The following is a 72,089-nucleotide window of genomic DNA, read 5'->3' as shown; positions in this document are numbered from 1 at the left end:
TGTGGCTCAGTATCTTTCTCCTGAATTGTCCTCCTCAATTCTACCATAAACCTCTTCACTTATTCAGGCCTAGGTCTACCCAGGACCTAGAAACAAACGCTTTCTGTGGAATCAGGTGAGATTACAACCAATAACATCCAACAGCAACCAAACCAGCACCTCGGTGGAGGTCAACAGGGAGAGGAAGTAAACGGACCATTTCAAAGCCCTTTTCTTCACAGTACTTTGGGTGTTCTACCACACTTCATAGAAAGTGTGACCATATAATTAATCTTGCAAACCAGGACACTGTGATTCCTATCGTTTTGTTTCGCTGTCATGTATCGTTTTTTGTCGTTCCTGTGTTGTTTTTGTTTTTGTCTTCATTGTTGTTGTTTTGTTTTTTCCTCTTTAAAATAAAACAAGGAAGTGAAAAGGGCACCAAACTAATTAACTTGTATGCAGATATATAAATAGATGAATTTTTTTCTTGATTAACAATTGATTTTATTGGTTGACCTTCAAGATGACTCTGTGTGAAAACTGTTTTGGAAAATAAATTACTATTTTAAACTAATATGTATCTGTGTCTACCTAGAAAATGTGAAAAAATTCTTTAAATTGATTATTTAAACATTTAACATACATAAGGAGAATCACTAGTCTTGTATTATTGTAACAATGTTTTAGAAATACTGTTCTCTAAATCTGTTACTGTTATTTTTCTAAAGAATGTAGCATTTAAATATGCAGTATTGCTTTTCGTTCATAAAATTTCCAGAAGTCTTCTTCAAAGTTGCATTTTACAATTAATGAAATTGAAATTGTTGAGAAAACAGCTCTCTCTACAGGGGCTAGAGGATATATACAGCTCAGAGTATTCTATTATATGAGGAATAATCAAAACTCTTCTATTTTAATAAATAATCTAGCTCCTATACTGTCACAGGTACAATTTCTATGCTTACGTTCAGAGAACATTTCTTGAACAACCTAGAATTTGTCAAGGTTATGTGTATTTATGGCAAAAATTTGTCAGATTATTTCTATTTATGATTTGCAAAATCAAATTTAGATTATGTGAAAGTGAGCGCCTTCATTTCATGATATTCTGGTTAATTAATTAATTAATGTATCCAACTAAAACCATACATTCTGTCAGAAGAGTCTTCTCACAAACTCAGATTCCCTTCAGTTCAGGTAAAGGGTTCAGAATTAAATCTTATACATGTTGGAGTAATTCTTGTTTCTAAATTTGTTCTGCTTCCCATCTTTTTCCAGTAATTAGTTTAAATGTTTCCTGTTTACAAACTTTATTTTCAATAATTACAAGTAGCTAACAGCATCAAATTCTGAGGATTTGTAGGTGCTGCTCTTTAATGGTTTAATTAGTGGCTTCACACTGATTTTGAGCAAAATGCAAACGAAATATCACTACAGAGAGTCCACGGATGTCTCCCCAGAGAAGAGATGGGGACTTAAACTTGGCCAGGGCAGATTCTTGATATCTCGTTTCAGGAAAGCATTTGAAGACACATCAGTGTCAGAGAGAGGCTGAGTATCAACTAGGGTTAGAAAATAAGAGAAAATGGGAAGGGACTACAGCTTGAGGAACTGAAGGAGGCACAGCTCTGTTGAGGAGGATCAGACTGGCCTCCTAATGAAGGAGCAGGCCAGGCTTTCACAAAGTGAAAGGTGGGCTTGAGTCTAGTTGATCATTCTCTCAGTGCTGGCTTGGTAAGATTGTGGAGTTCCTTGCTACAACCAGTGGGTCAAGGTCTGCTCAGGTTGACTCAGGGTGGAAGACTGCTAACTCTGAGCAGCTGGAACATCTTCAAGTCATGATGTTTGACCAACTCGAACAGAGATGGGCCTTATGGGGAAAACAAAGAAGCTTCCTAGGGGAAAATCAGATAAAAGTTACTGGTTCAGGCAACTGTCAGCGTGCCTTGCTAACCTGAAAAGTTCTGCACTCAGCAGAATGCTTTGCTTTTGCCATTCCTCAATAAACCTAGGAGTTTCAGTCAGTTTGGGGCTTCATCTCACTGAAGTACCCTGACTTCCACCCAACAAAGATATATTCCATCTCTCATATTTTTCATTCATCTATCAAGGTTTGCTGGCCCAAACCTAGCATAAGATGGCTCTGGAGAAGTCCTTATTGCTTGAAGGAGCAATCAAACATGCATGAAATACTTTTTCCTGTTTAAGAAAGCCTCGATATTGTGGAGGCTCTCCTGGAACGCAAGGTGGCTAGGTTCAGGGAAACTACTGAAGACTCCTGTGCCCACTGATAGTTAAATGAGCCTGTAAATCTCTCATTTTGATGCTCTCAGTCTTGAAGGGGGATGAGACAGGTTGCATAAATTTAGGGTTAATCAACCTTCTGTAGACAGATACTCCTCCAATGATTAATCTGTCTCTATGCAGATGTAAGCAGGGATTTGACCCAACATTTAATAAAGGACACAGATATAAAATGAAAATCAAGCTTTCTCCTGTATTTCATCACCCATTGGATATCTATATGACCACAAGAAGTTCACTGGCTGGCGGTTTGTTTTGTTTTGTTTTGTTTTGTTTTGTTTTGTTTTGTTTTAGCAAAAACAGCTCTTAAATCACCAACTACCTCAGAAGAAAACACAAATTATGCTTTTAATAAGTAACAGATAATGAACTCAGAGGGTACTTGCTCTTTATCACCATGGTGGGCTCTGTCTCAAAAAAGCAAAGGATATGTTTACCAAAATACAATAAACCATTAATACTACTACAGGACGTTAAGTGGTTTACAGTGCAGTTTCTCAAAGATTCAAACATTTCTAAAATCCACCTGAGTATTGGCTGGAAATCCTTTATGAAAACTCTATAGTTATTGAATTTATATTCAAAATTTATAAAATTTTGTAATTTACCTTCTATTCACCCATTATTTTGGTAAAATAATTTATGAATTTTATGAGCCCCATGCTGATTTAATGTCCATTGTTGATTTATGGGTCTTTTAAATTTTAGAAAATTACTTTCATTATAAATTGAAGTCACGGGGCTGGGGATTTAGCTCAGCGGCAAAGTGCCTGTCTGGCAAGCGCAAGGTCGTGAGTTCGGTTCCCGGTACCAGAGAAAAAAACAAACAAAAAAAAAAAAATTGAAGTCACAAAATTTTTTATTTATGCTATTACTATAAAAATATACTATAAAAATATACAACTTTACCTCCAATGTTGAGTTTTTAAAGTCATAATTGAGTTTCTAGTAATGTTAAGTGTGTCTCATTTGAAAGTCTGAAATTTGAAAGCTCTATGAATCACATATGTTGTGGCTTGTGTCCAGATGTCTCCCCAAAGCCTCATGCACTCATAGGTGGGGCTTTTTTAGAGGTGGTTGGATTTAGAGTGTGTGATTCATTCATGGTGCAATGCTAGGATTATGGGTGCTAGGATTAAGGGTGGGTGTTTACTACGTTGGTCCACTGGTTGGTTTGGCACTGCCCTAATCCTGGTAGCCTGGATACAATGCAAGAGTCAGAAAGAGGCTTGTCTCTTTCTTGCTTTGCTATCTTCTGCCCGCCATGAACTATTTCTTTTCTGCAATGCCTGTCTGCCATGCTGCCCTGCCTTGGAGGCAGCCAATTATGGACTTATGACTGAAACCTCTGCAAACTGTGAGCTAAATAAACCTTTCCTCTTTAACTTTGGGCATTGAGTATTTTTCTCACCAATAAGATAAAAGTAATTAAAATAGCACAAAACAGAATTGGAACCATTCCTGATGTTAACATAAACTATTTCCTACTTGAAACAGCTCATGATACTGATACAAAAGTGACATTGTTTTATTTGTTGGGCTGCTTTTATTCTAGTGGAATCCACACATGTGTAACTACTTTTCACTTGCCCCCACACAAATGTGGAATTGAAAATGAGTTGATCAATTAAAAATCAGTAATCACATACTTTGAGTGAAAGATTATACTTTCCAGAGTGTTGCATAAAAGCCACAGCTGCAGTTGCACAGTCCGCACTATAAACCTAAAGATGAGGCTTCTTCAGCAATCTGTGTTTCTGGTTTCCATGCTGTTTGTGATTTTACGCAGCCCATGGTATATGGCAAGTTTTTATGCAAGTTCCACGTTCATCATCAATATGAAGAATGGAAATTCAGCCCTTAGTTTTTCATGACATAGGTGCTTTCATTTTTCAGTTCAATGTTGCCAAAGAGTTTACTGCAAAATTAAAAGGCACTATCAAGCAAAGTAAATAATAGTTGCATATTTATCCCCAAGCAATATGTGACCAAGCCACAAATGCGTTGACTCCTCTATACACCTTATAGGAGGGCTGCTCATTCACATTGCCCAACATTTCACAAAGGCTAAAGTTCTAATTTCCCACACATCCTGTTGACCTCACCCACTGGCACTATTGGAGCTTTGTGGATGTCAGGGCCAAGGCCTGTATTCAGGCACAAGAAGCTTCTATACCAAAGGGCCTCTTGGAACAGCAGTATCCAATTATCCTACTTCCAGAGCTCCCAGGAGTATACTTTACTTTATCCCTAAGTGTCTTCCATAGGACTTTAAAAGAATAGGGTCAGTTTTATTGTCATCTCTGGAAAGGTTCCAGGAAACTGAATACAGGAGTGAATGAATGCATCGACAATCAGACAAATAAACAAACAGTGGTTTTGATGGGTTATCTTTTAGATTTGACCACATAGAAGCCAGAAAATTATGTTCACTGAACATGGATTTCATACTGCTAGAGAAAACAATGGCAAAGCTAGACATCCAATTTGGGAGGGAGGGAGTCTACCAAATTCACCCAGATTCTTTAAAATACTATGCAAATATTAGGTATAATCTATGTATTAGTCCATTTTCAGTTACTAAAATGAAATATATGAGGCTAGCTACATTTAAAAAGGAAAGAAGTGTGGAGAGTAGCTGAAGCCAGAGACTGATCTTTAGTGTTGGGGCTAAAGTTGTGAGGCTAAATCTCCAAGAGCACAGAGAGCCCAAGGCAACGCAAGCAAACAAGTTGCTAGGCAGAGGGGTGTCACGTGACATCAACCTGCCAAGTGTATAAACAAATGCAATGCAGTCACTGCACAGTTCTTTTCTCCCATCAGGAAAGAGGGCTCCACCTGACGTCAGCTTTCTGTATTCTGACTCCTGCCTTCATGTCTTCATCCTACACTCTCTGCCCCTTGGGGAAGTTTGAGAGTTGCAATGGACATGGCAAAGAAGTTTGTTCAGCTCACAGTACTGAAGGCCAAAATTACAAGGCTGACTGTTCCATTGCTTCAGCCTCTAGTGAAGGCAGATACCATGGCAGAATGGGTGCAAAATACGCATCTGTCTTCGTTATTTTTCTCTCATTGCTGAGACAAAATACCTGATGCTCAAAATTAGGGAGGTAAAGGTTTATTTATCTCACAGCTTGTGGAGGTTTCAGTCCATACTTGGCTGGCTCCAAGACCAGGTGGCACATGGCAGAGGGCAACAGCTTATGGCAGTGGAAAACAGCAAAAGCAGCAAGAGCAAAAAGGAGAAGCAGCAAGAGCAAACTTCTTGTCCTTCCTTATATTATATGTAGGATCCCCACCCCAGGGTAGGTGTAGCACTCAGACCCATAATCCCTGCACTAGACCATGGGTCAATCAAAAACTCTGAAAGCCTGCCCCATGAGTGCATGAGGCTTTGGAGGAGACATCCAGACACAACCATAACAGCATTATAAAACTAGAGGCCACAGAGAGATCAATGATGGGACTTGTTCCAACTTTCTCTCCTGTAAGCTCAGGAGTCCTGGAAGAGACACTTTAATCTCTTTAGGGGCAGCTCCTCCAGTGACCTAAGGATTTCCCAGTGCTTAAAATTTTGAACATGCTCATCATATGCCCAAAATTCAGGTACAAAAACAAAAAGGGGAATCCTTCCATACTAAATCCATACCTCATGATAGACTTCACTTGGCAGTTTATACTATTAACTTTTTAAATCCTATAAGGGCTGAGACTGCAGCAGCAAAACAATTCAACTGTGTTTAAAAAAAAACAGCTAAGAAGGGTCCTTTAGAAAGATCTTCATACAGGACAATGGAAGGGACCCAGCCCAGTACTCATTTGGGGTCTAGGTTATGTTTTCCAGAGAACACTGAATGGCCTATCTGGGTGCCAGAGCTTGCTGCCCTGCTGCATCATGGACTCAGACCTGAAGAAGGAGTTAATTCCACCTTTCAAGGCCTTTCTCAGTCGTGTGGTAGTGATGCCTCAGAGACCACGCCACAAGCGATAGACAAGGATGGGGCTAAGCCTGACCTGGGGCCAATTAAAGGAATTAACCCAGGATGCCCAGGAGATGGTAACCAAAAATGGGAATCAAAGGTCTGAGTAGGTGATAGAGAGTGTAGAGATAACTATTAACATTTCTATTTACAACTATTGCCTTAGTGAGCCTATTTTTGCCCCATGTTTTATGCCTGATGAAATCAATATTGATGATACTAATACACCTCTCTCCCCTCTGCTCCCTCTTAGCACCACTGCACTGGTTCCCAAAATATGAACTTTTGGGGCGACGCTCAAACCATACCGAAATCATAGCACTTCACGGAGAAAAGTTTCAAATGTGGGACAAACGCTCAGCTGAAAACAAATGTAAAGTCGGTGCAGTTTCTGTTCCTGCACAGAAAAATTACCCTCTTCCATCCTTCCCTACAGAAGCCAGGCACCTCCTTTTGCAAGTTAGAGCCCTGAGAAATCTCTGAGACAGCAGGAACAGATCTGACTGAGCTTGCAGTAAGTTCCTCTGCCTCACTCTGGAGAAAGTCTGAGTTGGGTCTGTTCTTCCTCTTCCTTTACAGAGGACAGAATTAAGTTGTACTCTCTTACCAAAGTTACTCATAAGATTGTAAATCAGAAGAAAGCAGGGATATAAAGGTAAGAAAGGAAACCAATCAAATTTTTCTTGAGGTTCAGTTTAGATTTACTTTATGTTTCCATTCTTTTGTTTTGTTTTGTTTCCTGTACTGGGAATCGAACTCGTGACCTTGAGCTTGCCAGGCAGACGTTGTGCCACTGAGCTAAATCCCCAGCCCCTATGTTTCCATTCTTTAATCTTTGAAAATTGCTTTTTCACTCAGAAGTTGATCCTTTTGCACTGATATGCAAAACTTATTCCCTTCAGTTTTAGGCTTCTTGTCATAACTCTATTTTAGATCAAGAATTTGCAAACTAAGCGGACCTCATGTCTTACTTAGATGCCATGAGCATCCTTGTTGAGCAAGAAAGCTCCACAGACATCCTTCTGAAGTCTTTCTTGCTCAGATCAATTAAAATCCCATAGGTAATTTTCAGTCTGTGAGGTAGCCAAGCTTTCTGCAGCATTTGACACTATTTTTTTGTCTTTTTGTCTTTTTGAGATTGTTTCATTATGCAGTTCAGCCTGGCCTTGAACTCATGCTGTAGTTCACTCTGGCCTCAAACACACAGCATTCCTCCTACCTCAGGCTTCTGAGTGCTGGGATTGCAGCGCCTGACATTTTGAACCACATCCATCTTCTTGAAAACCCTCCCATCTCTCTTCTTCCCCAGTGTACTCTAAGGCCATGGTTTTGGTCTCTAACCTACACTGTTTCTTCCTTGCTTCTAGAAAATGAAGTTGCATTTTTTTTCCTATTGAGTGTTGCGCAGGCACCTCATTCTCAACATAGAAAAAATTAAAATCATCATATTAAAAATGAAAACAAAGACACAAAACAATCCTACTCTTTTCCTGCACTGCCCATATCCAAAATGATTCGGCTGCACTCCCAAAGCCCAAAAACTAAAGGCCGTCACATTCTTCCCCGTGGTCCCTCACCCAACCTGTATTATCCAGTGCTCACCACAGCCTTTTGAATCTACATCAGATAAACATCTCTCCAGAACTTTCTATTCTGTGCCCTCATCATCATCCCCATGGCCACTACTGTGTTCTCATCTGGGTCCTTGCCTGACTCCATCTGCAATCTTTCCCTCCCACCACCTGCTAGGGGCAGGTTATACCTTTTAAAATGCAAATCTAAACTGAGAGTGGTGGCACATACCTGTAATCCTACCACTCTTGGAGGGTAGGTCAGAAGGATCACAAGTTGGAGCCCAAGCAGTGCAAATTAGTGACTTAATGAGACCCTATCTCAAATTTAACAAAATAAAAGGTATTGGGGATGGCCATGGGTTTCATCCCCAGAACTAACTGTGATGATAGATAGATGATAGGTAGATAGATAGATAGATAGATAGATAGATAGATAGATAGATAAACAGATAAACAGATAAATAGATAGATGATAGAGAGATAGATTTTTAAATAAAATGCAAATCTCTAACTCTAATAATTAGGGCACTTATTAGTTTGCATGCACCTGTGTGGGCACTCTAAACTCAAAAAGAAACAGCTAGTGATGCCCCCAGAGGGATGGCAGGAGCAGTTCCTGGAACGAATCACTGTGTTCTGTCACCTGGAGTAGGCAAGGTAGTACTCTGCAGTGGAGAGACCTCAAATGGCCAAATATCAAGGTGAAGTCAAAGTTTGAAAATGGATGATTATTTAGGTATAGAAGGATCAGGCGTCCAGGATCTTGTGGCAGTTGTGGTCAGTTTCATGTTTCTTGTTACCCTGGCTTATGTACTTTTCAGAACTAGAATGAATAGTGTTTCCCATCATGGGTAAGTAGAGGCTGCAGTACAGGAAAGAAGACCGGAAGGAAGCAGAACTTTGATGAGAGGAAACACAGGGACCAGGTCTGACTGTATTCGGCTGAGTAGGCTGAAGAACAAAAATACCAAACACAACCAAAACCAAGGTCACATTACTTAGAAGTAGACACTAAGTAAAAATATCTATACTAGCAATAGTCTTTCCACTCTATTTGCTCCTCAACATTCAGTACACACACACACACACACACACACACACACACACACACACACACAGAACAGAAACATGAGGAAAAAGATTTTAACATCCCTCTAAAAATTTTCATCTCCCACAAAGTGGATCCCATGGTCACTGATGGGAGGAAATAAAAAATCAATGGCTGAAATATATGAGTGGGTTAAAGGAAGAAACTAAAAAAGACCAAGAAGACATTCAGCAAGCTCAAACATGATGTAACCAAATAGGTAATGGACTTAACTGATAAAATAATCAGAGAACTTAAATAAGACACAAATAAAAGGCTGAGTGAACTAACCAAGATGACACAAGATATGAATTACCAGTTTAATAAAGACTAAGATCATCAAACAGAAATCTAGTAGATAAATTTTTATTGAAAATAGAGCCAGCATAAATGACCAATGTGAAGAGACAGAAAGATAGAATTATAAAAGCTATTACAGAAAAATAACAAGTAACTCAAAAAGATAAACTTGCTAGAATTTTAGCAGGTTTCTCAACACAAAAATTAGAGAACAGCCAAGCTTGAAATGAAGTTCCTCAGCCCTAAAAGAAAGTAACTTCCAAACCAGATTAATATATCTTGCAAATCAGCACTACAAAAAGAACTCCAGGATAACCTAGACAGAGACAGCAACAACAAAAACGCAATGAAAGAAATGCATCAAGCAGGGTGAGTAATTAATCAAAATCAAAAATAAAGAAACCAGTAATAAAAAAATAACATAATGATAGGAATCTATCAGTAGTAACCCTCCAATCAAAAGACACACCAAAAAAAAAAAAAAAACTCAACTGGGCTTTGTATACAAGAGACATAGCTAATCCAGAAAGAGCCTCATAGTTTAAAATTTTAAAGAATGGAAAATGATATTTCATGCAACAGGAGCGTGAAAGCAAGCAGGAGAAGCCATCCTTTATTAGACAAAATGGACTTCAAGCCAAAACTGATCAGAAAAGACAAAGAAGGTCACTACATACTAGTAAAGGGAATATTTCAACAGCAAAAGACAATAATGGGAAATATATATGCACTAAATACCAGCATACACAACTTCATAAAATAAATACTATTGGACATAAAGAAGATAAACATTGATAAAGCCATACTGCATGCTTTAGTACCACATTTTCAAAAATAGATAAATCAACTAGCTACAAAATCAACAAAGAAATATCAGAATTGAATCACTCCCTTTGAACAATAGATATTAATAGATATGTACAGAGTGATTCACCTAATAAGAATAGAATACACATTCTTCTCAGCAGCACACAGAATTTCTGGCAAAATAGTGTACATACTAGACCATAAATGCTGCTTAAATAAATACAAAAGAAAAGAAATAATTCCATAAATGTTATCTGATCATATTACAATGAAATTAGAAATCATGGGCAAAATACACCAAACAAAATATACTAATATAAGGAGATTAAGTAACACACTCTTGAATAATCAATGGATCACAGAAGAAGTCAAAGAAGAAATTTAAAAAGTTCCTAGAGTCAAATGTACAAAATACCAGAACCTATGTGACAAAACGAAAGTAGTTCTGAGAAGAAGTTTATAACTGTGAATGCTCACATTAGAAAAACAGATAAATTACAAATAAATAACCTAATGATGCACCTCAAGATCCTAGGAAAACAAGAACAATTCAAATCCAAAACTGGTATAAGGAAGGAAATCATCAAAATCAAAGCAGAAATTAATGAAATTAAGATCAAAGAATCAATAAATTGAAGAATTGATTATTAGAAAAGATAAACCAGACAAACCCTTAGCCAAACTTGCCAAAAGAAGGAAAGAAAAGGTAAATATCAACATAATTAGAAGTGAAAAAGGTAAAATCATGAAAGACATCACCAAAATCCAAAGGGTTAAAAATACTTACTCTGAAAACAAGTACTTCAATAAACTGGAGAATCTGGAAAAAATAGATTCATAGGCACATATAAATTTCCACTTCCTAAGCAAGAATATATAAAAACTATGAACAGTCCAATAACAGGCAAGTAAATAAGACAATAATAAAAAACTTATCAGCTCAAAACATCCCATGAAGCAATGGATTCACTGCTGAATTTCATGGAATCTTCAATACTTCTCAAATCCTGAAAGAAACTGAAAAGGAAGAAACACTGCCAAATTCATTCTTTGAAGGTACCATTACCTTGATACCTGTATCAGTCAGGGTTTTACTAGAGAAAGAGGTATAACACAAGATATACAAATGTATAAGAAATTACAAGATTGGCCTATGGTGGTCTGCCAAAGAGTTGGATGAGGAATCGTGCAGAGGGTGGAGACCAAAGGATTCAGTCCAGGGTCTGGAGTTCACTGCAGCACTCCGTGCAAGTCCCTATCAGGAGGCCAGAGTCTGCGACAGAAGGCTGATGAGTCTACACCAGAAGGCTGAAGGACCCAAGGCAAAAGCTGAAGAGTCTGCACTACAAACCAGGAGACAATGTCCAAGCTGAAGGTGAAGACTGGAGCTCCTCCAAAGAATGGAAGTCCCTCTGTCCTTCCTCATATCCCTTTTATATCTTCTAGGTGATGATCCAGCCTAGAGTTGCTCCTCTACACCCTAGGATGAAGAATTGCTGAGCCAGTTGCTGAGTCATGTTTAGTTAAGCTTCTAAACTTCTTAAGCTGATACAATCAATCAACCACTACAATACCAAAACCAAAAAAGGACTTAACAAAATGAGGAAACTACAGAGCAACATCCTTAGTAACATAGATGCAAAAATCCTCAGTAAGATACCTGCAAAGAAAATACAACAAATCATTTAAAGTATCATACATCAAATCATTAAAAAAATAGTTTCACCCTGAGGATGCAAGGATGGTTCAACTACATGAATTAGTAAATGTATTATACCACATAAACAGAACTAAGGATAAAAATTAAATTATCATCTCAATAGATGCAGAAAAAGCCTTTGACAAAATCCAGTATCCACTCATGATAAAAACCTTGACAAGGATTTGTATAGAATTTGTAAAGTGATCCAAACCACTTATGACAAAGCCACTGCCAACATCATACTAACTGGGGAAAAACTTAAAACTTCCCCTCTAAAATCAAGAAGACAAGAGTGCCCACTATCAACATTCTTATTCAATATAGTACTCAAACTTTAGCCAGAGTAAGTAGGAAATAAAAGTGATTTAAACACTTTTAACAAGGAAATATAAGTGACTTAAATATGAAATGAAGAAGTCAAAATATCCTTACTTCCAGATGATGTGATCCTTTACATAGAGAATCTAAAAAACTCCAGCAGAAGAATGTTAAAACTAATAAGCATAATGTTCTTATACACCAAGAATGAATCCACTAAGAAATAAATGAATGAAACAATCTCATTCACAGTAGCTTCAAAAGATAAAAAACAAAGCAAAACAAAAACCTTGGGATTAACCTAACCAAGGAAGTGAAAGACCTCTATAATGAAAACTACATTGTTCTGAAAACAGAAATTGAAGAGAACATTAGAAAATGGAGAGTTATCCCCTATTCTTGCATATGCAGAATTAACATTGTCAAAATGGCTATATTACAAAAAAATACATAGTTTCAATATAATTCTCATTAAAATGCCATCAGCTTCTTTCATAGAGCTAGAAAAATGTAATTTCAAAATTCATATGAAAATAGTAGAGGGGGCTGGGAATTTAGCTCAGCGGCACAGTGCCTGCCTGGCAAGCGCAAGGATGTGAGTTCAATTTCCAGTACCGGAGAAAAACCAAAAGGAAAAAAAAGAAAATAGTAGAGACCCAGAATGCCAAAGCAATCCTGAACAACAAGAGTAGGGCAGATGTCATTACAGTTCCAGACTTGAGCTTACACTATAAAGCCATAGTACTGAAAACAACATAATACTGGCATAAGGAAAAACAGATGTATTAACCAATAGATTATAGAACAAATGATCTAAAAGCAAATTCAGTCATCTGATATTTGACAAATGGAACGAATATGTGGTGGAGAAAAGACAATCTCTTTAACAAATGATGCTGGGAAAATTGATTATCCACATGCAGAAATGAATCTTGATCTACATCTCTGACCTTGTACTTAAATCAAATCAAAATGGATCAAAGACCTATATATAAATGCAGAAGCACTGAATGTAGTGCAGAAAAACTTGATAAGTCCTGAATTCATAGGAAAATGCAGAGACTTTCTGAACAGACCCCAGTTGCACAAGAAATACCAAGAATCAACAAATGGGATTCTATTAAATTTTAAAAGCTTCTGCCCAGCAAAGGAAACAACCAACAGGCTGAAGAGAGAACCTACAGGATAGGAAAAACTTTGAAAGCTACTCCTTAGACAGAGGACTAATATCTAGAATATATAAAGAATTTTTTAAAAGTAGAATACCAAAAATACATGACCCAGTTCAAAAATGGGCAGTTGAAATGAACAGACACTTCACATTAGAAGAAATACAAAAAAAAAAAAGAAAAAGAAATACAAACGGTCAATTCATGAAAACATGCTATGCATCTTTAGCAATTAAGTGAATGCAAATAAAAAGCACTGAGATCCCACCTACTCCAGTAAGAGTAGCCATTATCAAGGACTCAAAGAACAACAAATTCTGGTAAGGTTTGGGAAAAGAGGGAACTCTTACATATTGTTGTAGAAATGTAAACTAGTACTACTACTTTGGAAATAAGTATAGAGATTTCTCAAAAAAAAAAAAAATTAGGGGCCAGGTATATAGTTCAGACATATGCCCCTGCCTGGCAAGTGCAAGGTCCTGAGTTCGATTCCTGGTACAAAAAAAAATAAAATAAAATAAAAATTAAAAAATAAAAATTTCATTTGACCCAGTTATCCCTTTCCTGTGTATCTTCTCAGAAAAGATAAAGTCATCCTCCTACAGCAATACATGCACACCCATGTTTATAGCAGCACAGTTCACAATAGCTAAATCATGGAAGCAGTCTATACATCCATCAATAGATGCATGGATAAAGAACATGTGGTATATATACACAATGGAGTCCTGCTTGGCCATAACAAATGATATATGTGAGTTACTTGTAGGAAAACAAATGCATGCTGAGGTCATAAGGCTAAGTGAAATAATCAGTCCCCAGGATTAAGTATCACATGGTCCCTCTAATATGAGAGCTCCAAATGCAAATAATTTAAGGAGAAAAATAAAGAGCCATATTAGGAAACAGGGAAGTAGATTCTGTAGAGAAAAGAAAGATATGTAGGGAAGAAGGGAATAGGAAAGTAGCATGGGGCCGTACAAATGATCAAGGTGCAAGATGTACATATGTCAAACTCCCAAGCTGAATGTAAACCCTGTGTAACACAGGCACATACTAACTGAAATAAAAATGATGAAAAAATTAGATTATTGGGTTCCAAGGGGGCTCTCCTTTATTATCAGTCTATGGATTCTGAAATTTAACTGTCATAAGTATAAAAACTAACAGCATGTAAAAAACATTGGGGCTAGCTCACAGTAATTTAATGCATGGTGAATCTAATAAAAATATGGGGCTTCTAGTTTAAGTGTCTTAGTTTTTAATTTTTTTAATTTTATTTTTAACTGATACTTAGATATAAAATATATACATTTTAATGGGATAACATGTAATGTTCAGTAATGTATACATTACATTTTGCTTACATCAGGTTAAGCATATTTAAAGTTAATATATAATATAAAAGCATATTTACATCAGGTTAAGCACATCTTCTCAAGCATTTATCATGTCTTTATGATAAAAACTTCCAAAAGTCTTTCTTCTAGCATTTGAAACACAAGGTACACTACTCTTACCTAAAGTCCCCAGTATCTGCAATAGTCCCCTAGTGCTTCTTGCTCCTGTCTAACCTTAACTTAGTATCCACTGATCAGTTGTTTCACATTCCTTCTCTTCCCATCTTCCATCCCTGGCCTCTAGTAACCACCATTATACTCCCAAGCTCTATAGATCAAACTTTTTATATTCAACATAAGTAAAACTGTGCAGTCTTTCTCTTTCTGTGCCTGATTTATTTCACTTAGGATTAAAATCTCCAAGCCTATCCACACTGCTGCAAATGACAGGGTTTCATGCTTCTATATGGCTGAAGCTTATTCTATTGTGTATATGTAGCATATTTTCTTTATCTACTTATCAGCTGATGGACTCGAGTTATTTCCATTTCTTGGTTATTGTGAATAGTGCTGCAATGAACACAGGTGTTCAGACATCTCTTTGACATACTGATTCCTGGGTATATTTGGCTATATACTCAGTAGTAAGATTTTGGGATCATGTAGTATTTGTATTTTTAACTTTTTGAGGAAGAGGAACTTTCACACTATTTCCCATAATGGCTATACTCATTTACTTTCTCACCAACAGGGTATAAGGGTTTCCCTTTCTCCACATCCTCACCAGCACTTGTTGTTTTTAATCTGTTTTATATTAGCCATTCTTACTGGATTTAAGTGACACCTCATTATGGTTTTGATTTGCAGTTCTCTGCGAATTAGTGATATTAAGCATTTTTTCATGAACTTATTGGCCATTTGAATGTCTTGGGCTTTTTTTTTTTTTGAAATGCCTAATTTTGTTCATTGTTCATTTTTTAAACTGCCTATTTTGTTGTTTTTGTTTGGTAATGGGGTGAGTGTCTTGGGGTTTTTATTTTTCCTAAGAACTTGTTTCTGTTTTGTTTTATGTGGATATTGATCCTTGATGAATTGAAAATTAAAAAGAGAAAACCTTCTTCCTTCAGCAGAGATAGTACAAAAGGTTCACTTGTGAGTTGCTTACTTGCGCTCACTTGTCTCCAGAATGACCTTATAGCTCCATGAGACATTGCAGTCAGCCCTCCCCACACTCACTGCAGCCTCTTCTCAGGAGTTTTTCCCATGCTTCCACCTGACACCCGCATTGAACCCCAAGCCTGTGGTCCTGCATATGCTGTTTGCACCCTCGTGTTCTACCTACTGCTGCCTGGTCCTTTCAGTCTCAGCTCAACTCTTTCAAGTTTCCTCACCAGGAGTCCTCCCTCTCTGCGCCCACACACAGTCCAAGGCCCCCATAACAGCAGTGATGGATGCTTATCCCCTGTGACATAACCATAGCCTCTGTGTCCTGCTCTTTTTTTTTTTTTTTTTGTTTTTTGGGCGGTACCGGGAACCGAACTCATGACCTTGCGCTTGCCAGGCAGGCGCTTTTGCCGCTGAGCTAAATCCCCAGCCCCCTGTGTCCTGCTCTTGTATCTCCTCCCTACACTTCGGCCAGTGTTGAACACAGTAAGTGTTTATCCAATGCATTAATGAATAATTCCATTAGTGAAAACTTTCTACATAACCTTGTGGACAAGAGGGAGTTAGGAAATGATAGTCTAGTTCAGTAGTGTATAGTTAGGTGTCAATACACCTACCTTTTAGATGCTCAATCCAACTGTATTAAGAGAAGAAATAACTTGTTATTGAACATGATGTGCTTAAAATTATTGAATACAGTTCTGTAAGCCTCACTGACTGCCTATTATAACTCCATAGGCTGAATTTTGGTGACAAAAAGACATTCAGGGTGGTCTCCTGTGCACCAACTCAGGCAAGTTGACTCTTGTGCCAAGGATGTCACAATGATGCCTCCCCAAGGATGGAAAAACCTGTTCTCTGCAAGGAAAGCCACTGACCTAATTACCCTGCTCATCAAGTTCCAGCTTTCCCCTATGTCAGCAAAGAAGTATTAAGGGCAGGGAACAATAACTCATCCCAACTTCTCACAGCCTGACATGAGTGGATGACCACATTTAACACTCACCACCAGCTCTTGACAAAGAGAAGACCTCTTTATTTGGGTGCAATACACCAGTGCCCATTTCTTCCAATATTCAAGCTTAGGCTCTTAAGCATAAAACCCCCTTTATGTAGGTGTTCTTCCTAAGAAATGATGACGTGACTCCTTTTGGACCTCAGGTTGATTAAGGCAGATGCAAGAGTAAAAATCAAGGAGATAAGTCATGTCTCAACTTCTCATCATAGCTCAGAGAATGCGCATTGCAACATATTTTGCTGTTATCAGTGCTCAGTGTGTATCCAGAGCTGTGCCATGCTTCTCCTAGAGTCCTCCTTCTAAGCATGGCCTATTTCTTATCAACTTATTTGCTCCTTAAATTTACCTACTTCTAGTTGGCCTAAGTTTTCTTAGGACCCTTGTCTTAGCAAAGTAAAGTACTAAATCAATAGTGTCAGTGTCAGCAATGATAATAATGATAGTGATATTGATGATTGATGAGGCTTTCACTGCTAAAAATATTACTGAGTACTGAACAGACCACAGCAAGCCTATACAGCACCCTTCGGTGGATCAAGAAAGGGGACCCTTCCTCAGGCAGACACAGTCCCACAAACACCCTGGCACTCTGCTATGTGAGTCCCCTCTCATCTTCTCTGCAATGCCCTTGTCCTGGGAACGGCACATATAGCTATGCAGTGAGGCACATACTGGAGAAAGTCCAAATAAAAGACAAGACAGGGTGAGCTGCAGAAAAAGGGAAAAACCTGTGTTTATAATTAGAAAAATTATATGCTATGCTGTGTGGGAAAAAAACAAGCTGGTTGTGTTGTCCTGATCTGTCCTATCTCTTTGGCAACCTTTCTGGAATTGCTGGAAGGAGAAGAATCATTTCACCACCCACATGAGATCCTAGAATTGGCAAGGTGTGTTCTTGTCTCAGATGTTCCCACCTCCTGTCAAATTGGGAGGGGGTATCTGTAGCAATCAAGTCTTTTCACCTTGGGGAGGCTGACCTTTGTCCCAATGATCAGCAAGGAATATCAGACCCTGGATCATGCTTTTGGGGGTGGAGCTTGTGGTTGGCTCCATGTCATGGATGGAGGATTTGTCTTGGCTCTTTGGAGTGTTGGCATCAGGATGTGTCTCAGAATTCACTGGGATCAAGTTTCCCTTCCCTCATCTATAGGAAGAGCCTGAACCCCTCCATAAGTTGGGTGATTGGATACTAGAATCCTTCCTCCCTCACCAGGTTCTTTCCAGGGCATTCACACTGAAACCTGATAAATACTGATTTGTCTCTGCACATCAATTTCCTCAATGAGTGCACTTTTCCAAAAATGTGTTACATTTACTCTAGGACATGGTGTGACTAGCAGAATCAGAGGCCCTATGAATTTAAGAAACAAGCACTATACTACCTCCCAGACATTCAGGCGATTATTAATGAAATCCTGGAAAAGTACTGCAGAAAGAGTTTAACTTCAAAACAAATTTTTAAAATTTTTCAGCCATGGATTCCCATTTTCATAACAGCTTCTCATCCCTCCAGAAATACCATTTCTGCAGACATGTTTTGGGAACTCTGAATGATTTCCTTTGAGTCATAAAAGAAGTCTTTGTTAGGTCCAAGTGTTTGACCCTTCCATGTTGAAAAAAAGCCATTTGATACCCTTCTGTGCATACATGTTGCTCGCCTGCACTCTAAAGCCAAAATGGAATGCAAAGGGACATATTATGATGTCCTTTTACAACTAAAATCGTATTGTAAAAAAGAGAAAAAATGATCAGAATTGCCTTATGTTCAAACTTTCTTTACATTAAGAAATAGCTCTTACTTATGTTCAAAGTATAATTATAATTCATATGAGACCACCCACATTCATATCTTTTTCGCTCAGTGACTTAAAGCAGATCAAGCAAGATCTTGGAAAGTTTTCAGATGACCCTGGTAAGTACATTGAGTCTTTAGAGGATTCACTCAGCCTGTAAGTTAGGCTGGAAAGATATAACGTTTATCTTAAATCAAACATTGACTTCTAATGAGGGATAAGCAGCATGGGGATGAATATCAAATTGTAAATTTTAAACATCCAGCTGGTCTAGCAAGACTGAAGGGCCTCTGAGCACTCTGCCTCCTCCCTTAGCTGGACTGTCATCTTTACCTGTCATCTCCATGGAGGAGCCCTGAGTAATCATGACCATAGGAGGAAAAGAAAACCAGCCTGTTGCTGGACATTGGCACAGGTTTTTGACATTTTTCAACTCTGGCCTTCCTTCCAGGCATCACTAAAAATACAATCAAAATATGAAAAGCTCAATAAAAACAGTCACTAGGAAAAATATTTTGCTTAAGCTGTAACTGGGATAACTTTTCCTTCACCCATTCCTTTTAGTTATGCCTAAAAGCCCAGCTCCCATCCTGGAGAGATTTTATCCTGTCTAAATACTGTAATATATATATATAACAGGTTGCTGTCTAATCAAAATTATGCTGAGATTGGTCTTCACAAATACAATACATATTGTTGTTCATGTACAAAAACTAAAGAGTTTTTCATTGGTCAAAATAATGTTAATTGCTATCATCTGGACCTCATAAGCCATCAAAAATTTAGACATAATTATAACTAAAGCTAGAGGGACTTATGACAAAGTCATAAGTCATACCTCATCATTAAAGGGATCTAAGAGCCAGTGAGTTACAATTGCTATCCCTTAAAAACAGTTTCTAAGCTTACCTGTCAACTCTAATGCTCATTCTTTGATTATATATGCTCTAATTTCTTGGAAAATTTGTTTTTGCCTAGAAGATGCCAAACCCCAAGTAATCATACAGATAAAACCAATAACAAATATACTAGATTCCTTTTAGCTTCCTTTCACTGGAATCCATCAGATCTGCTCCAGAGAGAGGGTTATACAACACATATCGAGGCCTTAACTAACTATACTGAACAGGTCTTAAATAACACTGCTGCTGGTCTCTGTCTACTAAATAAAAAGATAAAATTAATGAGACAAGCTGTCCTCCAATATTGGATGAGTTTAGACATTCTAACAGCAGCACAAGAGGTACTTGTGTAATTGTAAAAACTGAATGTTGTGTGTACAATCCTGATCCTTCTGTGAATATCCCAATAGCTGTTCGAGAGATTAGATGACAAGCAATGGCATGTCAGACTCTGAAATTCCCTGGACCCTATCGTTATCTTTATCATGGGAAGCTCCTCTTGGTGGAGCGTTACTAGCTCCTCTTGGTAGAAATCTTTGTTGACTGTATTCGTAATTATCTTATTGATCCTATTATTTGGTCATGCATACTTAATTGTTTCTTTGGCTTTGTCTCCTCCAGACTTAAAGCTATACACTTACCCAAGATGAAAATGCCTGATGTCTACTCAGGGCCTTTAGATAGGCCCTCTGTAGAGTATCTCTGACCGCTGATCAACAACTACGATCCCCTTCAGCCTGAAGAAGCCAGATCAGTCATCACCCATTATTCTCTCACAGCAGTTTGCTGTACTTCTTCAGAGGCGGAAATGGTACAGACAGCTAAGCTGGGTAGAAATATAGGCAGTCAGATAGGGCTAGGCCCTTAAAGGAGCCAGTGCAGAAGATGAGATACCTTGCAACTGGAGAAACAGACACCTCCACTGTGGGTCAGACCTCAAGACAAAAGATAGAACAAGGCCCAGGGATACAGCTCAGTGGCACATCACCTGCCTGGCAAGCATGAGGTCCTGAGTTCAATTCCTGGTTCAAAAAAAGAAAAGATAAATACACCCACATACTTCCCAAGGATAAGCATCAGGGATTGATACTGTAAATAGATATGATCTCCTTGAGGAAGATCCGAGAAGAGCCACTAACCCAACCCCCTACAGGAAAGGCTTTTGTTCTGTATTCATGCCCGCTTGCTACATGACTATGATTTTCTTACCCCATTTGATCTCAATGTAATCAATTTTATCTAAGCAATTAAACTCATAATCTCATTGGTTGATCATAGTTTTTTCCCACTTCATGCCCACCTTGTGATTTCCCATTTTTCCCACACTGGACCTGCCTCACCTCATGGATGTGTTCTATAAAAATCCCTAGAAAAGGCAGGGTCCTTGGCAACCCACTTGGGCTCTCTTCTGTCTCTCGGACAGAAGCTTTCTTTTTCCCAATAAATATAATCTGCTCTTAACCTCCGTTGTTCCTAAAATTGATTCTTCAATTTTAGGGAACACAAAATCATAGCAGACATCCAGCAGGTTGGATGTTTCTTTCCCCTGTATCACAAGGGATGGCCAAGACAGCTAAAATACATGGAGAATCTACCCAATCAAACTATTCTCCACCATTCAAAATATGTCTTTGCTATTTACTATTTGATACAGGCTATACCAGGAGATGGGGGTTGGGGGTATAAAGGAGCTTATGTAGGGATGGGGAGGACTGTCTTATGGGTCTGGCAAGACTCCTGAAGCAGAGGAAATCCAGGACACATCAGTAGCCACATCTCTAATGGTGGATAATGTTGTGTTATTTGCCTTACCTGTTCCGGGTCCTGGGACAGGAATAGTCACTTATAGTCAGTGACATTCTTGGCTGTCCTTATTTGAAAGGCCCTTGCAAACTCAAGCAGCTGTAATTGTCAGGGCAGAGGATGGCGACAGAGACAGAGGCCACGGAGAAGGAAAACACCTGCCTCTTAAATATTCCGTGGCAGTAAAGTGAGACTGATGATAAGAATGATGTAAACATGGCTTCCAGCCCAAGCACTCAAATTAAAAGAAGGAAGGCTTTTTAATTTGGTGTAAATGACAAACAGCATAAAGTGAACTGAATAGGACCTCTGAGGAAAAAATAGAATTTTGGGGAAAAAAATGTAATACATTTAACCAGAAATGTTTGAAAGTAAACATTGCTAGAATGTTCACTTATTATGTAAATATTTAACTAAGTTTTATTTTTATCTGCATTTATTCATCTTCTATTTCATATTTCATTTTTAACATAAACAGAAGAAAATCTTTCTTTGAAGGTAAATGGTTCACTTCCCCCAAGTAAGTTATTTTTAATATAATCAAAGCATAGGTCATAGGATCAGAGAGCTGGGGTTTTAGTCCTAACCATCCAGTTTGCTGGCCTTGCAGGGTCGGCAAGGTTTTCTTCTCATATCTCTGAACCTCAGTGTCCTTCAGTTCCCCTCACCTACAGGAAGAGCCTGAACCTCTCAGACAGGTCTTCATGCAGTTGCTGTGGAAGATGAATTACAATATTTGTCATGCTTAGCAAAACTCCCAGCTCGTAATACTCCATGGATGAGTGGGCAATGCTTAGAGTCATACAGGAAAAAAGTATTGATTATTAATAAGCACTATTTAATCATAATAATAAAAGATAGAGAGGCACTGGTAAAAATCATGTAGGAATACCGCTGGACATTTTCTAGCAAAGATGAATATTTGCATAATCTACAGCTCAACAACTCCATTCCCGAGGGAGAAAAAACAATATATCATGTGTCCTTGCTCTTGTCAGGTTGGGGGGGGGGTCTTCTGTGAGCTGGTGGATTATTTAAATTGAAGTGCAACACCTTTCAGCAGGACCTGCATTCAGAGTCCAGGGCTGTCCCAAAATACCCTCCCAGGAGGCTCTGCCATAGCAGGTGAATGGCGGTAGATGCAGGAGGCTCTGTAGGTGGCAGTGGATCCCCATCCTTTCTCAATAGTTCACCTTCCCAGTTTCAAGCACTTCACTGAAGCACTCCTGCACAATTTGCCATTTTCATATGGCAAACATATGGGGATGGAGCATGAGTGTTTGGCTGTCCCTCCAGACCAGACCAGAGAAGAGCAGAAGAGACAGAGCTCCACGCTTGTCCATCGCAAGGTAGTATGGGTGATAACACCCAGGGTGCTGCTATCGTCAGGCCCTGGGGATGCCGGTGTCCGTGGCATGGTCACAATTTTGATGTGAGATCCTGCCCTTCCCCTTCAGAGTGAGTCCCTAACTACAGTTAATGTGAGAATAAACAAATGAAGGGATTCAACCTGTTGCTGGTGGACCATCTCTGACTCTGGGGAAGTTTCAATGGATAAGAAAAGGACTCCCCTGAATGAATATTTGGGAATTCCTAAAGAGAGAAAGTCCAAGGGAAAGAGGCTTTCAGCCACCGCCAGAGGCCAGCTGTCAGGAGGTCGGTGCCAGTTGAAAGACCAGGGACAGAAGCTAGGAGCTCCAACTCTAGCCTCAGTCTACGTGGGGTCAAATCTAGCCACCAGTATTCATTAGCTCCATGGCCTGCAACTGGTTATATATGTATTCCGTGTCTCACAGTCCTCACTGATAAGATGGGACCATGGTTTCCTCCTCATGTTTGTGATGAGGATTAAATGGGACAATATACCTGTGACTGGACTGGACAGGGTGTTAACAAAATGTGCCTGGATTCTTTCTTCCCCATACCTTTTCAGTCTCACTGTTTCCCATCTTCATCCCCTAGATGAAATTCCCCAGACTAAACCTTTTTCAGTCACTTTCCTACATTAACAGACATTTTCAGAAACAAACAGGCCCCGAAATCTAAGCCATAATTCAGCTTCTTCATTTAAAGCTTCTCTGTCGACCACATTAAGGTGTATCTCAGGCTCACTGGCCGAGGAGAGAAGGAAGCAGACCTGAGTTTGCTACGATGTACTTGCCTAGCCCTCCAGCTCCCCGCTTGTATGTGCAGCTGGATGGAGAGGGAAGAGGGTGGAGAGCCTTATTAGACTGGTGCCATTGTAACCTGCTGTTGCATGTGACAGCTATTGAACATCAGCGCTCCTTGTGGTGCTCCTATGGGTCCTCCAGAAAACCCTCGCCCTTACTGGGCAGACCCTCAGAGCAGAGCCTCTTTCAAAATAAACAAGCGTGGCTACTTCCATATCTCTTTATCTGACAGCAAGCAAACATCCTTCTTCCTCCATTACAGCTCCAGCCATTTTTTCTTGTTCTGCCTCATGGACCCCCCGGTCTGTGTCTATCCCTCAGTGAGAGCCCCATTTTCTCTCCTTCAGCGAAATCAGCATTGTGAGCCAGATGACCACAGTGGGGGCCTGTTCTGGGCACTGTGAATGTGTAGCACATCCCTGGCTTCTGCGCATGAGGCATCCTCACAGGAGTGGCAATAAAAGTATCCCCTAGTGGGCAGCATTGCCTGCTGGCTGGAAACCACCCACTCAGACATTCCAGGAAATATTTCAACCTCCCTGAGCACTTGGTTTAAGGGGACACTAAATCTCTCTCCTGTGAACATTTGCTAACCTGTTTCATACACATTCCCCGGTTTCTATTTTATAGCCCAGAGAAAGGGGATAAATAAGTCAAAAGTGGCAAAAGCTGACCATCCTGCAAGAATGCCCATTTCTTTCTAGGATTAAGAGTGTTTGTCAGCTTTGGGACTTAATGTTTATTGCAAGAATAGACACATTCATTTGTGCACACTGCACGGAAAGAAAAGGGCTGTTAATTGTAAGAGACAACATGAATAACTTAAACAACATGGCACTGAGAAAAACTCACTTAATAAGGAAATATTTTAAGTATGTATAACTCACTTAACAAAATTACATTTTGAGGGAGGCCCCAAAGTTAAAAGGGCTGCAGAGTCGGTCCTGGTTCCCCTGCAAGGCCTTGGGTTTCATGTAACTCATAAGTAACTGGCAGGCATTCTCACACTGGGGGTCCTTCCTTCCCCAGGAACACATGGAGTGAGAGAGCAAATAGCAAAGGAAGAAGAAACGGGTAGGAATGATTCTTTTCCTTTTTAGTCTACCTCAGTCACCAAAGGGGCATTTATATTCAAGAATGCTTTCATACATGTATGGCTTGATTTCATTTCGAAGTAGTCTATCTAACTTAATGGAAAAAATGACACACAATTCAATAAAATTATATTGCCAATAGCACAGGACTAATTCGATATTGAACCTGCAGAGGGAGAACAACCTATTTACACTGAATAGCAAGGAAGAATGAGGAAAAGAATGCCACAAACTCTTCAGTGAATATTTCCTTTTGGAAGTGAATTAACACACAAGCCATAAAACAGCTTATCAGAACCACTTTACAAAGTACTATTAGTATGAATTACAAACCCACTGTCTAAAGTAACGACACCCACAGACCAAAAAAAAAAAAAAAAAAATGTATCAAGGCATTTTGAGTACTTTAATAGCTTTACTTATATTTTCTAGGGGTTTTAAGTTTCTTTTTTTTCTCCATCACATTAGACAGAGCCAATGTCCTTCAACACCAAAAGTTCTTTGTTTTTTTTTTTTATTATTATTGGCTACTGGGAGAGTCCTTGTGCATTTTAAGTCCCTTTACCAGATGAGTCGGAAGCCCTGACACCAGGCCAGCACCAAATGACCAGGTGAGACATCCACTAGGAATGAAAACCAATTTTTAAATAAAAGCTGTGTTTCCTTTTAGTGTCTTATAATAGTATAGGTCTACAATTCTTTATCCAGCATTCCAAAATCTGAAAAGTTCCACAAAGTGTTTTTATAAGCCAGTAGCACACTCATTTGTCAGCAAAATTTGACCACTTATTGACTATATTCTTCATTTGTCCATTTTATGTGAATATTCACTACAGAACTATGAAGGCACTGATTTATACAGTGCTGGTGCAGACCCCATTGATGGATTTCTAGAGCACACCAAAAGCACTGAACTGTAGGTGCACATTATCTTCCTAAAATCCCAAAACTTCAAAGTTTGAGAAAAAAGAAAATTTGTCTCCCAAAGTTTAACAGAAGGCCTTGCACAGTAGAGGGTATATGTGTGCATATTTCACTGGGTGAGGGCACTTTTGTGGGTCCTATGCACTAGAGTTTCCTTAGATTTTCAGGATATCTAGAATATTCTATGTCCTGGTGAAGAAAGGTAAATGCTGGGAACAAGATCCTCCAGATCTTCCCGATAGGAATTCTTTCATGTGGAAGACCATTTTGCCCAAAACCCTGGACAGTTTGACAGATAAAGAATATTTTGTTCCTCTAATGTGCTTCTTCTTCATTAAAAGTATACGTTATTTTCTTTTATGGAGGTAAAAAAAAAAAAAATGAAACAAAGGAATTAGAAAAGAAGGGCCTGTTAATGTGAAGGCTACACATGACAAGTACCAGCTGCTTCCTGATCCAGCAATGTTAACAATTTATTGCATTTAAAAAGTGATTCTCTGGATGCAGAGTTTATAGAAATCTGCATCCACAGATAAATCAAGAGGGACTTAACTTGGGATATACTACTTAAGGAGAACAGAACTTGCCAAAGAAAATGATGTTTCGCGTTTTGTTGTGCCTGACGAGGTAAATGAATGGGTGGTCGGCATTGAATTCATCCTTGTGTTGCAGGATCCGGGATCCTGGCACCTCTATGGAATCTCCACCATCTTCAGCTATTTCTAAGCACACTTTGTGAATCACGTTGGATAGGGCCACTCCCTTGGTTTCTGACATTCCAGAGAAATCAGATGTACTTTCACTAAATAAACTTTTCAGCCCTAAGTTTTCCAGACTAGCCTTAGGATCGACCATTTTTTCCACCTTAAACTTTGGAAGGGAGAGTTTGACTTTGGCATTGGCCATGGTGCTGGGGTTGGTCCACCGCAACAGTGTCTCTGAGTTGAGTTGTTTTTCAATCTGAAGGACAAAAAAGAAAGGAAATCGGGCTTATTCATTTCTAACTGTAAAAGGTTTTGCTTGATTAAAAACATGAAGTGTTACTAGGAACCCAGTTTCAAAGCAGTCTGAACGGAACAGGAAGGATGCCCCTGCGGCACGTTACGATATTCCCCTAGAAGCTCCTCCAGCCATCCAGCCTCTCTCCTCCCCGCCCTACATCGGTGCTCACTGCTCCACTCACACGGGAATGTACTAGGGCATTTTTATTCATTTGTTTTGAGTTATAGAGTAAATTTACTGAAACAGATGTATGGATTGTGATGCTGAATATGCAACAGAGAAATGAAGATAAAATTAGAAAGGTTTTATATATATTTCATAAATGCTTAAAATTTCTCTACAAGCAAATCCAGAATATCCATATGCTGGGCATGCCAAAATTTAATAATTCAAATTAAAGTCAAAATTACTCTTTATTTAAAAAATGGGAACGTGGGCTGTCTGCAAGTTATTCTGTGAGCTCACTGATGGTAAATTCATCCTTTTCCATTGGTTTTTGAAAATGAGACATGCAAGAAAGTATAAACAGCTTAGTCATAAAATTCTTTATACAGTAAATCTTAAGTTGATTTTCACCCTTCAGTCTTCCCACTGGTTAGAGGCAAAAACACAAGTGCACCTGAGAATGATTATACCTTGACTGATATGATCACAGCAAAACAGGACTAATCACACTCATGTGAAACCAGTGAAAAAGAGGACAGTGACAAGGTCACAAACTCATGGGGAAGGAGTGATTATATTGTCTTGATAAACTATTCTAATTATTTTTCAATAAATAGTCTCTCATTTAAGATAGATTATTAGAACCAAAAGATTTTCATAAGAACCAGAGTTTCAGGGGGCCAACCGATATATTCTTTAGTCCATTTACTACCTGGGAGTAGAAAGAGGGAAAAAAAAATCATCCATAATTCAAAAATATTACATTGGCGGGGAAACAAAACTTTTCCCCCATTGTGTATGTGCTAAAGGTTGAACCATATCCCTAATTCATATGTTGATGTTCTAATCAAAGAAACTCAGGGGGCCTGGGATTTAGCTCAGAGGCACAGCGCATGCCTGGCAAGTGCAAGATTGTGAGTTCAATTCCCAGTACCAGAAGAAAAAAAAAAAAAAAAAAGGAACTCAGAATGTAACATTACTTGGATATAAATCAATACAAGGTCCTTAAGGTGAGCCCTAACCCAATAAGACTAGCGTCTTTACTAAAAGGAGTAATGTGGACACAGATACAGGACAAACACAGGACAAAGCCAAGTGAAGATGAAGGCAGATATCAGAGTGGAGTATCCACAAGCCAAGGTGCAAAGATTGCCAGTGAGCTGGATGCCATGCTACACACCTCTAATGCTAGCTACTCAAGAAGGGCAGGCAGCAGAATTGGGAGTTGAAACCCAGCCTGAGCAACTTAGTGAAATCCTATCTCAAAGAAAAAAATTTTGTTAAAAAGTTTGAAGATTTTTTTTTAATAGCTGAGTAATACTCCATCATATAAAAATACCACATCTTTTTTATCCATTCCTCAGTGGATGGGCATCTGGGTTGTTTCCAAGATTTAGCTATAGCAAATTATGCTGCTATAAACATGGGTGCATGTATATAATCTTGAGGCTTTTGTCGGTAAATGGATACAACTAGAGACCATACTCATAAGTGATATAAATCGGACCCAGATGGGCAAACATCATATTGTCTCCTTGGTGTAGAAACCTGAAGGACTAGGTAAAACTCAAAACACACAATAGAGGATAGGAAAGGGAAAGAAATTGCTCAAAGGAAGGAACGACTGGGCTGAGGGAAAGAAGAAAAAAAAAGAAGGAAAACATAAATACATATATGAATAGCTGAGACAACTGTATTGCTGATGTCTGATGGTGTATTGAAATGAACAGTTAGTGATTACAATTTTTTACATTCTGATCGATTTGTGCATGCTTGTGTCTGGTGGTCTGAGCAACTGATTTGAAGGTAACAGTATGCAATGGAATTACAATGGTGAACTCCAACCATCTTGTCTAGTGAAACTCTGTATTATCTCTACGTTTTATTGAAGAATTATTTTCTTATTCCCTATAATGTTTTGAGCAGTCTTTCATTCTTACATCTGGTAATCTGAGCAATGTAGTTGAGGATAGCAATATGTAATGTAACAACCACTGTTGATTCATATTATTTTGTCTTGAGACTCTGTATTACTTTGAATGTTCTTGCTTTGATTTGTTTATGTTTGTGATACTGGTATGCTGCTCCTGTTCTTTTTCTTTGTTTGTTTCTTTCTCATTTGCTACTCCCTTTAAAAAAAACATTTTTTTTTGGAGATGTAGCTCAATGGTGGAGCAATTGGGTAGTATGTACAAGGCCTTGAGTTCAATCCCCAGTACAAAAAAAAAAAAAAAAGATTGTCATAGACGACTGGAAGCCAGAAGCTAGGACAGAGGTTGGCAACAGATTCTCCCTACAGCCCTCGAGGGACAGTGCTGCTTGATCGTGGATTTGCAACCTCCAGAACTGTGAGAAAATAAACATCTGCTGTGTAAGCCATCCACTTGTGACACTTCCTTATGACAGCCATAACAAACTGACACAATATGTGTGCTTAAATATTTCTTTCTGAGACCAAAAAGTCATGTTCTTTAGTTCTATACTTTCAGAAGAAATAATTGACACTTGTAGGAGGATATTTTAAGATGAAATCCAAGACAGTAGAATAATAGCTGAATGCTTATGACATGAAATGGAGTAAAAAAGCAAGAGAATACTACATCAAAGAAAAAAAGGACAAAAATTATTACTCAGCTAACAAAGTGATGGCTACAGCATAATGAACTAAAGTAGTAGGTAAGAAGGGGACTGACTTTGTCCGTCCCTCAGAGTCAGAAGTAACCGAGACCTTACTGGAAATGCAGCACATGAACACTGGCTCTTTAAGAGCCCCCTCCCTCTTTCCTGGCTGCAGTCCAGGGAAAGTGGAGTCTGAGGGAAACTGGGAGGGGAAGCCTGTGGGAGGCCATGTACCAGAAGAGGATGGAGAGAGAGGAAGCTAGCATTCTCTCATAAACAGATAAAACCTCTACTTCCACTCAATCCTGTGGCTATGATAATCTGTATAAATATGTCATAATATAAAGTAATAAACATACATAGTACAGGAAAATATATTTTACAACATATTGTATATAATAAAATAATAATATAATATGTGACAATAGCATTAGGTAATAATAATGACCTGTATAATACAAAATATTTGAAGCATAATACAATCTCATGTGTGAGTGTGTGTGTGTGTGTGTGTGTGTGAATTAAACTATTTAAAATCCATAAATGCACAATACAGAGTGAAGCTTCTAGTAAGTGGCTTAATGATAATACATCAATACTGGCTCATCACTTATAACAGATGTACTACACTAATGCAAAATGCTAAGAACAGGAGAAACTGCAGGATTCAGGAGAGAAACAGTACACAGGAACCTTCTATTCTTTTGTAAACCTAAAACTGCTCTAAAAAATAGTCTGCTACTCTGGTACCATGTAGCATGCCTGTAATCCAAGCACTTTAGGAGGCTGAGGCAGGAAAATCACAAGTTTTAGCCAACCTGGGCAATTCAGCAATTTAGTGAGACCCTGTCTCAAAATAAAAAAGTTAAAAATGGCTGAAGGTGTAGCTTAGTACATAGGCCATGGGTTCAATGCCCCCTGCTGAAAAATGAAGTCTACTAACATTTTGCTCTTTAATAGCTTCTGTTCTTAACATAATAGGCTGGGTAGCACTGTGGGGCCTTTCTGCTAAGGAGATGCAGGGAGTATGACATTCTAGAGTTAGGAACATGGCTCCAACTATCCGAGCTCAAACCCTCTGTCTACATATCACTGACTAGTTCCCTCAGTTCCCTTGTTGGTACATGAGTGTAGTAATTGTTTCTAATTCATGAGACTGTTGTTAAGAATTTAATAAGATAGTACATGTCAGGAATTTAGCACTATTGTAAGTGCTAAATAATTGTGGGCTGTTTCCATATTAAAACCAAAAGGAGTACTTTCCCAGAAGAAATGAAGACATCATACCAAAATATGTGCACCCATGTTTATAGCAGCACAATCTGTAGCAACTAAATCTTGGAAACAACCCAAATGTCCAACAACTGAGGAACAGATAAAAAAGATGTGGCATTTTCATACAATGGAATATTACTCAGCTATAAAGAAAGATAAACTTGAGGTTTTCATAGATAAATGGATGCAACTAGAGATCATACTCATTAGTGGAACAAACCAGACTCACATGTGTAAACATTGTATTGTTTCCCTAGTGTAAGCACCTGAGCAAGTAAATAAGATCCAAAAGGTACAATAGAGGGGCTGGGGATTTAGCTCAGCATCACAGCACCTGCCTGGCAAGTGCGAAGTCATGAGTTCGATTCCCGGTACCGAAAAAAAACAAACAAACAAACAACAAAAAAAAAGACAAAAGGTGCAATAGACATTGCAAAAGGGAAAGAAACTGCTCAAAAGGAAAGAGCAACTGTAATTGGGAAAAAGAGAAAAGAACAAGGGAAAAAAAAGATATGTATATATACATAAGATAGCTATAATTGTACTATCAATTTCTATTAGTTCATTGAAAGGAACAGTTAGTGCTTCTACTGTTTGATCAGTTTTGTATCTGGTAATCTAAGCAACTACTCTGAAGATAACAATATGCAATATAATAACCACTGTTAATTTCCTATCATCTTGTTTTCCTATCATCTTTGTTTATGTTCTGTATCATTTTTATTGTTTTTTTCTCTCATTAAAACAAAAAAAAAAACTTTTTTTAAGAAAAGCTTTTGCACAGCAAGAGAAACCACCAACAGAGTGAAGAGACAACCCACAATGTGAGAAAGAAATGTTTGCTAGCTGTTCCTCAGACAAAGGATTACTATCGAGAACATATAAAGAACTGAAAAAAATCAGAACTCCCAAATTTAAAGACCTAATCCAAAAATGGGCATCTGAGACAAATGTACACTTCTCATATGAAGAAATAGAAACAGCGAATAAAAATATGAAGAAATGTTCAACATCCCTGGTCATTCAAGGTATGCAAATTAAAACAACATGGAGATTCCATCTCACCCTGGAAAGAATGGCTATTATCAAGAAATCAACAAGTAACAAATGCTAGAGGGGCTGTGGGGAAAGGGAACACTTCTCCACTGTTGGTGGGAGTATAGATTAGTGCAACCACTGTGGAAATCAATGTGGCAATTCCTCAAAAAACTAAGATTAGCAGGCTCATTTGACCCAGCTATTCCCCTTCTGGGTATCTTCCCAGAAGAATTAAAAACATCATACCACAGCAATATATGTGCTCCCATGTTTAGAGTAACACAATTTGTAGTAGCTAGATCATGGAAACAACCCAAATGCCCATCAACCAAGGAATGGATAAAAAAGATGTTCAACATCTTTTTCATACACACACACACACACACACACACACACACACACACACAATAGAGTACTACTCAGCCATAAAGAAACTTTTATAGGTAAATGGATGCAACTTGAGACCATACTCATAAGTGAAATAAATCAGACACACATGTGTAAACATCATATTGTTTCCCTAGTGTGAGAAGCTGAAAGAGTAAATAAGATCCAAAATGTACAATGGATATTGTAAAATGGGGAGAAAAAAACGTCAAAAGGGAAGAGAAACTGGGATGGGGGAGTAGAGAAAAGAAGGAAGGGAAAAAATATATATACACACACACACACACACACACACATGATAGTTACATTACTAATTTCTCTTAGTTCATTGAAAAGAAAGGTTTGTGCTAATATTGTTTGAACAATTAAATGCCTATATCTTGTACTTTGAGTAACTAATTTAAAGATAACAATACATAATGTAATAACCATTACTATCCTATTAACTTGTTTTGAAATATTGGGGTTTTTTTTCCTCCTTAAAATAAAAAAATGAAAACTGGAAAAAAAAAACAATGGCCCAGACGGGACCCCAAAGGCTTTGGGGATGACTGAGCCAATGCCACCTGAGGCAGAGCTGCCACCCACATCTCACAGGCCACACCGCGCTGTCCTGAGGGTTGAGCCCCTGCTTCCTTTCTCACCTTCTCCAAGCCCGTGGACTCATCCTCCACATCCTTGGGGAGCAGGATGAGCATGCTGAGGTGCTTGTTTTGAAAAGGAAGCTCTATGATCTTACAACTGATATCATCAATGCTCCCCATGCAGAATGTGGCCTCCATATTCATCATTTGCACTGGTTTGGTGTTTGTCTGTTAAAGGAAAAGATTTTAGACCGTTCTCAACTTACATAAGTGTGAATATATGTGCACACATATACTCATACACAAAAATGCATATATACATATACAATATCTATACCCCCATATACACATATGCACACATAGAGAAATCTATCTACACATACATAAATATACAGATAGACTTAAATGTACACAAATTAGCTCTCATGGTTTCAAATCATTATGGTTTATGGTACATCCACTACGACCCAAACTGTGCTGCACCCAAACCATTAGAGTCCTGTGAAGAGTTTATGACTTCCTTTGAAAAGTTATTGACATACGTCATAATTCCACATATTATACATTAAAGCAACTACATCCACTATACTTGCATATACAAAACATTAAAATAAGACAGAATGACTGATAATATAGGCAAAGTTTGTGTTAATCTTTACGGACATAATTATGAGATCTTTATTCCTAGTGGAACTGACTTGAATGTAAACTCTAGTGCACACCCACGCATCCATTTACAGAGAGCTCCTAAAAATGCTTTGACATCTTAGCATACATCAGGACAAAGTCCTATTCGGTTTGGCCTCTGCCTTTGGTTTGTGCCAACTGCTCCATCCAGTATTGCCATCTGCTCTAATCTGAGCTGGTGAGCAGCCCGGATTAGAAATAAGAATCTGAGTGAGTTTCAGCCCCAAGTGCAACTGTTCCTGAAACTCAGCAACTCACTTGACCTCTCTACGACATAGTTTCCGTGTCCATGGAATAAGAAAATTGGAAATTTCATAATGGTCCTGGTGAAGGAAGAAGGGAAAGAAGAGAACAGTGGGAGGGTGATAGTGACAATGTATAGGCAGTGCAGCTGCTGTTGTGTTTTTTCTTTAAACCATTTAAAATAAGCAAGGCAAAACATTAAGCTGTTGTAGTTGGTCATTGGGTACATCAGTGTTTGCTTATTATACTCTATGAGTTTCTGTCTGCTTGAAGTACTTCATGATTTTAAAAAATAAGAATGCTCTCAAGAATTTTTCTCAGTCTCTCCCAGTTCCAACACACTCTGTGCTCTTTTTGCAGCAGAGCCCATGAAATGGTCTTATCACTCATGCATTTATCTCCAGGAACCAGCCAGGCTCCCCCCACCCCATCCACATCCCCATCTCCTCCACAGAGATTGGTTTTCTAAAGGAAAACTGACTTTCACTAAGAAGTAAAAGACCGGAGGTAATTTAATGTAACTTATTATTACTTATTGATATCCCATAGGATATTTGCCAGCTAACTGAATCTCTTGAGGGAATGACTTTAAGGTTCATATCAGATCTGCAGAGATATTACAGCAAAACAGTAACTGAACCTTACCAACACCTCTCTCAAGCAGACCTACAACTTAGTTACTTTACTTTTTGCATATATCTCTACTTCAATACTTGCTACAGTGCTGGAAATATTTATTTATATGTATATTTATTTGTTTATATGAGATATTTATTTATCTTTCTACCTTCCACCTCAATTCAAATATATTCAAGGCTGAACCATGTTTTACCTCCTAGTGTATTCCATCATATAGCAAGTGTTTACTGAAAAGTTGGAAGATAAATAATGGAAGATTTCAATTTCATGTATAACGAGAAACGGAACTATGCTGGAAAAACACGATGTCTTTGAAATTAACTGATAATTTTTCCATTTATTCTTCTAAAAAAGGTATAGATTTGTCTAAACATTGCCATCAGGTCACATTCCTAATAGTTTCTGAATATACATGTAGTGGTGGCCTCCAAAAGCTGTCATCAACTTATCAGCAACTGAATGTGAGCACAATAATCCCATTTCCTGAAACACCAGTTGAGATTTGCCCTCTGAAACCAGAATCAACTAAAGGTTATTCTGGGAAATACAGTACAGTATGTGACAGGTCACAGTCTAAACAGGCACTAAAAGTATTTCATAAAATTACCTTCAAACTATGTGTATGAGATGTATATGAAACAGAAATGAATTCTGTGTTTAGATATAGGTCCCATCCCCAAGATAGCTCACTATGTGTCTGAAAATATTCCAAAATCTGAAAATACTTCAAGTCCCAAGCCTTTACAGTAAGGGATACTCAACCTCTGTGCATATATGTATATAAATACATATGTAAATATGTAACTAAACTTTTAATATGTATATACTCAACTTTGGCCAGTTTAGTCTAGTCATTGAAGGTGACACCATCAGACATGTGAAAAGTTTAGTAACATCATTCAAAAAGTTCAAGGGTTGACAAAACCAACTCAAAGGAAACAAAAGAGAAGTAACAGCGTCTGCACTCAAAAGGAGGGTGTATTCCCACGCAGCCTTGAGATTTTACTGTGTAATTAAGCAAAGCACTGAAAGATTTATGACAAGTCACACTTTTAATTCTGCTCAGAGAGTCTGGAGCTTCCAAAGTCTGATATCACCTAGCTTTATGGTTTAACTGCAACAATAAAGGGATGGCACACATTCCTCCTCTATTCCCAAAAGACACACATTAATGGTTTCTTAAGTGTAAAAACTAGAAACTCTAACGTGATCAACACAAAAGTCTGGGACTCACTAATGCCTATAGGATTTCATGATGTAGCTCTAAGGACTTAATGAGAGGAAGCATTAACAACATGTTTGAGATTTCACTTAAACATATTCAGGGACCCTCTTCCAGCCCCTGTCAGGAAGGAAAGCCAGACCCAGGTCAAGGGAGACAGAAGGGGCCTCTACAACAGGTCAGGGAGTGCGGTGCCCACTCCTTGCTGACTCCCAGTTGTGACCACCCTACAGCCCACCTTTTCTTTCTTTCCTTGCTCTTTTCTTTTCATGGAAGAGGAGTTGTGTTGAACCATATGTAATATAGCTAATGTATAAAAGTAATAAAACTTTTTATTTTTTATATTTTTAATTATAACATTTTTAAAAGAGGGAAAAGAAGCTGTGCAGCAGGTTGGACACCACTGGCAGGCTGTGAATTCATGCTCCACTTCAGCTCCTTGAAAGACAATACTAAGAAAATGAAAAGGCCATGCTGAAAAACTCAAAAAACCATATACATGTGGAAAAACTCTGAGTCTGAAGAACCTAGTGTCTCAGATACACATCTGTTGCTCACAGCCAGTCCTATCTCTAGCAGCCAGCTTTGAGAAGACCACTGAAGTCGGGAAGCCAAGCTCAGAAACAGAGATTGGAAGGAGGACCCCAAACTCCCCTCTACTACTCATCAATATTCTGAGTAGGTAAGGTTGTCCTCTGTCAGTGAAAATGCCCAGTAAAGGTCAATCAGGTTTGTCTGACATCGACTGCTTAAGCAAACTGACCTTTGGGGATTAACTGCTCATTCATTCAACAAATTTCCAGGCACTTAGTGGTGTGTCCAGGGTGTGACCAAACTGTACACTTTAAGATAAATAAGGTATGGTCCCTGCTATTATAAAGCCCATCCACTAGTGGAGCACCTAGTCAAGACAAACAAATTCTACAGAGAAAAGTAAATTTGGAAGTAGGCATAATATAAAAAAATTCTTTGGAGAAAAAAGGAAGACGCATGGAAGCCAGCCCCTCTAACTTCATATCTTGAAGGTCTTTTCCCCCTAGATTCTGGCACTAAAAAGGTTCTACTGTATTTGGCAAAAATAAGTGACTGGTCTCAGGTACTCTAGGTTCTGGAAGAAACTTGAAAAATAAATGAATGCACACAAGCTACCAGGTAGGTGAGCTTTCTTCAAGTACTGTGGTAAAAGAAGGGTTGCTTTAGGTCTGTTCTTAACACAAGTTATCACTCCAGTGGAGACCAAGTCACATCTTCATATGGATCCCTGGATTTTCCTAGATTCTCCAATAAAATGGGCCAGTTTTCCAATCTCACTTCTTTGGTTTAATTTACAGAAGAGGTGCTTTACCCATGTGTACCACTTATTTTTCAAATATGCACATCAATGGCTTTAATGAGACTTCCTTGAAAAAGAGGGATCTAATCACCTCCTGTAATGACACCCGGGGATGCAGGTGAGTGAGCCATTCTTTCTTCACAGTCAACAAATGCTTCCAAGTACCTTATGAATTGCAAATTAAAATATCAAGTTCTCTGTTGAAGCATTACCTAGCATTTTTGAGACCCTGCATTCAATGCTCTGCACTGAAAAAGAAATACAAAATCAAAACAATCAGCCAGGCGTGGTCGTACACGCCTGTAATCCCAGCTCTCTGGAGGCTGAGACAGGAGGATCGTTGTGAGTTCAAGACTAGATTGGGCTACAAAGTGAGCCCAAGGCCAGCCTGCACTGCATAGTGAGACTCCGTCTCAAAAAGACAAAAAAAAAAAAAAAAAATGTGCTTCCCAATCAATAGGTAAAAACAAGAGATTATAAAGAAGTTAGTGAGAAACAAAATGCCTAAATGGTCAAGGTTTTACAACAAACCAAAGGCCTCTGATAAGACTCGGTTTGTTTTCATTTCTTTTCCTTTCTTGCTAAAGATTCCTATGTCCTCATCTTCCTCACTGGGATGAATTCCTGCACCCCCTCTGTTGCCATAATCTTTTCAATTTAGAGTAGGGTGCACGCATGTACCTGCCAACGCCTCAAGCAGATGCACCCTACTCTAGACCTAAGAAATTATGGCAATAAAATGGAAATGGAACTTTTGTAAATGGGAAGGAAAACAAGAGTTGGAGGGAGCAGGGAGAGAATAGGAGGGGAAGGGGACCAAAAAAAAAAAGGAATTAAGATGTGTTACGTACATGTACAAACTCCCCATGATAAGTGTAATCATCAGTACTGCAAATGTGTACAAATGAAAAATAAATCAAAATTAAAAAGCAAAAAATTAATTAATTAAAAACTTAGAGTAGGATTATTTGACTGCTGCCTGCTACCACATACCTTGCTGACTCTGAAAGGGCATTCCTTTGTTTCTGATTCAGGAAATTTCTTCATCCACTTTCCAATAAAGTAGGCCGCATTTACCACAAGGATTTTGGTCTGGTCACTCACACTGTTGTCAGATAAAATGTTCTCAAAGTGGCCTGCAAACAATTTTGGAAAACCACAAATAACAGAGTTATCCTTCTAAACTACATCTGAGATAAGTGCGCATGCTCATTCACTGGGCATGAGCCACTGAGAGCCACAGCACACAGGGCCTAGCAGCACAAACCACAATTTCAGGACTTTATCTCCTTCTGCTTCATCACACCAGACTTACCAAAGAGAGACCTGCGATGAGAAGTCAGGTCTTTCTGACTCAAAGCCTGTGCTTTCAAGCCAAAATACATGTTCCATGGCTTTACATAAACCTAGCTCTGTGCTCAGCACTTCCATCTACACTTTCTCGTTTTTTTTTTCACAATAGTCTTGTAAGGCAAAGATCATTATCCCCATTGGGTTGTTGTGAAAATTGGGGCTCAGAGAGATCAAAGAGCTGTCATAGTTCACTCAGCTGGAAAGCATGTCAAGATAATAGTTCCTTTTACCTGAAGGCCCCCAATCCTGCCTGCTCCTTGCAGGCAGGACATCAGTCTCAAGGTCAACTGTGATTACCACAAGCTAGACTTCAACATGACAATCCCTTAATAATTAGATTTTCTTATATTTAAATAGCACCTGACATTTTCATTTCCCTACTTTCTGATTTTCATAATAATCCTCAAGGCCTGGACCTGTATGCAAAGAGCCCTGCATTTGGTTTAATGTTCTATTGTCACCATCTCAAAAATATTAATAAAATTTCTAAAAAGTGCCCTGCATTTTCATTTTTGCACTGAACACTGCAAATTATGCAACTGGTCTACCCAATGCTATATGTATCAAATATGTAACAGCATTATTGAAGAAATTTGAAGAACAAAGAAGCATGGGAACCAATAAGTCGCAGAGCTTCAATTTAAATTCTGAGCTTTTGTTTCCGAATTCAGAAATCTTTTTACTAATCTACATTCTCTAGTCCAAAATTTTACATATATTGAGATTTTAAAATAAAAAAAAACCCTTTGAGGGAAAATATAACTACTTCAAAATTCTAAGCAACAGCTTTTTTGTGCTTTTAATTTTTTAAATTGTACTCGTCCTGGTATTATATGCATCAAAGTTTTGTTTTCACAGAGCCAAAGAAGCTTTATTTCAGATTTGTATGTATGTATTTATGTGTGTACATGCAACTAGATCTATAGCTGTCATTTGTTAGTATATATTATTTAATTTTATCCTCACAACCTGGTAAAAATCAGGTAGCGCATGCCCCACTCTACAGTTTGATAAACTGAAGTTCCATCTCCAAATATCATTGTTCATAAGTGGCAATGCCTGGATTTGAACCTAGGTCCTAAAAAACTCCAAAATTCTTGTCCATTCCATGTCATTATATGTGGACTTTGTCATTCATGAGTCTACGCCCCCATGAGCTCTGCTCATTCTCACAAGTGTGTCTCCCTTACCCTGGAAGCATAGCCCTCCACAGCCAACTGCCACTACCATATGCTACTGGCCTTAATGACTGTCGGCTGTTTCCCAAGTGAGTACCTAGATGTGCAATTATCATAAATGTATCCCCCACTGAAGGTGACTTAGTCACTGATTAGAATCTAAATACCTTAGTTCCACTTCCTTCCAATCAAGGCAGATGACTCACAGGGAATTTGAATGGAAGGAGAAGGCAGCAGGGCAACACTAAGCAGGAGGCAGGAATGTATAGCTATCAAACCTCCAGACTCTCAGAAAACCAGCATAAGGTGTTGTGAACCAAAGATAAGCTTCCACTATAGTGTTTGTTTTATTTTATTTTTCTATATTTTTATTTGCCTAAAATCCTTTAATAAATCTGCAGAATTTTTTAGCTGGAAGGGGCCTCAAGTATCATCAAATTACACCCGTTCTTCCATTTCCAGAGTTAAAAACTGGCCTCATGATTTGTCAAAAGCCATCCTGTTTGAGGCCCATCTTGGGCTCCTCCAGGGCGTGTGGAAGCTCCAGGGAGAGCAAGACAAAGCAGACGGAAACTAAAGCACCTGCAGTTTCTGCCAAGTGATGAGACCATACACGATATGCCCAGAAATTCAAGTTGTTGACATGGCTTGACGGGCAAGAATGTAGCTCATGTCCTAAAAATACTACCCAACAAGTCCTCCAGATGTTCAGTTTTCTAACGCTTGGAGCAAGGATTTATGAGAAGGGAGGCTCTGTTTACTTAGCCATTTATAGCAGAACAAGTTAAGGAATACTTGCCGTCTGTGAGATCCTTAATAGAGTTGTTGATCTGAACCTTTGTTTCATCCAGTTTATCTTTGAAATCAACAGTTTCCAATTCTTTTGCATATGGTCTCTTTGTAGAGCTGAGGAATTCCTGGAAATTATCCAGTTCAAAAAGTCACAGAGTACTTAAGATCTATAATCCAGCTATTGTATTGTTACACTGTTCTAACAAAAGAATTTTTTTAAATCTATTGCTGTGGATACACTTTAAGAATCGGCAACACAATATGAATTGAAACCTCATGTACAAATAAGAGAATTTTCTTTGCATTCAATACTTTACTACTTCAATTATAAGACATTTCAGCTATTAGATGTTTCCATCAATTTAGTATCAACTTTCAGGAAAACAAAAGAGACACTATGCTAAAAATACACAGTTATAAGAGGAATTCCAATTTCCACAGACACAGATAATGAGAGATAGATATATACATACATACATACATAAAAAGTGGAAATGTACATTAAAAAAAACCATCCATAGAAATTTCTTATCCTTACTGAAATAAATATTCTACAGATCCTTGATATTCAGTTGTAGAGTCCAAGAATCAGAAGGCACCAGTGTCACCTGGGACCTTGTAAGAAATGAAGACTTTTAGGCCCCACCCCAGACCTCTTGAATCAGACTGCATTTTAACAAGATTTCCAGGTGTTCAATCTATACATTAAAATTTGAAACATAGTGCTACAGAGAATATAGTAGTCGGGGCTGGGGATTTGGCTCAGCAGCACAGCACCTGCCTGGCAAGCGCAAGGTCATGAGTTCGATTCCTGGTACCAGAAAAAAAAACGAACAAAAAAAGAGAATATAGTAGTGGTTCTAACCCTAAAGCTTATTTTAATTGCAAACTCCTAAATCTCATCTGCACTGATTTTGGTTCAGAAAATCAGAAGGATTAAAATGGGATATGTACATGGAGCAACTCCCCAGGGTGAAGGTATTCAGTATGTATGGAAGACATGTACTGAGAGAGGTGGGGGAAGGAGGAAGGGAGGGAAAGAGGGAAGGAGAGAAGAAAGAGGGAAGGAAGAACTCTCCAGAAAGTGGTTAACACTATGGGATTAAAACAAGGAGGAGTATTTTGAGGGGAGTTAATATCAATGTTTCTTACTGTAATGAATTTTTTAATTAAAAAGAGAGGAAGAAATGAGGCCTAGAAGTCACCCTTTCAACAAACATCCAGGTGGTTCTGATACAGGTGGCCCTTCTTGGACAACAGTTGTTTGTACAATTACCTAGTAAATTTTCAGGTGCTAAGTACCAACAAAAGCAATGGAAAGCAGTCTAAAAAACATCTTGCAGGCTCCTACTTTGATTGAAATCACTCCAAATGTTGAATTGGAACTTCAACCAAACTATACATAAATTGAATGTCACATCACTTACTCCTAAGCCTGGGGCTCCTTGAATTTCTCCTGAGCCTCTACAGCCCCAACCAATTAAGTCAGCCACACTTAACTGCAATATGACCGTGGAACTGACTTGCCATTCACTGAGAGTCAGTACTAACTAAGAAGTCAGAAAGCCTCAGCAAGATGAGGGCCTCCATTACCCTCACTGCAACAGAAACATATTACGCATCTCCTTAAAGATCAATGAGGGAGCATTTCCATTTTTTTCATACCCAGCACCAACTCACATTTCAATTTTGTTTAATTTCCCAGGTGATTATTGAAATAGAATGGTTGTTTATATGTGTCTTCAAGCCCCAAGAATAAAATCACAACAATATCTAGTGACTTGTGCCCTCAAAAAATGTCAACCACAAGAACAAATACCTATTACAGAAGTTGTAATGTAATGTAAAGTATTTATCCAGTAGACTAGCTTCTAAATTTAGCAAGTTTGAAACTCCAACCATCCACACAGGAACTGAATCAAATCTGTGTTACTAAAGTAGAGAGGGAACCTCTTTGTAATCTAAAATTTTGACTATGTATTTCAAATAAAGGCTTAAAAAATATTATGATATACCTTGGGGCCCAAGGCAAGGGGACAACAAGGTTCTTTCTATGATTGTTTCAAGAAATAGCTGAACAATAAGAACTGGAGCTACTTTGTACAGATACTATCTGGCCAACCTAGTAAAACAAACAAAATTAGTGACTGATGAAAAATGCTAATTCATATTATTTTTCTTATTGATTCTGAGGAACATTAGGAGCATATTGTGTACATAAATGAACGAGATGGAGCTCTTAAAGCACTGTCAGGCCATATACCTTGCTGTTTAAGGAGAAAGAAGTTTAAAACACAAGTTGTCTTGCACTTCTTGTCTATAGAGATACATTTATTAGACGGCTAATCACTCCATTCTCCTTGCTGCCCGCAGGGAAGGAGGAATGGGATTCCTGAGTGTTTGAGAAGCAAAAGGGGAGCCCACCAGCTGCTCTGTTTTATGTTAGAAGATGTGACTGCTCTCAAGTTCCACAGCACTCAACCTCCTCATGCAGACTGACTTATTTTAAGAGGTCTCAGATCATACATGAACATTCTAGAAATGAATTTTATTGGGAAAAAAGGGGATAGGTCTAACAACGTGAGACGCCACTCCTGGTAAAAAGTTAAATCTTGCCAATAGCTGTGAAAGGAAACTTACTGTAGAAGGGTTCAGAGACTTGTCTACATAGAGCCGCTTGATTAGCTTCAAAGAGTAAAAGGAACTAAGTTTATTTACATCCGAGGTAACTGTTTGAAATCCAAAGGGCACATCTTTGACGTTTTCAAAATGAAGGACCTGTCAAGAGAAAAGAATCCATTACCAAAAAGCATTACCTATTTCTGCTGAAGTGGACATCTGGTGACATCCATCTTCTCATAGCATAGAGTATCTCCATGCTCATGTGTCCCCATAAAGCAAGGCTTCTGAGCCCCAGCACTATGCACCTTTGGGGCTAGATAATTCCTGTTCGGACTGCCTTGGATATTGTAGGTTGCTTAGCAGCATCCCTGCCCTAGATGCCAGTAGCCTTTTACCCTTATTTGTGACCATCAGAAAGTCTCCAGACATTGCCAAATATCCCCAGGGTGGGAGGGGGAGACAAAATTGTCCCTAGTTAAGAAACACCACTATAAAGATCTATTTCTGATTGACTGTGGGGAAATTTTGGCCCTTCTTCAAAGTGGTGCTTTGAGACTCATGCAGAAGGAATTCCTAACTGGGGAAAAAATGAAGCTGGACTATAATTTCTATTGTATTTAGAGATCAAAAAAGAGAAATTAACAAGAGAGATAATCACTAGACTGGTATCAGACTCCAGGACAGAGATACCTCTAGCCAAATGGTCTCCTTATATGCTTCACCAAGTGCCAAATGAACAGAGGTACCACTTAAAAAGGAAGCTATGATCACTGTGGACCCTGGTTAGGCTGGATTCAGATGGTCTTGTTTTTGCACCTACTAGAAATGCAATCTTCTTCAAATCTCCATAGCTTCACTTACCTTTCTGTAAAATGGACTGAGAATACCTACTGTTTGAATCGTTCTGAGGATCAAGTATACTTAGAACACCCAAATTATCATATGGATTCAAATCTATCATGCTTATTAGTCTTACAATAATATTCTGAGCCATCTAAAATTAGGATGCTATCATTTGGAATCTTTTGATCCTTTCCCTTCACTCTGACCAACCCTCCAGTATCTCCTCCGCTTTATTGTACTGCAAAATGTGAAGTCAGTATGAGATAGTCTCTCCTCACTCCATAACTCACAGTGGCCGTGACATCCATCTGGTCACGCGGCCAAACCAACACATTGTGCCAGTGAGTCACACACCCTCAGCACTGCAGGGCCAAACTGGCTCCTCTGAGCCTGTACATGAATCTCATCCCTAATGATGGGTAAACAGGACCAGAAAATTAAAGAGCCCAGGTAACTACTGCTTGGGAGCCAGTTGCATGTACTGAGGTTTTTCTTTATTACTGGTGAGAAAGCAGTCCACTACCAGGAAGCTGTTTAGTTTGAACTAGATCTTTTCTTCTCTTTTTTTTCATTTGTTTTGTTTGTTTGTTTGTTTACTAGGACCTGAACCCAGGACTTGTCACATTTGTTAGACAAGCACTCTGCCTTGGGCTTCATCTCCAGTATTTGTATGTCTGTTTTGAAACAGGATCTTGCTAAATTGCCCAGGACTGGCCCTGTGTGACCCTCCTGCCTCAGCCTTCAGACTAGCTGGAATTCCAGACATGCACCATTGTATCCAGCAAAGAAGCTCTCTTTTTGCTCCTTCTCCAATTTGAGACAGGACTGAAGTTTCTTCTTCAAGCCCCACTCAATCTCAAGTGTAAATTCCTCATCCTGACCCAAATATCACGTTGTTGGTCATAATTCTGGACATTTATGCATACAAAAATGTATTCTCTTTTCAAATGTCTATGAGCTTATGGAGAGAACCTAGAGCAATCAACACAATAGCAGTATGGAATTAGAAGGACACTTACCTACCATCTATAAGTGCATGAGGGCTTAATACGTAACAGTCAGGAAAATCATTTCCTTTCAAAGTCTGAGAACTTTAAAAGCTACACAGCCAATGATAACCAAAAGGAAACTAAAACATCTACAAATGTGTATCTCTGAATGTGTGTGTCTATGTGTGTGTGTGTGTGTGTGTCTGTGTAAAACATCATGTTAGTCCATGCTTCTTAATGAGAATCCAAGTCCCCTGAGATTATTATTTAAAAAATATGAAAACCGTTCATCTTATTTATCTATAATACTTGAAGGTAGATAACTTAAAATGTCATCTCTCTACTAAAATAAGTGTGGATATATTTTAGGATAGAATGCAATTGACCTTGCATGATGCTATAAGTAAATTGTGTGACAAAGTGTACTGCTTTGCTCTCTAGGGTGGAGATGGGGTCTGGATTCACACTCTGCTCAGGTATTTATGTGGAATATTTGATAAAAGCCACCTCCATTGACCTTTACAATATAACAGGTGAGCAGTGTCCAGTGACTTGCTAAAGGCCATTGGTGAATGGAATACCTGCAGGTGGCTACCAGAACCCAGGTTCTCCACCACAACCCACACCTATTCTGAACATGGGACATAGGACACATCAATGAGCTTTTGCATTTAAAAATAGATTAAGAGGATATAGTGGTTTGTAACTGTAATCTTAACTACTCAGGAGGCTGAGGCTGTTGGATCTCAAGTTCAAGGGAACTTAGTGAGACCTTGCCTAAAAAATAAAAAATAAAAGTAGCTCAATTGACAGTGCTCCTGGGTTCAATTCACAATACCAAAAAATAGACTCAGAGAGTCCTGCAGAAGCCACAACTCTCAGTCTCAGCAGTGCTGACCACAGAGTCTCCATCTCTTCTCCAGGCCCTTCCTATGGATTCTAATAACAGTATTTCTACCTAAAGTCAAAACAAGACACAGGGGGCTTACCTGTCCAATTTCATTTGCTGTGTCCCCTTTGGCACCTACTTGAGCAAGCGACAGAGAGGTGGAGAGACAGATTGGAGAGAAAAGGACATTGCCCTCTGGCTCCTTTTCACACAGTTGTTTGAACAGGTCAACAGCAAAAGCCGAATTTGCCAGCTGCAGGGCATCCATTGTGGGCCTGGAACCAACAACAAAGGAGGGGTCATCTGCAAGGCATATTTACAGTGTTCTCAACTGCCTTCTGTCAGTAAGTATTCTGCCTCAACAAAGTGATGATGTTGGGTAGAAGACTGGAAGGAACTTTCCATAAATTCAAGAAGAAAGCCATTTGTGGAGAAACCTCTGGGCAAAGGTCCTAAAGCATATGAGGTCTGTGTTCACTGAACTGCTTGGAATCTCTAAACTCAGTCCTGCTCCACAACAAGGGCCGTGGTCTGAAGCCCACCCACCACAGTTCCCCCTCAGCAAGTGCTCAGAGTCATTGACAGCACTGAATAAAATCAGTTGGATTTATTCATCATATATTGTTTTGATTAGGATTTTGGTTAAATCATACATAGTTGTCATTTTTGTAGATCGCAAACAGTAATTTCAGTCATTTTGTGCGATTCAGTTGCATATTTGTTCAATACTATAAGATAAATTGCATCCTCCAAGAAGACATGTTGAACTCCTAATCTCTAGTACCTATGACTGTGATTTTATTTGCAAATAAGATCTTTGAGACTTAATTCGCTAACATGAGGTCATACTGGTGTTAGGTGGGCCTTAATCCAATGACTGATGTCCTTATCAGAACAGGAGAAAAGACAAGAGACAAATGCACAAAGAGGAATGATGAATTATGTGCCCACAGACATGGACAGCAAGGTGACAATGAATGTCTTTGGGAAGGACACACACACTGGTATCAGACAAAAGACACCTTTACTCAAGATAGAGGGTTTCTTTAGCCAAGACCTACAGATGTGTTAGACTCAAAGCCAAGAATAAAATAGCAACTTGCTTCCTATACCTGGATAGAAACTCAAAATGCAAAGACATAAAAACCTCCCAAGATCAAGTAGTGGCCCACTGACCTTCAAATATCTCTTCATAATTCTCTTTTATGGGATATATGGCTTGTGTATTGATCAAACTAAAAATATTATATTGTAGAGTCTGAAAAAGCAAGTTTATTAGCAAAATAATATTGATGAAAATAACAGTGATGATTTTGATGATTGGTGATGATGATGATAGTTTGTTGGCTTTATTCATGCTCACTGGTCATCCCACTGACTTCCTCCTTCTCTTTATGCCACTGATAAGTACAAGTGCACCTTGAATAGTGTGCCCACTACAAACCTATCACAAGGTAACCTAAAGTCCTGATAGGCACTGGGCATTGTGCTGTCCTTTAAGCCCACACAGCCTTCTTCTCCCCTTGGGCCAGGATCTGGCCGCAGGATGAAATCTTACCCCAGCGGAGCTGACCAGCACTAGGTATATACTGAAACCAGCAGTGTCTTGGAACAAAAATGGGAGACTGGGAGTGTTTCAGGCAGAGCACTCACCACTGGGCAAATTAAAAGAAACTTCACCAGAGGTTTGGGGAATGTTGGTAGAGACTTTGAGAACAAGGAGCCTGGCTTCCTCCAGCAGCAAATTTAACACTGACAAAGCTTAGTTTATCTACATCTAAAACTCAATGTGAACATAAAGTAATGATCAATTTCTTCACCCAGCAGAGAAACCTAAACTTATGTCCCTGCAAACTTTTCAACGTTTCTATAACCTGGGGCTTAACCACACTGATAATAATATGAAATATACAAATTGTGCTTTCACAAACACAAGTAGTTCTCCCTGGGCATGTGTCTACTACTCCTTAAGAAGAGAAGTCAGGATAATTTTGTAAGTTGATAATAGACTACAATTTTTATGATTTTCTCTGTGTAGAAAAGCTACGTTTAAAAGCATAGATTAACCTGCTAAGAGATACCTAGTAAGGAATCCAGGAAGTGAATCAAAGGGTAAGGAAATACTCATTTTACAAAATATTCATTTTGTCCAACCAAAACATTATTCATTCTAGCATTTTAGATACATTAGGCCTAAATTACTCCATGACTATCAGTTCATTTGGCTTTTAATGCAGCTAATTACACAATATGTTAAGGCTGTATTGCAGTACAAAGCCTGTTGGAGAATACAAATCAGACCCTTGTTGGAGAATATAAATCATTACACATCTAACATCCAGAAGCTTTGCCACCAGCCAAGCTCACTTTCAGTGAGCCCCTTCTTTTTTGCATGGTAGACCATTGGGCATCAGTCTAAACCCATCTGCCTTCCTTTCCATCTTCCTGTCCACGTGTTGACTGCCTCCTTTCTCAAAAAATTCTCCCTGGCTGAGGGGAAAGGCATCTGGCTATAACACCCAAGATCCTAGCCACAGCGGCATTGTTTGATGCTGGACAGAGATACCAAAAAAAGCTTGTACATGAAAAATGTATTGGTAAATAATCACCAATTATAACCAAATATTGTGTGTTGAATCTAATCATCTGCTCCTGGGTGACCTAAAAGCAACTATGAAGTTTATCTGGTCTGAAACGGCTGAAGATATGACTTTGGCTACTACCAATTGCCACTTTGCTGTGTTATAAGATGATCACAACATTGAAACAAATCCCAGAAATGTGAGCAATACATGCCCAGGAAAAGATGTTAAATTCCTACAAAGACCATTTTGGATGAACAAATGCTATCAAAAATTTATAGGTACAACAGAAGAAATTAACAGTTTCTATATAGTAAAATTATATGTCCAGTGGTTTGTGTGCAAAGTATAAAATTGCTACAATATTTCTGAAATATTCTTAGAGACAGCATCTTTCATTTTCATGAAAATTGTGTAACAATTTTAACAAAGATAATTTTGTTAAAAAATCCTATACATTTCAAAGTCACTTCAATGCTTAAAAAGCATTTTTATTTTAACAAGAGAAAAGTGAAGTGAAAGTGAAAGTAGTGATACAAATGCAGTTTTAATAATCTCCACAAAAGTGGCTGGCTTTTTGCAACTTTTTCCAAAGGTGTTCTAAAATCAGAAATCTAAAGTAGGACAAGATCTTGGAGTGGGATCTGGTGTCGGCCCCACCTTCGCATTTTGCAAATTAGGAAAGTGCGATGAACAAAGATGAAGTGATTCTCCTAGGCCACCCACGCAGGGAGTGAGAGTGGCAAAACCAGAACTAGAGTTCATTTCTTCCAGTCCCAGCCTGGCACTTCCCACCACACCTAGCACCATCTTTCCTGTCAGCTGTGTCTTTGTTGGCATCTGCTCTCTCTGAGGTCTCTCAAGTTCCAGAAATACTATGTGTCCTGAATTACCCCCTTTAAATATATCACAATGTGCCAGGGATGGTGGCACACAACTATAATCCTACCTGCTTGAGAGGCTGAAGCAAGAGGAGCACAAGTTCAAGCCAACCTGGGCAGACCCTGTCTCAAAATAAGAAATGATAACAGGCTGAGTTCAGCTTGGTTAGACAGCATCCCTGGGTCCAATCCCCAGCACAACAACAAAAGATGCCAAAATACGCTGCATGATTGGTTTTGTTTTCAGCAACACAAAGTTTTTCTTTGATTTTTCTACTTTAAGGAGCTCTGGTTCTCTTTCTATCATTTAAATTGCAAACTCTTAATATTATAATGCTTTCATTTAGTAAGTACTGAGCACCTACCAAGTGTCAGACAGTAAGGGAGGCATTAAGAAATCAAAGATGAACACAGCATGGCTCCTGCCACCACCAGGCCATCAGTAGTGGTGTGATACACATGATGAGTGTTTTGACATCGTGCACAAGTTACCATGGGAGCCCTTAGCAACACCTAACCCAAATTGGAAATGCCAATGACATCTCAGACAGTGACATCTAAGTAGTCACGATAAGGGCCTAGGGACAAGCCTTGAAAGATTAGGACTGAGACACACAACAATGTAGGCCAGAGAGAAAGGATACAATTTAGAGACTGCAGGGGGCCTCAAGTAAGTGGAGACTCATGTACTAGGCTGGGGCAGGAGTGCGCACTTCTCTGGACTTAAAACTTGTCACTTTCCCCTGTATAAAGATTTTTCTAAGTTTGAAATGCATCTGAGCCAATGGTCCTCAAATCTTTTGTTTTCAGATAATTTTGATGAGTTAAGAGCCCTGTGGAAAGGGCAATCACATGTCCGCATTGGTTTAGGGCCTCTGTACTGACATTAGGGACAATTCCCCTCTCACTCTCAAGCATGTTCTTATTCCAGCACAGTATGTTCATCCCCCCATAGACCATCTACCACCCTTTTGTACACAGGCATGTGTGTGTGAACACGTTATGTGCATAGCTATTTGCATGGTTTTTCATTCATTAAACTAAATTTTCTCTGTGTCAGGGCATTGTGGATGTCCCTTAGCCTAGTCTGCCTCATTTTACAGAGGGCGGCACATGCTGAAAACTGCTCTTAGGAGTTTCAAAGCGCTACTTTGCCAATCATACCTATGACGGAATGCCTACAAACACAACCTTTGTGGCTTACATTCCAGCTCTGGAAAGAGAAAAATCAGAGTCAGATTAAGAAAATATGAACTCTTTGTAGCTCCCACAATGTGAAAGACTATTATAAGGATTACATGAAGTGATTAAGTGAGTGAATGTATGTGAAAAGAGCTTTGTCCTCAGGGAAGTCCGATGCAGCCATTAGTAATAACGTTAATTGCTTGAATTTCCAATGGTGCGGGAATTCTGCTTTGCTCACCTGCTCTGAAACATCACAGCTGCTCCTGCTTCTTTAGAAACCTGGCCTTGTCCCCTGACCCACCCCACAGTGGACCAGACTAAACCACACCAGAACAGCCCAGATTGCTGAGACTGCACGCTCGAAAGACAGTCTGCAGCCCAGAGGGACTGAAGTGGCACAGCTCAAGGCGTTAGGAAGCAAAAACATAAAGCTGCTGACTCATATTCTATGGAGAGTTTTATCCTCAGAGAAGCTCCCATCTCTCCACCCATCAAAGCACCCATCAAACACTCACACTTACTGATGGCGACAGACACACAGAGCCCATCTAGTTTTATTGCAAACCTCCTGAGAGACGCAGAGGGTGGAAACACATTCAGAAAATCCATCGTGTCACAGACACATCCCTGACTCCAGGTTTGAAGGCCCAATTCTATCTCAGCCGTGCCGCTTACAAGCGGGGACTTGGGATACCACTTCACCGCTGTGAGCCTCAGCTATGAAATGAGAGGGCTGAGCAAAAGTACCTGAAGGTCCCCTAGTTTTGAGCATTCTACAAGTCTATGGGACAGCCTAGCCTGTTAGATGGATTCTTACTGTGATAGGCCTAAGGGAAGCCATTAGAAAAAAAAGAGAGAGGGAGAGCTCCTGAGGAAGAAACTGCCAAGAGCCAGACCACTTTAAAAGTCCAGGAATCCACATTTGAAATGTGCAAATTGTTTAAGGTATGTGAAAGCCAGAGAGAGGAAGGGAGAAGAGTTTCCATCTAGGAGAAAGCAGCTGCCAGTAGATGAGCACTGAGCCGATGCTTAAAAATGCCGAAAAGCAGAGCAGTCCTTAAGTCTGTTTCAACCCCTCAGTACCCCCAACAAAGGGGTCTGACACACAGCTACTCAACTTTCTCCAGGGCTGGGTCCCACACCCTTTCTGAGACCAACGCTGCAAATTCATCGGAGTTCAAGGTAGAGCTCTGAATGTCTTCTGTGAATCACTGCTGGGGACCGATCACCACTAAAAGCTTCTAGCGGTAGTATCATTGCTTCATTCTTACCTTGTGTAGTTGAGGGGCTGGGGATTTAGCTCAGCGGCAAAGTGCCTGCCTGGCAAGCGCAAGGTCGTGAGTTCAGTTCCCGGTACCGGAGAAAAGCCAAAAAAAAACAAAAAACCTTGTGTAGTTGAGAGATTTTACTCCTACGTGGCATCCCTGGGCCCCAAGGACGGAGAGTTGGAACTGCAGCCCAACCGGGGAACTAGAAGCGGCAGTGTTCCAAAGGCCCACTTGTCCAGTGCGTTCACCCCTCAAGCCCGCTTCGAGGAGCCTAGAAAGGGAAATCATCCGCCCTGAGACTCCACTTTGCTTACCTTGAGTTATGGGGATCCTGGAAAATGCGGCGAGAAACAAGGCAAGCGAGGAGTTCGGAGACCTGGGGGTGCAAGCAATGCTCTGAGGGCAGAGGCGCAGCTGGCTCACCTGAGCCGCGCCCGCCACTCCTGCCGCGACCACGCCCACGCGGCCCCGCCCACCCGCTCTCCGCTTGCAGAGGCCTCTTGGCAGCTGGTCCACGATTGAAAAAAATGACTCATACCGAAGTTGCTGCTGTCTGCGCAGCTTCTAAAGGTCTCCAACGTGCTCAGGCAGGAAGGGCCTGTTGGTAGAGCCTGCCTTGGGCTAAATACATGCAGGTATAAGTAAATAAAGGCAATCCTACTAGACAACACAAAGCCGGAAGGTGACACATGAAATAAAGGAAATACGTGGTGGCAGTCATACTGCAAATTTCTCAGACATGTTAGTGGCACAAAAACCAGTCTAATCTCCATTCTTCCAAGTCGATTGCAGCAGTTCGTCCTGGTGCCACATATAGCATCAATGGCAAATTATTTAGTACTAAATTGATAGAAGAAATATTTTGAAGAGTAGCAAAGAGAATTCCCACTAGATTACACAGACTTGCTTAGAAATGTCTACGCGGAGCCTACTCTTCACAAAGTCCAGGTTTCCTGCCTTCCTACACCTCCTTCCTTCCCAGGACCTACTCCCTACCCAATCTGTTCCCAGGGAAGTACCTGAAACGGAGCCAGTTGCTTCTCACCGAGCTTGTCGCTATTCCCTTGTGTCAGTGTACCACCTTGTTGCATCATAGCCTGTGTATTTAACAGTCGTCGCTATGTGATGGAGAATTTTAAAGGTAAAGCCAAACCCTATTCATCTGTATAACACCAATACTTTGCATGGACTTGATACACAGTATGCAGTCAGTGAATAAGGATGACTCACACTACTAAACCGAGGCTGACTGACAGCTCCTCACTGCCAGGGCCCGAGTATTTATTAACCAGGATCAAAGTCGTAAACTAAACGAGTTCAGTTCTGAATGAAACATTTCAAGCATCTGTGGGGCTACTGAAGGCAAGGTCACAGATGTTCTATATGACTAGGACACCTCTTCAAATTACATTATCCAGCTGCAGTGGGGAAAATGTGGGTTTAGGAGAAAAGTCCTAAATTTCTGGAGAAATCCTAAGTGCTTAATCTTTCTAGCCTCAGATTCTGTAAAATTTTATGCATATGCGTATACAAGAAGAGTCAACACATACAAATTGCCTGACACATGACATGTGCTCCTAATGATGGAAGTTATTACTATTTTACTTAGTTCTTGAATAGTCCCAGGAAATAACCATAGTGGCCAAAATATTGGAGCCCAATATTTACATCTGATTCACCACAAGTATCTATGAAACACCTACTGCATTTTTGCTGTGACCAAAGATCTTGAGGGATTTGCACTTAAATCATGGAAATTTTGATATTTTAATTCCCTCTTGCAATATTCTTCTTGTTCAGTACTTGTCCACCCTGGGCAGAAGCATTTCTAGTGGCAGAAATTCAGCAATACCTAAGGAAACCCAAATAAATCTTTGGGTAATTCTGACTGTTTGAAAGTTAGAGGTACTACTCAATTAGGAATATAAGACATACTCCTACCTAAAAATCTTACAAATAGTACAGGAAGAAGATACAAAATAAAGCAAAATACTTGGCAGCGTAAAATAAGAGACATAGACCGGTGCATAGCAGAAAAATAGTTCAGAAGAAGATAGGGAGTTTATGCCGATTGATCACCAAATGTGGACACTGGCCCAGGGTCTGATACTCAACAAGTACTTATTTAATCGATCACAGACACCAACCAGAGTGTGCAGTTGAAAGGGGGAGGCAGATGTGGAACTCACATGTTGAAAGCAGAAGAAATTCTTGAGGCCATTCTCAAAATTACTCAGTTGTCATGTTTTCCAGAAGCTAGTCTGAAAGTGCATGACTTTAGAACTGTGAACTGCTTGTATAACTCCATTTTCTCCTACCATTCTGTTTTCCTGGGGTCTTTTAGGGTGGAATTTAGAAGGACTTAAATGTACAGCCACTGTGGAGAAAAAATATTACTGAGAAATAGTTCTTATCAGTCAAGTAGAAACACCATTTCAATGCTCTTACTGCTGAAAGGGAAGTACTGTTTTGTCCTTTCAACTGCACACTCTGGCTGGTGTCTGTGATCGATTAAATAAGTACTTGCTGAGTATCAGACCCTGGGCCAGACTCTGGAGCAGACACCAAGAAAAAGACCTAGCTGTGCAACTCGAGGAGACTCCAGGGTAGCTTTAAATTTCCCTGAGTCTGAGATCATCATTGTTCATCACGGTGTCCACATTTGGTGATCAATCAGCATAAACTCCCTATCTTCTTAATCTCATGCACACCTCCCAGATGCTATCTATGTTTTTCCTTCTCTGTTGCCAATGAATGTCGCTTATGGTATAGTGCAATTGTCATCATGTTAGAGTCCTAAAACATATCATAGTATATTTTTGATATTTTTGAATTGTGTTAATTTTTTAATTCAATAATGTGAGCTAGAGCTTGTTGCAGCAAATATATTGTTACAAATAATAATAAATAAAATAAAGTGGAATGTCTTTTCATGCCTTTGTTTTAAAGTGGAATGCTTGTTATTTTCTAAGTACTTTACTATGAAGCTATGCTTTTCTAACTTAAATATATAAGCCCTTAACCAAAAATACCTTTCAAATCTTTCTTGTTTTACAGGATGATAGACAAGAACAAACACATGAAACCATATTGCCTGATACACTAGGCAGCTGTGAGTTAAGCCAAAAATAAATATTGTGGCTTAACTTTTTAAAAATTATCTAGCATGGGTATAAAAGTACACAGCCTGCAGGGGATGTCTGAAAGAAGAATGTTGTCAGTTATGTTAGCATGAGGATTAGAGTCAGTTATGAGGCATGAGATTTAGAAGAAAATGTCCTATTCATACTAAAAACTCAGAAAGCTGCAACATCAACATAACCAATTGATGCTATCATGTATAATTTTCAATCTCTTGCCATGTGATCTGAGGAAAAGACCAACTCTTTTCTCTTGATGAAATTTGAAACTTTATGAAGCAGATAGGAAATCATATTTTACAGTTTTCTCCATAACACACTCCATAATTCCTTTACAGTTTTTACAGTTAATTGCCTCCCCAGCCAAAAACTGAGCAGGGGTTCTCCTCTGTTTTCCTCACTGTTCCTAAAGACAAACAGCGGCCCTGGGCATCTGGTGGATACTTGGAACACAGTGGCTGTGCAATGAATGAATGAATGGGAAATAATCTGAGGATGAAGCAGATGCATAGGATAGTGCAGATTCAAATAATGATGAATTTATTCCATAATCAAGGAAATCAACTTGACATTTCCTTACATATCAGCTACCTTCCTTCCTTTACAGATATTTAAAACGACTTGATCTGTTTTATCCCAAATACTTTACATCTGTAAAACAAATATTTCTTCTAAAAATTTTGATGGGACCCACACATGGTGACGTGCATCTGTAATCCCAACCCTGAGGGAAATTGAGGCAGGAGAATCAGAAGTTCAAAGCCAATCTGGACAATTTAAGGAAATCCTTTCTCAAAATAAAAAAGGCTGGTGATATGGCTTGGTAGTAAAGCTTTTGCTTAGCATGTGTGAGGCCCTACATTCTATTCCTATAAATATATCATATAATATAATATAATAATCCACCTGTCTATAAAAGAATGTATTTGCTCTAAAACTGCTTCTTTCCCATTTTACTTCCACAAGAAACATTTTATTGATCATGTATGAAAAAAAGTAGTTTGCTTGTTTTGAAGAGAAGAAATATAGCTTAAAGAATGAATTATCCTTTTATTCATCATACAGTTTTATCAAAAAATACTTTCTTCCAGTTCAACAGAAGTGATCATTGGCCCAAATATTTAATAACCTAGGAGACTGTTTCGTTGGCGCTTTTTGTTGCCTATGGGTTGAAACATTGCAAACATTATAACTTGATTATTCAGCAGTCAGGCTGAGGGATGATGTGACACACCCTGCCACTCCCAGAACAGCTCAAAGGAGCTTTGTTATGACATGCTTACAACCTCTCTCTCTCCCTCTCTCTTTCCTCTTTTCCAAGAAGAGGAGGTTCCCCCACACTCCCCCACAGATTCATCAGCATTCTCCCCAGATACCCACAAGTCAAGTGCTTCCCCACACACACACCTGGTAAATACGGTTACACCAGTTTGTTTGAAGACTCTTCAAAACAGTAGGAGAACGGCGTAAGCCTTGCACATTTCCAAAAATTCACAGAAAGCTCACAATAAAGTTTCCCACCAAGTCACTAAGTATCTTCTCTTTTTCCTGTGTGGAGAAGTTGAGTCAGAAAAAAACATGATGATTTTACCTTGAAGTTTCTGGCCAAGACAGAAGAAAGGATTTGTAAAACCCCAGATTTACAATCCACAAATTTATAATAGATGTGAGTCATGATGTTTGTCTTGTTCCATGCATGGCACAAGAACTAATCCATTTTAAGAACCCAACAGTTACATGCTTTTGCCTTAACAATTTCTAGCATTTGTCTGAAAGAAATTGTATATTAAATGACAGAAAGTAACTTAGTGAAATTGTCTGCTAAGACACAGACTTAAGAAAAAAACTAAAACAGTGATGAAAACTAGAGTTAAAGCAGAGTAAACCACAGACAGCTAAATATTTTTAAAACTGGCATAATTTTTCCTTAAAATGTTTAATACTCTGTACAAAGGTATATCTGAGCAGAAAGTGAAAATTTAGTATCAAATCACTTAGGTTGGGTTACTGAGTGCAGAAGAGTAAGGTGACAATATAAAAAAGAGAATTCACTTTGGAGTTGATTCCCAGCCACACTGCCACTCAAGAGAAATTAACTGGCAGCAGGAAACAACTACTCTGAGGACTTTAGACTCCTCCATGTTAAAAGTGAAGTAGGGTGTGGTGGCACACCCATGTAATCGCAGCACTGGGGAAGCTGACGCAGGAGGATCTCCATTAGTTTGAGGCCAGCCTGAACTACATAGCGAGACCCTGCCTCAAAAAAACAAAAATAATTTAAAAGTTAAAAAGTAAATAAGTAAATAAAGATTAAGTGGGGTCTCAGGTTGTCTTTAAGCAACTTTTAGATATAAAAATCCATGAATGAAATACTGCTTTTACTTTACTTAAAAAAACCCTAATTACTCTTGAAAAGAAATAATTGGGATGTGATATAAAAATTGAATGAATTCATTAGTTCATTTATGACTGACTGAATTCATTAGTAACAGAGCTGTCAAATTCAATTACTTCCATTGTCCAAATATTTGTATATATAAAAGATTTCATCATTCTCTTGTCATACTTAATTCTCATAAGACAAAAGGAATAAATATAAAAATAAAAATAATACCTTTTCAAAATGCCTTTTCCAATAGAAATAAGAACTTCAGTATAGCTGGTAGGAATGTAAATTGATCAACTTTTCCAGAAAAACATTTGGCAGTACATTATTAGCTTTTTAATACTCATTTCCTGTGATCAAATGATATAGATTTTTAGAAATCTTCCTTAATGAAATAATTACAGATCAGGTCAATTATTAAGATACAAAAATGCTCATGGTGATATTATTTATAAGAGAAAAATAGGATAGTAGCTGAATTTATATCATTAAGGAAGTAACTAAATATACATTTCAGAGAATATTCACAAGATTGGCTTGTATAAAAGTGGGTTACAAAAAAAAGTGGGTTACAAGATAATGCTGTACTGTGTGTACATTTATATATATTTACATATATTCCAATTTAGTTTAACAAAAAATTTATTTAGTAACTGCTAGACAGTAGGGTCTAGTAATTTTCACTTCTTTCTATGATGCACTTTAGTTAATTTTATATTAGCAAATTCTATAGTTAGAAAACTTGAAGAAAATACATAAAATAATTTTAACAATAATTATTTATGCTATAGATAGCAAAATGGTGAAAATAAATACTGCCTTATCAGTAATTATAAAAAATAATAATTATTTCCTGCTGATGAAATTAAAAATGATTTTTATTTTCTGTCTAGACCTTGCTGTATCTCCCAGATTTTCTATAGTCACCATACACCATTTCTTAGTAGTAAAAAGTTACATTTCTTAAGAAGTGGAAATTTCAGGATTTCTTTTTATGTGGAAGACTTCTCAGCTGCCCAGCAGAAGCTGTGTCACCACCTAAATCTCAAGCTGCCATTTACAGCCCCACCCTAACCCAGGTGAACCAGCTCTAGGAGGATCAAGCCCAGCGCGGGGTGGGGGGCGGGAAGCAGGAGCCCAAGGAGAGCATACCAGTGTGAACAGGCCAGGCCGCCCTCCGCCTCCTCCCTCCCTGGTCCCCGCCTTCTCAGCCAGTGTGCAGACAGCAGCGGCCCAGATCTCAGCCTAGTTCCTTGATGTAACTCGAGCATATGCAGAAGTGAGGCTCGGTTCTACGAAGGCTCGGAGATCACTAAGTCCAAATCCTGATTTCCAAATGGTGGAAATCATTAGCGCTCAAAGTGTTCCGTGTGTTTTAAAGTGATATTAATAAGACCTTTTACACATGCCTTCCAATAATGTCTTGCATAAGGTCTGTTCATATAACATTTTATACATGAAGAGGAAAAGACACTGATGTGGAAGGCTACTGCGTAACTTGCCCTGGGTCGCAACACTAGTGACTCATAGGAACCAGATTTAAATCCAGGCAGTTCTCAATAAATACACTCTACCTGGTACTAAACGCCATACACGCTTTTAACCTGAGATTTAATGGAATATAGGAAGTACTCCTTGGATAAACACTTTGTTCTCTGTGATGACAGGACCAAGTCAGTGAACGAGAATGCAGGAATTCACGGAGCTCAGAAATACAAAATCAATTGGCTTCACTAGGAAAGGGAGAAATTTTTATAAGGTTTCAAATGAATCTTTTAGGGAGTAGGGGAATGTTTGTATCGTTATACTATGTATGCAAAATACCACAGTGGACTTTTCAAATGAGAACTCTAAGTCCTGGTCTCTTCCTCTTAAAATGGAATTTAACAGTGATTCCTTCTACCTAGTCTCCTGAATTTCCCCAGATCTGGGGGGCTCTGAGAGTCACTTGCTGTGGCTCTAATTGCCACCAATTAGAAAACTGGGACCAGAAATACCTTCCATGAGCCCCACTCTGTCCTTCAACCCCTTCATTCACTTCCATGTACTATTCCCATTTAAGCCTAGTCCTTTCCTGATCCTAAACCATGTGGGATCCATGATTAATGTGTATGTTGCTACTTTCTCTCCTGATTTGCACAATAAACATTAAATAAAATATCTTAAATTCTTAAAGTGACACAGAAACAAATGCCTTGTAGTAAATTTTCTGTAGCAACAGTATGGTGCAGGGAGATACCTAGAAGGGGCCTAGCTGGGTCAAATGGAATTTCTAGTTTTAGTTTTTTGAGGAATTTCTATACTGATTCCCATCATAGCTGTACTAGATTATATTTCTACCAACAGTGTAAAATGCTTCCCTTTCCCCCACAGCCTGACCAGCATTTGTTATTATTTGATTTCTTGATGATGGTCATTCTTTCTGGAGTAAGATAGAATCTCAGCATTATTTTAATTTGCATTTCTCTAATGACCAGAGATCTTGAACATTTTTTCATGTATTTATTGGCCATTTCAGTAAAATTCATAATAGCTAAATCTTAAAAGTGGCCTATATGTCCATCAACTAATGAATGGGTAAAGAAGATGTGGTATTTGTACACAATGGAGTACTACTCTGGCACAAAGAAGAATAAACTTGAGTCATTTGTGGGAAAATGGATGCATCTTGAGACTATAATGTTAAGTGTAATAAATCAGATGCACAAGTTTAAATATTGCATAGGTTCCCTTATATGAGAGACCCAAATATAAATAAAAGGTAGGTAATAGGAAAATAGGAAGGTAGACCTTTTACAAAAGGGAGGGGAGCCAAGCAATGAAGGGAGAGAGGAGGAAGGGGATGGTTGAAGGATGTAAAAGAGGAATTGGGATGTTTTATGTGCATGCACCAACTCCACCCAGGGAATGTAGTCATTATGAATGCAAACATGGACCAGTAAAAAAATAAAAGCTGAAAAAAGCCAGTATAGTGCAGACAATGATTATTATCAAATACTAGCCAAATGAATGTTGCTACTTTACTGTTTTGAAACATAAAGAATTCAAAATTATAGTAAGTAAATAAAAACTTCTTTTGGTACCAAGAATCGGACTCAGGGCCTTGCGCTTGCCAGGCAGGTGCTTGTGCTGCTGAGCTGTATCCCTGGCCCAATACATTTTTTTTTAAATCCAGTTAGGTCAAAATAACTGGTCCAGTTATCTAGAACTGGTCCAGTTCTCCAGCATCACTTTGCATCAGAAGCACTGAGAGTGATTTACTCTAGCTTTACTTTAGCCAGGAGAAGGAGGAAGTGCAATCGTATTTCCCATCCCAAGCCCACATCGCCTCAGACAGTGGTTCCGTAGGTCTCGGCTGAGGCCCAGAATCTGAATTCCTTCCAGTGGTATGGAACTGGTTGTTCACAGACCATCCTCAGATGCAAGGCTCCTTTTGGCAGCTTTTTCACTGACACAGCTCTGTCATGGTTAGTGCTGCTTCTGACATGATCCTGGTCAGCTCCCACCCCACCATCTACACCAGGCCCTTAAACAAATCATTAAAACTCACTTTGCCTCAGTCCCCACATCTGTAAAATAAGGGTAACATTAGCAACCCCTGGCAGGGTTATAATGAGTAAATGAAAGAACACTTGGACATGTAAAGTTCTTAGAATGTTGCCCACCACCAGTAAAGTTCAATAAACAGTGGCTCTTGTGATTTTACTCTCTAAAGCTGTAGTGAAATTATGAACCTCAGAAAGGTTAGTTTTACTTCTATGGTGGGTATAGAGAGAAAATGGTAGATTGTTTTTAATAGAAGAAAAATTAATGTCTATAGAGTTTCAGAAGAATCATCACACACACACACAATTTCTGTGAAATTTTTACCTTCAACCTTTGGGTCATGGTGTACAAACAAGGAAAATAAGAATAAAAGTGAAATTTACCAAAATTAGAGTATGTTTAATATTTTATTTAATTTTTTATTAAATAATGAACATCATTACAATCATTACAGCTTATCATAATTGTGATGCTATGCCATTTATGAATTGTTATTATTGCACACCAACCCTTTCCCAAAGAAGTTATATAAAATGTATTATCTCTTTGTAATCTCACAGTAACCTGGTCACTAATGTAATATCAGCCCCATTTTACAGATGCAAAAGTGACATTACAAATTTAAACCACAATTGGTAAATGAAGGAGTAGGACTCACTCAGAACCCAGACTATACAAATACCACATTATTATTAAGGGAGAAGGAGGTAGGCAAAACACTAAATCTGGCATCCTAACTGTATCTCAGGAACAAAAAGCATTCCCCCATGTGTAACTTCCCATTGAACTTATCATCAGTTTTCTTTACAAAGGAGATTTTGAAGGGGAAACACAAAAACTCAATACAGGTCAAAGCTGACTGGTGGTCAACAGGGAACTCCATCCACCTCAGGAAATCAGTGCCGTTCGTCCACAGGGAGGTCATGGCTGCTTTCTACAGTGAATTCTTACACACGTTCTTCCTTATGGAGCTATCATTCTTACACACGCTTGCCATGGTTTGGATCATGATTATCCCCAAAGCCCATGTGTTACAGCCTTAGTCCTAGAGTGGCATTATTGCAGGTTGTGGGAGCTTTAAGAAGGGCTTGATACGAGGCTTTTAATCCCTGAAGATGTGCCTTCTAAGGGGAGAGTGGGACCAATCTCTTCCTCTAGGTCTTTCACTTCCTGACCATGAAGTATATGACTTTGGTCCACTATACACTCTCACCCAGATGTGCTACTTCACAACAAATCTAAAAGCTATTGGGCCAGCCAGAGACTGGAACTCCAAAACTGTGAGCCAAAGTAAGTTGATTATTACAGATGTCTGTTACAGTAATAGAAACCTGGCTAAAACCGAGCCTAAGTGAATTTTTTGTCAGTGTAATAAAGAGGGTATATTTATATATTTATATTTTATTATGCAGATATACTTATCTGTAAAATAATGTGTCCTTGATATTAGTTACTAACCTACTTTGATCAAGCTGTTAATGTTGCAGGATTTGATGAGCAACCCAGACACTACCTCTCCTGCTACCACTTCTTCACAGGAAGATTACTTTAGCCGGAAAAGGAGGAGCATGAGGAAAATGGAGTAAGAGTGAATGGATTCAGGGAAAAGGAGGCTGTGTGGGAGCGGCAGAATTTCTCTCCCTTCCTCTCTACTTGTCTAAAAGACTACATGGATTCCTTTAAATAGCCAAATAGCCATAACATGAAAGCTTTCCTTAAGTTAGGGAAGGATGAAAACTAAGGGGAAATACAACTGTTTTAAAAAGGCAATAAATATGTTTATTGGCACATGTACTGGGAGTTAAAAAGAGAGAAAAACCATAAAGTGCAAATTAAATGAGAGTTTTCTCACCCGGTAAGTCAAACACATTGCATCTGAGTCATGAACTAGAAATCTACATGGAAGGTATGAGCCAAGGAGAAGACAAATTGCCGAGTCATCTTAAAGCTGTCCAGCTGTGTTTTAGGTTACAAGGTATTGTTAGGCAACTAATAAAAAATCCACTGTCAGAGGAGGCTTCTTCCCTTTGAAACACCTTTCAATGATTTGCTTTCCCTTCATCTTGCAGCACTAACAGTGGATTTATGCTGAGGAGGCAAGCGGAGCAATTAGAGGCTGTCGGGACAATTAGCCTGGGTGGAGAACTCAGATTTCATATGTTCCAGATCCAAGATGTTAGAAGTATTTTAACCTTCACAACTACACTGAAATATCCAAACACCAACCCAGATAGGGAGAAGGCTGATTCTCAAGAATTATTTCATCTCCTGTTTGTTCCAAGCTCACAGTCACATGTAATCATTCAATGTGAAATGAATATATTAAAAGTTTAATGTAAATATTATCTCAGCTTTAGCAAGAAGTAAGCAGAATCCACTAAATATGTCTAACTTACAGAAAAAAAATTACTTTCACTTCCCCAACGACTTAACATACAATAATCATAGAATCCAAGTACAGTGAAGAGTTTTCTATTCTCTTCATATTGTAGAGATATTTGTCGTGACGAAAGGTGACATATCATTTGTTTTCAGTCATCTGACAAACATTTTCTTATCACCTGCCATGTGTCAGGGATTTTAATATCAAATATAGCATTGATAATAGTTGTGTCATAACACACCCTCAAGTTTCTGAACAATGCACAATTCATGGTATCAGAACTGAGTCAGAAATTCTAGTTCTCTTTTTCTCTGCCTCTCCATGTACCACCTTTCCTGAGGATGAAATTAAAAATTGAGCCATACATAAATTCTAATCTCATCTTTCATGGTAATGCCCTTGTAGCTTGGGGCAGGTTGCTCTCATACCTTTTTCAAGTCTCCATTTCCTTATCTTTAAAATGAAGTTAATAACACCTACTTCTTTGGGCAGATGGGAGAAATAATTAGACCTGAAATGCTTTGAAGATTAAAAGTCTCACATTATTCTTGTGCTCCTTTTTCTGACATAAGATGCTAAGTTTTCCATTTGCATTAGCATGTTTCTCAAGAATACTAAAGAGAAGACATTTATTAAAAGAGTATGTGTGGTTAATTCTTGGCAAGTGGGCAAACATCATCTATATTCGCATTCTTATATTGTTTTGAAAATTGATACAAAGAGAAAGAGCCCAATATTTTTTGTTTCCTATATAAATCTTATAAACTAAGTTATTGAGAAGTTTTCTCCTGTAGGACTATTCCAGCTAATAAATAAAGAATAGGTGGTACCAATAGAATTCCTAATGAATTAACAGAGCTTAGCCTATGATTATAAATGGCTGATACCATCACAAAAAGAAAAATAATCAGACATGGTGTATTTCTAAATGGAAGTCCACCACATTATCTTTGAAATAGTCTTACTCAAACATAATAGCATATGTAATATAATCACAATCATGATTTAATATTATTTCTGTTTTAACCAGATTAATATCTGTATATGTTATAAAATAAATCTACTGATAATCATACAAGGATACTTAATGCATATGATTTTTTCTTAGAATTCTCCAAGACAAATACAAATGATTACATATAAGGAAAAAAACCTAAAATTCATTTTTTACATTATGGTTAAAATATCTTGTAGTTGGGAAAGGGCTGTGCATGTCCTAAATCAATAGTATTGTAAGCGTAGGTGAGAAAATGAGTAGGCAGCCACTGTGATTATTCATGGATTTTCAGTATATCTTCTGATCTAGAACATATCTGTCAACACCTAAATCCCATTTCACTTTTGGGTAATCTGTGTGTAATACCTTTGGATAATCTTACTTATAGCCAAAATATACAGTAATCCATAGTACTACAAAATATTTAGGTGTAAAAGAAAATTCTGAAATGATGAAGAAAAATATTTTTAAAATATGTCAGAATTGTGTATCATACAGAGCAACACTTGTGTGCTCGCTTCGGCAGCACATATACAGAGCAACACTTGAATTAATCAGAACAATAGGTAAGTATAAAATTTTGGTTGAATGAACCATTTACTGACAATAAGATAAATGTTTACCTATTAAATCTATAAAATAAGCACCTATTATTTCTTTCTTCCTTTTTTCTGTCTTTCTTTCTGTACTGGTGATTGAACCCAGGGTCTTCACTTTAAAATGTATCCCCAGTTCTTATACATTTTTTTCTTTTAAGTTGCCAAGATGTCCAGGCAGGGTCTCACTAAGTTGCCAAGATGTCCAGGCAGGGTTCAGATTTGTGATCCTCCTGTCTCAGTGTCACAGAGTACTAGGATTATAGTCCATCATGTCCAGCTATCATTTCCTCTCTCCCACTAAAAAACAGAGCTCATTTATTTTACAGTTGAAACCAGAGAAATGATAGAATGTCATGGGCATCTGCTTTCATGTCATATTCTGCTAATGTTTAAGGGTCTATGCTAAAGAAAAGATTTTTTTTTTAACACAACTGTAGGAAAAAATCTTGCCTCACAAGAATTTCTCACCCTGGGCTGGGGATATAGCTCAGTGGTATAAGTGCCTAACCTGGCAAGCTTTAGGTCATGAGTTTGATTCCCAGTACCAAAAAAAAAAAAAAGAATTTCTCACCCTGATATTCTTTAGAAGTTTGTGGTTTCTCATCTATAATCAGAAGAAAGCAATGGCCAAGAATGGTACCACCATGGAAATGCTTCTACACTAAGTGCCATTCTGTTCATTTCTACACATTGATTGGGTCATGATGGTATTAACAGACAAGGAGGGATTTTCAAACTGTGATTCCATTCACCACATATACACACAAATATACTTATTAACACAGAAATGGGGTGAAGCTAATCTCAAAATGGGAAAATGGCAGCACAATGTATAAGCAAAGGTTTTCCATTTCCACTAATGACGATCAAGATCAATTTGACCAAACTGCCCACTCAACAACACTGAGAAAACTGAAGTTGGAAAAATATAGAAATGTCGGCAGGAAGGCACAAGAGAATTAATCAGATAGCGTATATTCTTTCAAAGAACCAGCTCTTCAATTCATTGATTCTTTGTATTTTTTTTAGTCTAAATTTCATTAATTTCTACTCTGATCTTTATAATTTTTTTCCTTGCTCTATCTTCTGATTTGAATTGTTCTTATTTGCCAAGGACCTTGAGGGGGCTTCAATAGGTTATTTATTTGAACTCAGTCTGTTTTCCTGATTTCAGCATGTACAGTTGGTTTTTTTGTATGTGCTGTCATGCTGTACTAGCATTATCATTTGATTCTAAGAGCTGTTTAAACTGTTCTTTGATTGCTTGTGCTATCCACTGTTTATTCAAAAGTGTGTTGTTTAGTTCCCATGTGTTTGCATAATTTCTGTTGCCATTGATTTCTAATTTCAGTGCTCCATGATCTGATAATGTGCATGAGATAATTTTGATTCTTTTGCATTTACTTAAGCATGTTTTATGGGCTAGTTCATGGCCTGTTTTGGAGAAAGTTTCATGTGCTGCTGAGAAGAATGTGTTTTCTGTTGTTGGTTGGTGAAACACTAGATATCTATTAAGTCCAGTTTTTCAAAGGCTTGATTCAACTCTGATATTTCTTTACTGACATTTTGTCTAGTTGATCCGTCTATTTATGACAGTGGTGTATTGAGGTCTCCCACTATAATTATGTTGGTGTGTATCTGACCCTTCACGTCTGGTAGTATTTGTTTTATGAAGTTGGGTATGCTTGTGTTCAGTGCATATCTGTTTGTAATTATCTTTGTCTAGTAAATTGTTCCTTTAACCAATATGTAGTGATCTTTTTTGTATTTCTTTAATCTAAATTTCATTAATTTCTACTTTTAGCTTTATAATTTTCTTCCTTGCACTATCTTCTGATCTGGATTGTTCTTGTTTGCTTAGGACAACAATTGTTCTTGTTTGCCTTGGTTCAATGCTGATATTTCTTTATTGACATTTTTGCCTAGTTGATCTGTCTATTTGTGACAGTGTTATACTGAGGTCTCCCACTATAATGGTGTTGGTGTGTATCTAGACCTTCACGTCTGTCTTGGCTTGAAGTTCACTTTGTCTGAAAATAAGAAGACTATTGCTGCCTGCTTTCAGGTTTCTGTTGCAATAGAGCATTGTTTTTTGCCCTTTGATTTTTAGTCTGTAAATTTGTTTTCAGATTAAATATGTTTCTAATATACAGCATACCACTGCATTTTGTTTCTTGATCCATCCTGTCGATCTGTCTTTTGATTGGGCATTTGAGACCATTCATATTGAGAATTATTACTGGAAGGTATTGACTTATTTCTGTCATTGTATTATTTTCTTTTTGCTGATTCTCTTTCTTCTCTTCTGCTTAATTGTTCATTCTCTTAGACTTCTTCACTTCATTGGCTTAGTTGTCTCTTTCTAGAATATCTTTAAGAATTTTTTGAGTACTGATTTGGTGGTCATGAATTTCCTAACATGCTCTTTGTCTTGGAAATATAGTTTTACAGGATAAACCAGTCTGGGTTGGATGTTGTCAAATCAGTTATTGACATACAACAAATATGTACTAAATGTAACAACTACACATATACTAGCCATAGAAAAGAATTCACCAATAAATAGCACAGAGTTAACTAACTATCTAAAGATTAATAAAGCCTAATTGTTATACTAGAGTTATGGAGAAACTGTGGGTTAATGAGAAGCCACCTCCTCTCACCCTGTTCCAGAGACCCTTCTGTCCGCCCTCCTTACTGAGTCAGCTATCCAATCTGAGGCATGTCCCTACTTATGTTAGTAGATGTGGAAAGAAATCAAGCTTCTAATATCTATAGTGGATGTAGGCAGTCAAGTGAGTAGTCAAGCAGCCTTCCAGACTTAACTGCTGGAACTTTCAGACTCACTCACTTCTGAAAGCCACACACATCTCACCATGAAGTGTGGGGCCCTTTATCCTTCCTTGCCTGATTTTAAACTAAGGGCATCTATATCTACTCTTTACCCTCTCTTCAACTGTCTCTTGTGGCTGTCTCTCACCCAGGCCCCATAATAGAGTAACACTGGAAACTCCAGAGTAAGTTATTTTACTTGTTCCACAGCTGAATCTTAAATAAGTAACCTCTTTCCAAAATGGCTCCTGATTAAACCTTCTCAAATATAGCAGGTGCCACACTAGATTTCTGCTCCAACTGTAGTCTGCCATGCTGAAGGATTCACTTGTAGAGTAAATCCATACATTGCTTCTGCACTTTACAATTACATGAGCTTTTTGGGAACTAGCACTACAGACCCAGTCTATTGTTTCTCACTGGAACTGCCAACCTCTCAGGCCTACCTTCTCTTCCTTATATTGGTCTCATCCATGATCAGGTTAATCTAAGTCTAAAGAAGGCAATCCAGAGAGGCAAATCCCACATTTGGTGATGTTTTTCCTCTATTTGACAATTCTGAAAGAGATGGTTGAGAGATGAAATAACACTTGTAATTACAATAACACTTGTGATTATTTCACAGGAATAGGGAAAGAAAAATAGGACCCAAGGGCCTCCTAGAGCCAAGGATCATCCTGAAAGACTCTCTAAGCTCTGTTTCAAGACCCCAAAGGGCTGCACGCTGCAGTAAACATGCATTAGTATCACATAATCCTTTATAGGAACTGGAACTGGGCTTTGAATCACCTAAGTCCGTGAAATTAAAGTGCAATGGTTCATATAAACATTGGTCTCTGATGCTTAGGGGAAGCAAACATTAATCTTCCCTGAAAAAATATGTATCTCTGGGCTTAATTCAATCTCCAACCAATAATTCAATATATAGACTGGCATATAGGAAGTAAATAAATAAATAAATTTAAATACTACAAAGCAAAACAACATGAATGATAAGAAGATAAAATGAAAATGACAATACAAACAGACCCAAAAGGGATCTAGATATTATATATTGGTCAAACATTCTGGGTATATCTGTGAGGGTATTTCTAGATGATATTAACATTTAATTTGGTGGACTGAAGAAAGCAGATTGCCCTTCTCACTGTGGGTGGGCCTCATCCAATTCACTAAAGGTCTGAGCAGAGCAAATAGGCTCAGTGAGAGGATTCTCTTTCCCTCACTGTTGAGTTGAAACATCAGTCTTCTCTTGCCTTTAGACTCAGACTCGGACTAGTTGTTACACCATCAGTTTTCCAGGTTTTCAGGCCATCAAACCCAAACAGCTACTATACTTTCATTTCTCCAGTGTACTCAGCTTCCCAAGTGAACATCTTAGGACTTCTCAACCTTTATATTTGCATAAGACAATGCCTTATAATAAATAGATACTCATACATACATGGGTATCTCTTATTATTTCTGTTTCAACTCTAATATAGATTTTGGTACTTAGAGTGGGTTGCCATCTTAATAAGTGCTTGAACATGTAGATGAAGTTTTAGAAATATGAATATGAGAGATGATTAGAGGCTGGGAGAATTTTGAGGCACATGTTACAAATATAGACAATAAGAGTGATATAATGAAATCTCAGGTGGAATAAGAAACTTGTTAGTAGAGAGGTTTTTGTTTTTGTTTTTGTTTTTGTTTTGGTACCGAGAATTGAACTCACAACCTGTGCTTGCCAGGCAGGCACTGTGTCTCTGAGCTACATCCCCAGGGAAATTTATTTGTAAAAACTGGAGTAAAAGTAACTTTCATTAAAAAGTTTTAAAGATATTGGCAGAACTGGGTTTGTGTTCTAGTATTTTCTGGAAAGTAGAACTTTCAAACAACTAAGTTGAATATTTATCTGAGATTTTTAACCAAAGCATTGAAGAAGTATCTTGGTTCCTTTTGATGAATAATGAAATGTAAGAAAAGAGAGATGAACTAAAGAAAAAAATTTTAAGCAAAAAGAAAACAGAACTTGAAGATCTGGAAAATTCTCAGTCTATTCACACTGCAAAAAAATTAGAAAGCATACTTTGAAGAAAACACCAAAGGTATATCTGGATACTTCAAAAAAACTTATGAAGCTCTGTGAGGGAAAAATTCTACTAGTTGGAACTAACAGAAATGGAGATGAGTTGAAATGAATGAAGGCTTCTGCACTCCATGAATTTGATTGGACAGGACAATAGAGTTAATCTGCCAGGAAAGTATCTGTTCTATAAGAAAAGGAAGATGTGACTCCAAAGGTGGTTCAGAGACCGTGAGAGCCGAAGACTTACAGGAAGATGGTGGTGCAGTGTACAGCAGACAAACAGCCCCTTTGAGATTTTGTGTCCAGATGATGGAATACAGCATTGTGAGGAAGAGAAGAAGGAGAGAAATGGATCTCCAGAACCCAGCAAGGATCTGAAGCGAGAATTGAGGCCCACAGGGAGAGTGAAGAGAGATTTCAATGAAGAAGAAAGAGGTGCCAAGTGGTGTTTTCTCTCTGAGCCAGACTCTGAGGGAGGGGTGGCCTGAACCTACAGATGCACAGTGACTATGGGCAACCCCAGAGACTTCCACAGAGAAACGTACCAGGGGAACAGAAAGCAGTGGATACAGCACACTGCAGCAGCTGGTGAGTTCTTTGGGTTCAGATGTACACAGGAGAGAGAGATTAGCCAGTAACCTTCTCAGAGAGGGGCCGAATGAGCTCGGAACTGAAAGCAACTGCTGACTCCATCAGTTCCCACGGTCGAGGTGAGGCAGAACCCAGTCTAAGTCAGCAGGAGATCAAGGAGGTAAGCTCAAGCTGGCAGAGGGGGCATGGAGAGTTGCAGGCTGAACAAATTGGGTTCCAGCCTCACAGCCAGAAACCAGCCTGAATTTCAGTGGAACTAAAGGTGCTGGCTTGCTGAGGTTATCCATCATAAATCTACAGCTGGCTTGCTTCAACATGGATATGGGCTCTGTCTGCCCAATCTGTCTACCAGTGACAGCAGAGACACACCTTGAAGTGAACTTGTTTTCTTATTTTCTTTTTGCTTTTCTTGTTTGGCTTTTGGTTTTTCTTTTGCTTTGCTTTCCTTTTTCTTGATTGCTTGTTCTTGTTTTTATATGAATGTGAACATTGTTTCTAGTTTTTGTTGTGGTTGGTCTGTTCTTGTTTATATTTTTCCTTTTCTCTATTTTTTTATCTTAAAGAGAAAAAAATAACAAAATAACAGCAAAAACAAAACAACACAGAAACAATACAAATAATACAGGATTTCAAAACAAGATGATAGGTATTAACACTAGTTGTTATATTACACATTGGTATCTTCAGCAAAGTTGCTCAGATAACCAGATGTAAGAATGCAAGATTCATCAAACAATTAAAGAGAATAAAAAGTAATTTTAAAAACATTAGAAACAATACATAGCTTCACTAAACAAGATGGTAGGAATTCAACAATGACTGTTATATTGCTTATTGTTATCTTCAAATTAGTTGTTCAGATTACCAAATATAGTCATGCAAAATTGGTGAAGAAAGAAAATTAAGCATTAACTATTCCTTTCAATAAGTAGACATCAGCTGTACAATTATATCAGCTACACTTGTGTATACATACATATTTTTCTCTTCCTTCTTTCTTTCTTTTCTCCTTTCCCTCATCCCAATTGTTCCTTCCCTTTCAGCACTTTCTTTCCCTTTTGCAATATCTATTGTACCTTTTGGGTTTTATTTACTCTTTCAGGTTCTTACACTAGGGAAACAATATGATGTTTACACATGTGGGTCTGATTTATTTCACTTATGAATATGGTCTCTAGTTGCATCCATTTACCTATAAAAGACTTAAGTTTATTTTTTCATAGCTGCATAATACTCCATTGTACAAAAATACCACATCTGTTTTTATCCATTCCTCCATTGATGGGCATTTCTTGACTTACCTCTTGTCTTCTTCACCAGTTTTCCAAAGTTTGTGTAATCTTCCTTTGTACTCTGGCAGTGCTTCTAATCTCTTCCTATTTTTGGATTTCTCTATTTTACCCCATAATCCCTATTAAATTTTCTCCCCTAGGGTAAAGGTACCATACTGAGGGCATTTTGGTGTACAATTTTCTGGTTTGTTTTAGACTATGTTACATAAATACAAATATAGTTCATATAGTTAAAAGTAGCAAATCAGTTGTTACCACAGTTTGTCATTTTCTAGGTTCTATTTGATGCTATTGTTACTGCTGAGTATACTTCTTTAGCCAGGTAACATAAATATCCTAATCAGTGTTCTTCCTGGTATGCCAGCACTGAGACTGACTAAGAGTCATAAACAATAGCATAGTTTAGTGCCAAAGAAAGAGGGGTTGGGCCAAATAGACAGCAACTTCTCATCCCCAATAAATTGAATGGGTAGGATCTTGCAACAGACTCAAAACCCAAAAAGCCAACTATACCTAGAAGACATCTCTGAGAAGCAGCCATTTCCTAAGGGTTCTAGCACTAGCAATAAAGTTACTTGCCATAAGTAATTTACAAGCATCAACCCAGGAAGTAAACAAAAAAATAGAAACTGAGAAGACACTTAAGCAAAATGCAAGCCCAGATGTCCAGCTCATTAAAAACAAACCTATGGAGAAGGACATTCTTTAGTTACTCTTTCAATGTATTGCCTCAGACCTGACTTAGCCATGATTGTTGGGTTCAAGAGGAAGTCTAGCAAAATCATTAGTGGTAAGGAAAAGTCTGCAGTACCTGCATCCTTGTGGACAGCTCCAGGGTCAACACTAAATGCTTTGCTGAGACATGCCTGAAGGAATGATAATATGATGGCCAACTAAGTCAAGTCTCATTCCTATGATAATTGAGTTGTATTGTCCTTACTAAAATGGTTGATGTCCTCCCATTTGCCCAGCTTCTTCCTTTGTTCTTTCTCAATAAAAGTTTACTGAGATTGGCAATCGAGGTTTCAGTCCTAGAGGTTGCTA

General features: G+C 38.6%; 1 protein-coding gene across 4 annotated transcripts; it reads right to left on the bottom strand.

Moving 5' to 3' along the window:
• Positions 1-24,893: 24,893 nt before the first annotated feature.
• Positions 24,894-52,246, bottom strand: Serpinb5 (serpin peptidase inhibitor, clade B (ovalbumin), member 5). Of its 4 annotated transcripts, none has more exons than XM_013511236.1 (8): positions 52,228-52,246; positions 51,523-51,584; positions 45,393-45,567; positions 42,590-42,727; positions 39,957-40,074; positions 37,620-37,762; positions 32,563-32,730; positions 24,894-26,392 (listed from the first exon to the last, which is right to left on the bottom strand). In XM_013511236.1, the coding sequence occupies exons 3-8, from the start codon at positions 45,558-45,560 to the stop codon at positions 26,000-26,002; spliced, it is 1,128 nt and encodes a 375-aa protein (XP_013366690.1). In that variant the 5' UTR covers positions 45,561-45,567; positions 51,523-51,584; positions 52,228-52,246; the 3' UTR covers positions 24,894-25,999. The 4 variants fall into 4 exon arrangements, with proteins under 4 accessions (XP_013366690.1, XP_013366693.1, XP_013366698.1 ...); XM_013511239.1 differs by lacking the exon at positions 52,228-52,246 and adding an exon at positions 51,212-51,260 and having other exon boundaries at positions 51,523-51,638; XM_013511244.1 differs by lacking the exon at positions 52,228-52,246 and adding an exon at positions 48,824-48,878 and having other exon boundaries at positions 51,523-51,638.
• Positions 52,247-72,089: the final 19,843 nt, after the last annotated feature.

Source organism: Chinchilla lanigera, unplaced genomic scaffold (assembly GCF_000276665.1).
Source record: "Chinchilla lanigera isolate Chin_1 unplaced genomic scaffold, ChiLan1.0 scaffold00001, whole genome shotgun sequence".
Lineage (NCBI taxonomy): Eukaryota > Metazoa > Chordata > Mammalia > Rodentia > Chinchillidae > Chinchilla > Chinchilla lanigera.
The sequence above is the reverse complement of the archived record's forward strand: the minus strand, read 5'-3'. Positions and strand labels throughout refer to the sequence as shown.

Excerpts from the sequence above, each read along its gene's own strand:
- Serpinb5 (XM_013511236.1), bottom strand. The coding sequence starts at position 45,560 with ATGGATGCCCTGCAGCTGGCAAATTCGGCTTTTGCTGTTGACCTGTTC. Across the intron at positions 42,728-45,392 it reads CAGCAAATGAAATTGGACAG|GTCCTTCATTTTGAAAACGT; the intron begins GTAAGCCCCCTG and ends TTCTCTTGACAG. Across the intron at positions 26,393-32,562 it reads AGTCCACGGGCTTGGAGAAG|ATTGAAAAACAACTCAACTC; the intron begins GTGAGAAAGGAA and ends TTTGTCCTTCAG.